The sequence below is a fragment of the Scyliorhinus torazame genome, chromosome 5 (genome assembly GCF_047496885.1).
Source record: "Scyliorhinus torazame isolate Kashiwa2021f chromosome 5, sScyTor2.1, whole genome shotgun sequence".
Taxonomy (NCBI): domain Eukaryota; kingdom Metazoa; phylum Chordata; class Chondrichthyes; order Carcharhiniformes; family Scyliorhinidae; genus Scyliorhinus; species Scyliorhinus torazame.
The window spans coordinates 143761309-143833250 of record NC_092711.1 but is presented as its reverse complement, the minus strand read 5'-3'; the positions used below and the strand labels follow the sequence as shown (position 1 = coordinate 143833250).

Below are 71942 nucleotides of genomic sequence, written 5' to 3'. Positions count from 1 at the left end.
AGCAGCTGAAGATGGTTGGGCCGAGAAAACTGTCCTGAGCAACTCCTGCAGTGAAGTCCTGGAGCTGAGATGATTGACCTCCAATCACCACAACCATCTTCCTTAGTGCCAGGTATGACTCCAACCAGTGGAGAGTTATCCCGATTCCCATTGACTCCAGTTTAGCTAGGGCTCCTTGATGCCATACTCAGTCAAATGCTGCCTTGATGTCAAGGGGAGTCACTCTCGCCTCACTTCTAGCATTCAGCTCTTTCGTCCAAGTTTGAACCAAGGCTGTAATGAGGTCAGGAGCTGAGTGACCCTGGCGGAACCCAAACTGAGCGTCCGGGAGCAGGTTATTGCAGAACAAGTGCCACTTAATAGGGCCTTTGATGACTCCTTCCATCACTTTGCTGATGATAGACAGTAGACCCACAGAGAAGTAATTGGCTGAGTTGGATTTGCCCTGCTTACTGTCCCCTTAAATGTCAGCCATCTCCTGGGGAAATCAGCCCTTTAATTGTGAACATTAGGAAAGAGACCATCCTTTTAGCCAGACAAATAAATGTGTCAAGCTGAGGGAGCAAAGGATGTCAATGTCTTTAAGAGAGAGAGAGAGAGAGAGACCTGGGCCAAGCTTTGCAGAGTCTGCACCCTCCCTGGATTCACTTTTTTTTCTTCAGTTGCTGCAAGTGACCAATTGAAGGTGAGAATGAGAAAAGAAATGGAAAGAGGGAGAAAAGAAAGTGTTTTACTCACAGATGTTGGAGACAGGAGTCTGTGTGCAGCTCAAGCTCATTCAGGGTTAGAGGAACAACAGCTTTCCCCGGCAGAAACCTCCATGTCCAGCTTCCGCATTGAGACAATGGGGGAGCTCTGATTGGCGGAGAAACAGAGTCCTTCCGGTCCTCCTATCTTCCCATTGGGCACAAGTCAGCGGTAAAGTCAGCGGGATTGAGCTCACCCTGCACATGCGCAGATTTCCCTCTCCCCGAGACATGCGCAGTCCTGGGTTGGGGGAGGGGCTTCTCGCTCTGGCCGGAGCTGTCAGCTGGTTGCCTGGAAACCGTCTCGACGATGTGCTGGGGGAAGATGGACCTCCGGGGGGGGGGGGGGGGGGGGGATCGGCACCCTGGGTGGTGGCCGCGCGCCGGGCTTGTGCGCTCAAATGCAGTGACGCCACTGCGGAACGGATTTATTCCTATTGGCTGGTTTAGAGGACGAGCTCCTTTGTGATGTCATAATGTGGAGGTTCGACAATGAGTGTCAGACGAAAACTTCCTCCTCTGGGCAACATCTGGGAGCAAATCAATGTCTCCCCCTTTCATAAGTTATAAGATATAGGAGCAGAATTAGGCCATTTGGCCCAACCAGTTTGCTCTGCCATTCTATCATGGCTGTGCTCATCCTGGCTTTAATTCCACCGTACTGCCAGTTCTCCATTACCCTTCAACCCATTAAAAATCTGTCTTCTCTAAATCTGGATTTAGCCCTTTACATAAATTGTGTGACATTCATGGAAGTTTGCCAACTGGAGCGTTATTCTCAGTTAAATTCAGCCCTCAGCTCCATCGCTGTCTGTCATTGACATGAGCAACAGAGAGACAGAAAGGTGCCCGAGGCTCAAATGGGAAGTCAAACCTTGTGACTCGAAACCAACACCTCAACATTTGTCAGTCAAATCCATGTTATTTATACTGGGGTTTTTATTATTACATTTAGGCACTGGAGGCAAAGGATGGGGGCTTTAAAGGGTAGCTTTAACTTTCTAACTTTGTATTGTCTATAGTATCAGCCGTGGCTAAGTGGGCAGTTTTCTCACCTCTGAGTCAGAAGGCTGTAGATTCAAGTCCCAGTTCAGGGACTGGAGGACAAAAATTACATCCAACATTCCTCCTCGCAGCACTGAGGGAGTGCTGCACTGTCAGAACAGCCTTCTTTCAAATAAGATGTTCAACTGAGGCCCTGTCTATCCCTATCAGATGGATGTTAGAGATCCCACGGCCACTATTTTGAAGAAGAGCAGGGGAGTTACCCCAGTGTCCTGGTCAATATTTATCCCTCAATCAACATCACTAAAAACAGATCACCTGCTCATTATCACATTGCTGTGTGTGGGATCTTGCTGTGTGTAAATTGATTGCCACGATTCCTACATTACAAAAAGTGATGACACTTCAAAGTACTTAATTGGCTGTGAAGCACTTTGGGGCGCCCTATGGTTGTGAAAGGTGCTATAGAAATGCAAGGTTTTTAATTGAAGATACTGATCTTGTTATCGAGAACATAATTAATTTCAGCCACCCCCAACTTACCATTTAATAAATTCACTTTAGTTTGGACAGCATTTAAATCAATTAAGACAAAGGCAGAATTTTCTGGATAGTAAATACAAAAATAAGTTTATGAAAAGAAAAAGGTTTACTGAACTTTAAGGCATTGACTTTTCCAACTTCATGTGGGGGATCAGTCTGTAGAAGCGTAACCCTCTCTGACTCCTTTGACAGTAATTCTTGTGGAATTCAACCTCGGAAGTCTGGCTCCTTCTTTGACAGTAATTTCCTTGGAACTCGGCCTCAGGAGTCTTCAGTACTTGGCCAACAAGGAAGGCGTTCAGAACCTCTACTTTTATCACCAAAGTGACCATTACCTCATAACATGACAATTGGTCAATTTGGTCACTAGATTAATTGAATTGGATCCCCAATTACTGACACCTCCTTCTCTCATTAACTTAGGCAGAAATACAATAGAACTGTTTCATACTGTCCTTTTATCTGCTTCTATAGAATCCCTTATTTTACAATATCATATGATGAGGTTAATCTGACCTTGAAGGTCTCTCTTGCCAGTACTTTTACCTTCATTACACATTCCTTTTTAAAAAATTTATAAATTTAAACGACCCAACTATTTTTCTCCAATTAAGGGCAATTTTGCGTGGCCAATCCACCTATCCTGCACAATCTTTTTGGACTGTGGGGGTGTGACCCACGCAGACGCGGGGAGAATGTGTAAACTCCACATGGACAGTGATCCTGGGCCGGGATCTAACCCGTTCTCGGCACCGTGAGGCAGCAGTGCTAACCACTGCACCACCATGCAGCCCAAAACATTCTTTACATATACAGCAATTAAGCTTTTTAAGAAATTTAGAGTACCCGATTCATTTTTTTCCAACAAAGGGGCAATTTAGCGTGGCCAATCCACCTACCCTGCACATCTTTGAGTTGTGGGGGCGAAACCCATGCGAACACGGGGAGAATGTGCAAACTCCACATGGACAGTGATCCAGAGCTTGGATCGAACCTGGGACCTTGGCATTGTGAGGCAGCAGTGCTAACCGCTGTGCTACTCTGCTGCCCTGCTTTTGCATTTTTACAGCAAATAAAAATCAGTCTTTTACGAGAACTGCTGATTCATTATTGATTCATTCATTGTAACTGAATTAAGGATCAATCATCTGTTACTGATTGGTGGCTAAATAAAACAGTAATCTTTAATTAATATATTTGGTCACTCCAAGGTACACTGATTCAAAAAGACAGTTTGTGAAAGACAATAGCTTTATTTCTTACTCATCTTGATTGGATTCAACAAATAGCCTTGTGGTTGAGCCAGACATTGGCACAATTTAATGTTCTCTTTCTTGTCAAAATTATTGAAGAATTTATTTATTTCAACAATTAATGCTCACTCAGCAGCGTCGAAGCATTCACGTTTATACAGTATTAATTTCTGAAATAAAGATCTCGTCACACGTTAGAGTTTAACATGGCTTCTGTAGAAACCAACTATTTTCTAATACACCTGATAGTTAAAAGATAGCTATTTAACGTTAATATTAAGCCCCAGTTTTAAATACCCATTTTAAATTAAGGATTTCAACACTCATAACCTCAGGTCATCTCAAAACATATAGCTTCAACAGAACAGACACACAAAACAGCACGACACAGCATAATTCCATTATAGATCAAAACAGCACTTTTACTGAGCTCCATTGTTCTAACAAATACATTTGTAAGACAGTGTGACATTAAAACACAAGCCGTACCAGATATCATTCCAAGGACAGGGCAGGCACTAGTGTCCACAATGTGCAAAATAGCGAAGTCAGCAGAAGTCGGACACTAGTGTCCACAATGTGCAAAATAGCAAAGTCAGCAGAAGTCGGACACTAGTGTCCACAATGTGCAAAATAGCAAAGTTAGCAGAAGTCTGACACTAGTGTCCACAATGTGCAAAATAGCGAGGGCAGCACGGTAGCATTGCGAACAGCACAATTGCTTCAGAGCTCCAGAGTCCCAGGTTCGATTCCGGCTTGGGCCACTGTCTGTGCAGAGTCTGCACATCCTCCCCGGTGTGCGTGGGTTTCCTCCGGGTGCTCCGGTTTCCTCCCACAGTCCAAAGATGTGCAGGTTAGGTGGATTGGCCATGATAAAATGCCCTTAGTGTCCAAAATTGCCCTTAGTGTTGGGTGGGGTTTCTGGGTTATGGGGATAGGGTGGAGGTGTTGACCTTGGGTTGGGTGCTCTTTCCAAGAGCCGGTGCAGACTCGATGGGCCGAATGGCCTCCTTCTGCACTGTAAATTCTATTATTCTAAGTCTAGTTTAAACTGGTTGTGATAATCGCACAGAATCGCATTCCATAACATACACAAGTATTCAGATATGAAACATTTAAAGCTAATGTTGCACATTGAAGATTGACAGCTAATCGTCAAATCAAACTCATTTGATTCTAACCTAAACCAATTGGGATTACATAGGGGTGTAGATGGCTAAAGACTGATATGATTTTGTATAACCGTGCGGGTCCGTATGGCCATCTTTATTCATGAATCATCTATACTTTGATCTAAATTATTCGCTGTCTCTATACTTTCACTTTTCCACTCTAGCTGTTGAAGTAAATGCAATCTGATTTGCCATAAGCAAGAAACCATTTCTGTATTATTTCAAAGTTAAATTGTGTACAAGTTGCTTCTTTTTAAGTCCTTTTTGCTAGCCGGACTTATTAGAGAATAAGATTTAAGTGGTTCTCAATTGTAAACAAATAGAGGCAATAAACGATTCTTGTTTGCACCCAATAAATTTTAACTCAAATTTCTACTGAGTTTTAGTGTCGCAAGTGCCACTAAATCCACATGGTAGGTCTCTACAACTGGCGTCGTTTGGCAAAAGGGGAGGAGCCAGCCAGGATGAAATCAGAAGACTGAAGAAAGACCAGAAGGACGGAAGACCCAAATAAAAACGGCTAGACTGTGGTAAGAAATATCTTTTTCACCCATTAAAAGTCTTAAAGCCGCCTCAAGCAGTGCTTCGATCCCTAGAAAGGACCTTTTTATAGACTGTGTTAATTCAATCGGGTGCTGGTCGTTGAAACTAAAATAAAACAGGACTGAAAGAATAGTCGGGCTAGTGGACACAGATACACAAACATAGTTGGCAACCAAAAAGTAAGGCTGAGTTTATGGCAGACATGACTCCTAAAATAGATTCAGGACCTTCAAATGGTAGAGAACAAGTTCCCACAATGTCCAAGGGAGGTCGCGCTGTACCGGATGTCTCTATTGACGATATATTGGGTGATCTTAGATCTTTGATTTGTCGATAATATGGACTGTCTGAAGTTGCAAGAAAGATTGAATCAAAATGTGATATCCCCATCGGACAGTGGTCCCTTGATAATATCAAGAAGGCATGGGGAAAAACCACACGTTTAAATGGAGTAAAACGTATGAAATGGTCTTTTGCAGTAATGGCACAACTCCAAAAACATCAAGAGACAATCGCAAAAGCTAAATTCGATCATGACCTTAAGTTCACTAAAGACCAACTAGCAGCAGTTGTTGAAGAATTACGCGATGCAAAATCTAAACTTGAACAATGTGATCAGATTAAAACATTATTAGAAAATGAAACCTTTAAAGTTCAACAACAATCATTTCAAATTGATGAACTTCAAAAGAAAGATACTGACTCAGAATCCAAACTTCAACAGTTAATATCAGAAAATGATGGTCTTAAAAGTCAAAATTGCCAGTTATTTGAGGAAAAATGTATGTTGGAAAATGACAAGGACACCATGAAATGTCAGAACAAATTACTGACAGACAAATTAACAGCTCAAAAGCCTTCAAATCTGTCTTTAATAAATCAGCTGAACTCTCCAAAGCAAACAGCGACACCAACGGGAAGAGTTGAAATGATTTTAACTAAGGCCCAAGATATACCAGTGATATCTAAACCAAATCCTATATTATTGCAAGCTGCTACTGACATGAAAACAATGAATACACTGATCGAAGTTCCACAGGGGGAGTCTGGCAAAATGAACTATCTGTCAAGGACACTTTTACCACAGAACAAACCTAATTCTTACTCTTGAGACCGACCACAAAATGCTGCTGGCACCAATCCAAAAGCTTCTCATGGCAGCTTTAATAGACTGTGAGATTTTTAAACAAGAAAAGCCTATTCGGTTAAGCAACGAGCCTCATGGCAAACAAAGTGTAATACAACTTAACCCATTAAGCACCAAACAACTTGGAGTTGAAGTGATAAAGACAACAACCTAGGTTGTAAACCATTTAAAAGATCTATCAAAAAACCATTTTGTCACTGGTTTAAAACCAGAACTGTCTGCAGCTTTAAACTTGATCCTACCCAGACCTCAGTCAGAAACCGCCTCTCCTCCTCCGTTACCGACAAATCTGTCCATAAGAGATATGAAATTCCTTTCTCGTGTTGAAGACGGCCATTTTGCGAGTTTCAGATTTCATGATTACAAACTGGTCTCCTATGATGAAGGCCCACCCCCTGGCTACAGGGATACGCCCCAAGTCACGTATCGTAAAAGTTGCCAAGAACTGTTAACTTGAGAAAACTGTCATTATTTTGAATGTTGCTTTGTTAATTTTAGGAAAGTAACAAATCTTGTTAGCAGTACTCCCTTTAACAGAATCGATGAATTGATATACAGAAAACCAAGTTCATTCAGCGCAAGATTGGTTCAGTCATATGTTCAATAAATTGTGTTTGATATTTTAAAATAAATGTTTAAAATTAGCTTGAAAATTAAAACTTCAGACAATGTGTAAGGTGTTTTTAAGGAAAGTAACTCTGATTAAAAACAAATCCATGGAGAGAACACATTGTTCGAAGACACTTGATAAGGGAATTTGGCAGCAATCCAACTTTTACTCCCAGTCCATTTGAGTGACATTTTTAAAAAACGTTGAGATGCAAATGGCATAATTCCAAGGTATCCACCCATTATACGCCCATTTTTGTTTCTGCAGGAAAATTAACCCTTTCAACAAGCTTTTGCGCATAATCCAGAAGATGTCAAAGACTTGACAACTCACATCCAATACAAAGTTTAAAAAAAACTTTTTTTTTTTAACAAACGTTTAATTGAGGTTTTTTTTTTTGCATTTCAACAACAACAAAATCAACAATATACATAACAAGAAAAATATAAACATGGTGCAAATTCCACCTTCCTCTCCCACAGGTCTTGCCATTACTTACCCCCCGAACCTACGCGAACCTAACCCCCTCCCTCCCCCTCCCTCCCCACCCTTTCTGCTGACGATTAGTTCTCTGCGAGGAAGTCGATGAATGGTTGCCACCTCCGGGCGAACCCCAGCAGAGACCCTCTCATGGCGAACTTAATTTTCTCCAGTCAGAGGAAGCCAGCCATGTCCGAAAGCCAGGTCTCCGATTTCGGGGGCTTTGAGTCCCTCCATGCCAACAATATCCGCCTCCGGACTACCAGGGAAGCAAAGGACAGAACATCCGCCTGTCTCTCCCCCTGGATTCCCGGATCCAGCGACACCCCAAAAATCGCCACCTCCGTACTCATTGCCACCCTCGTATTTAATACTGTGGACATGGCATCGGCAAACCCCTGCCAAAATCCCCTCAGTTTTGGACATGCCCAGAACATATGGACATAATTCGCTGCCCCCCCCCCCCCCCCCCCCCCCCACCCCCCACCCCCCGCGCATTTCGCACACCTGTCCTCCAACCCATCCGGGCTGCTGTCATGTGAGCCCGGTGAACAACCTTAAATTGGATAAGGCTGAGCCTGGCACACATTGCGGTAGTATTGACCCTTCCTAACGCGTCCGCCCAGAGGCCCTCCTCTATCTCTCCCCCTAGCTCCTCCTCCCACTTTTGCTTCAGCTCCTCAGTTTGCGTCTCCTCCGAACCCATAAGCTCTCTATATATGTCCGAGACGCTCCCCTCCCCTATCCATCCTCTAGAGACCACCCGATCCTGAATCCCCCTTAGCGGCAGGAGTGGGAAGGTTGGTACCTGCTTCCGCAAAATGTCCCGTATCTGTAAAATCGGAATTCATTCCCCCCAGCCATTGCAAACTTCTCCTCCAGTGCCCTCATACTTGGGAAGCTACCTTCCAAGAACCAGTCACCCATCCTCTCAATCCCTGCTCTCCGCCAAATTCAGAACCCCGCGTCCATCCTCCCTGGGGCAAACCGATGGTTGTTGCAGATTGGGGATCACACCGATGCCCCCTCTGCTCCCACATGTCTCCTCCACTGCCCCCAGACTCTCAGGGCTGCCACCACCGCTGGACTGGTGGAGTACCGCGCCGGCGGGAACGGCAGCGGCGCCATCACCAATGCCCCTAAACTTGTGCCCTTATATGAAGCCGCCTCCATGCGCACCCACGCTGGCTCACCCCCCCCCCCCCCCCCCCACCCCACCTACCACCTCCGAACCATGGCTATGTTAGCCACCCAGTAGTAATTGCTGAAATTCGGCAGCGCCAGCCCACCATCACCCGACTCCGCTCGAGCAGTGCCCTCTTCACCCGCGGCGGCTTGCCACCCCCACACAAAGCCCACCATAAGCATATTGATCCACTTAAAAAAGGACCGCGGGATGAAGATGGGGAGGCACTGGAAAACAAAAAGGAACTTCGGGAGGACCATCATTTTGACCGACCACCAGAGACAACGGGAGTGTGTCCCATCTTCGGAAATCCTCCTTCATCTGGTCCACCCACCGGGCCAGGTTCAATTTATGTAGCTTGTCCCAATCCCTCGCCACCTGAATACCCAAGTACCTAAAACTGTCCCCTACCACTCTCAACGGCAGTTCCCCCAGTCGCCTCTCCTGACCTCTCGCCTGAACCACAAACAACTCGCTCTTTCCCATATTAGCTTGTACCCCGGAAACCGGCCGAATTCCCCTAAGATTCCCATAATTTCCCCCATCCCCTCCATTGGGTCTGAGACATACATCAGTAGGTCATCCGCACACAGCGAGGCTCTGTGCTCCACCCACCCCGGACCAACCCCTTCCAGCCCCTTGAGGCCCTCAGAGCAATTGCCAGCGGCTCTATCGGCAGCGCAAACAGCAGTGGGGAGAGGGGACATCCCGGTCTCTTCCCCCGGTGTAGCCTGAAATATTCTGAAGTCGTCCTGTTTGTCCGTACACGAGCTACCGGAGCCTGGTACAGCAATCTAACCCAGTCAACAAAGCCCCTTCCAAACCCGAACCGCTCCAGCACCTCCCATAAGTAATCCCACTCGACCCGGTCGAAGGCTTTTTCCGCGTCCATCGCAACCACCACTTCAACTTCCCTACCTTCCAGGGGCATCATGATCACGTTTAGCAACCTTCTTACTTTGGCCCCCAGCTGCCTACCCTTAACGATCCCTGTCTGGTCCTCCCCTATAACGTCCGGTACACAGTCCTCAATCCTAGAGGCCAGAAGTTTGGCATCCACGTTCAGCAAGGCTATTGGCCTATACGAATCACACAGCTCCGGTCTTTGTCCCTTTTCAGAATGAGCGAGATCATGGCCTGTGACATCGTCTGGGGTAAAACACGTCTTTCCTTGGCCTTATTAAAGAACTCCAACAGTACAGACCCCAATATTCTGGAGAACTTTTTATAGAACTCGATTGGGTACCCGTCCGGTCCCGGTCCCTTACCCGACTGCATGCCCTTCAAACACTCCACTATCTCCTCCAGCCTGATCGGGGCCCCCAGCCCTTCTACCAGCTCCCCATCCACCTTCGGGGAAGTCAACCCATCCAAAAAGTGCCTCATCCCATCCGGCCCCGCAGGGGGTTCCGACCTATACAACCTGCGAGAAAAGTCCCGAAAGGTCTTGCTCACGCCTGCCGAGTCCCCGGGTTCCCATCCCCATCAACAACTTTCCCTATTTCCCTAGCTGCCTCTCTCTTTCTGAGCTGCTGTGCAAGCATCCTACTGGCCTTCCTATGCTTGTAAATCATCCCCTTCGCCTTTCTGAGCTGCTCCACTGCCCTTCCTGTGGTGAACAAACCAAATTCCGCCTGCAGCCTCCGGCGTTCCCTTAACAGCCCTGCCTCTGGAGCCTCCGCATGCCTCCTATCCACTCGCAGAATCTCTTTTACCAGTCGGTCCATTTCTGCCCTATCCGTCCTGTCCCTGTGAGCCTGGATCGAGATCAGCTCTCCTCTCACCACTGACTTCAGCGCTTCCCAGACCACCGCTGCTGAGACCTCCCCCGTGTCGTTTACCTGCAGGTAGTTCAGCATGCACTTCCTCAACCTCTCGCACACCAACAGCCCCACATCCAAACTCCATTGCGGGTGCTGCTTGCTATCCATAGTGACCTGTCCATCCAGTGCGGAGCATGGTCTGAGATCGTAATCGCCGAATAACCTGTGTCCACCACCCCCGCCATCAGAGCCCTGCCCACAACAAAGAAATCTATTCGGGAGTACACCCCATGTACGTGGGAGAAAGAAGAAAATTCCTTGGCCCTCGGCTGCCTAAATCTCCATGAACCCTTTCAGCTCCTTTGCCATTGCTGGCACCTTGCCCGTTCTCGAGCATGACCGATCCAGGCCTGGATCAATAACCGTGTTGAAATCCCCACCCATAATCAGCCTGTGCGATTCCAGGTCTGGAATCTTCCCCAGCACCCTCTTTATAAAATCCCCATCGTCCCAATGTGGCGCGTATATGTTGACCAGCACTACCTTCATCCCGTGCAGCTTGCCACTAACCATGATATACCGGCCTCCCACATCCGAGACTATCCTCCCCACCTCAAATGCCACCCGCTTGTTAATCAGAATCGCAGCCCCTCTTGTCTTTGAATCCAGCCCCGAGTGGAAAACCTGATAACCCAACCTTTCCTCAACCTGACCTGATCCACTACTTTAAGATGTGTCTCCTGCAGCATCACCACGTCCACCTTCAGTCTCCTCAGGTGCGCAGACACACGTGCCCTCTTTGCCGGCCCATTTAGCCCCCAGACATTCCAGGTGACCAGCCTAGTTGGGGGGCAAAGGGCCCCCCCCCACAAAGGGGCAAAGCCCCCCCCCCCCCCGCCAGTCAGCCATCCCCTTTCTTGGGCCCGCCTCTAGCCCATGCGCCGCACCAGCTACAAGCCTTCTTAACACCTGTTTCAACCTGCCTTGCCACCTTCAGAGAATTATGGACTTGAATGAGCTGGAAGCTCATTCTTCCAGCGGAGCGGGCAGAGAGGGGAGCGATTTTTGGAGGGGAGAGCTGGAAGCTAAGCTGTGTTTTTGATTTTTAACTTACTTTTTCGGAGCAGGAAACCAGAAGTCGGCCGTGGGGAGACCTGGGAAGGTTGTATTACCCAATAAATTTGAAAGGTGAGGAAACCAGAGACATTACATGTGTAGTGTCTCCCACCCTCCCGCCTCCTCTAACCTAAAAAAAAAAGACTCAGTGCTGTGAGCAGGTAAGCTATTTTTTCTTTCATTTTTACTGGGAGACGAAGTAGAGTTGATAGCAGCGAGGGCAGTGGAATGTTCCTCCTGCAGAATGTTCGAGGTAAGGGAGACGACCGCTGTCCTTGCTGACTTCACCTGCGGGAAGTGCAGCCATCTCCAGCTCCTCACAGACCAGTGTTAGGGAACTGGAGCTGGAGCTGGATGAACTGAGGGTCATTCGGGAAGCTGAGGGGATGATAGATAGAAGCAACAGGGACATAGTTACACCTGAGAACAAAGGTAGCTGGGTAACAGTTCGAGGTGGGAAGAGGAGGAAGCAGTCAGTGCAGGGATCCCCTGTGGTCGTTCCTCTCAACAATAAGTATACCGCTTTGGGTACAGTTGGGGGGTATTACCTAGCAGGGGTAGGCTGCAGTGACCGGGTCTCTGGCACGAGGTCCGGTTCTGGGGCTCAGAAGGGAAGGGGAGATATTAGGAGAGCAGTAGTTATAGGGGACTCAATAGTTAGAGGTACAGACAGGTGGTTCTGTGGGCACGGGCGAGACTCTCGGATGGTTTGTTGCCTCCCGGGTGCCAGGGTCCATGACGTCTCGGATCGTGCCTTCAGGATCCTTAAGGGGGAGGGGGAGCAGCCAGAAGTCGTGGTGCACATTGGTACCAACGACGAAGGTAGGAAAAGGGGTGTGGATGCAACAAACGAGTTTAGGGAGTTAGGCTGGAAGTTAAAAGCCAGGACAGACAGAGTTGTCATCTCTGGTTTGTTGCCGGTGCCACGTGATAGCGAGGCTAGGAATAGGGAGAGAGTGCAGTTGAACACGTGGCTGCAGGAATGGTGTAAGAGGGAGGGCTTCAGGTATTTGGATAATTGGAGTACATTCTGGGGAAGGTGGGACCTGTACAAGCAGGACGGGTTGCATCTGAACCAGAGGGGCACCAACATCCTGGGATGGAGGTTTTCTAGTACTCTTCGGGAGGGTTTAAACTAATTTGGCAGGGGAATGGGAACCGGATTTGTAGTCCAGCAACTAAGGTAGCCGATGTTCAGGACGCCAAAGCATGTAGTGAGGCAGTGGGGAAGGTAACACTGACAAAGGAGAGTACTTGCAGGCACGGAGATGGGTTGAAGTGTGTATACTTCAATGCAAGGAGCATCAGGAATAAGGTGGGTGAACTTAAGGCATGGATCGGTACTTGGGACAACGATGTGGTGGCCATCACGGAAACCTGGATAGAAGAGGGGCAGATATGGTTGTTGGAGGTTCCTGGTTATAGATGTTTCAATAAGATTAGGGGGGTGGCATTGTTAATTAGAGATAGTATAACAGCTGCAGAAAGGCAGTTGGAGGAGGATCTGCCTACTGAGGTAGTATGGGTTGAAGTCAGAAATAGGAAAGGAGCAGTCACCTTGTTGGGAGTTTTCTATAGGCCCCCCAATAGCAGCAGAGATGTGGAGGAACAGATTGGGAAACAGATTTTGGAAAGATGCAGAAGTCACAGGGTAGTAGTCATGGGTGACTTCAACTTCCAAAAAATTGAGTGGAAACTCTTTAGATTAAATAGTTTGGATGGGGTGGTGATTATGCAGTGTGTCCAGGAAGCTTTTCTCACACAGTATGTAGACTGTCCGACCAGAGGAGAGACCATATTGGATTTGGTACTTTGTAATGAACCAGGGCAAGTGATAGATTTGTTAGTGGGGGAGCATTTTGGCGATAGTGGCCACAATTCTGTGACTTTCACTTTAATAATGGAGAGGGATAGGTGTGTGCAACAGGGCAAGGTTTACAATTGTGGGAAGGGTAAATACGATGCTGTCAAACAAGAACTGAAGTGCATAAGTTGGGAACATGGGCTGTCAGGGAAGCACACAATTGAAATGTGGAACTTGTTCAAGGAACAGATACTACGTGTCCTTGATATGTATGTCCCTGTCAGGCAGGGAAGAGATGGTCGAGCGAGGGAACCATGGTTGACAAGAGAGGTTGAATGTCTTGTTAAGAGGAAGAAGGATACTTATGTAAGGCTGAGGAAACAAGGTTCATACAGGGCGCTGGAAGAATACAAGATAGCCAGGAGAGAACTGAAGAAAGGGATTTGGGGAGCTAAGAGAGGGCATGAAAAATCTTTGGTGGGTAGGATCAAGGAAAACCCCAAGGCCTTTTACACATATGTGAGAAATATGAGAATGACTAGAGCAAGGGTAGGTCCGATCAAGGACAGTAGCGGGAGATTGTGTATGGAGTCTGAAGAGATAGGAGAGGTCTTGAACGCGTACTTTTCTTCAGTATTTACAAATGAGAGGGGCCATATTGTTGGAGAGGAGATACTTGTTAGGAAGGAAGATGTGTTGGGCATTTTGAAAAACTTGAGGATAGACAAGTCCCCCGGGCCTGACGGGATATATCCAAGGATTCTATGGGAAGCAAGAGATGAAATTGCAGAGCCGTTGGCAATGATCTTTTCGTCCTCACTGTCAACAGGGGCGGTACCAGGGGATTGAAGAGTGGCGAATGTCGTGCCCCTGTTCAAAAAAGGGAATAGGGATAACCCTGGGAATTACAGGCCAGTTAGTCGTACTTCGGCGGTAGGCAAAGTAATGGAAAGGGTACGGAGGGATAGGATTTCTGAGCATCTGGACACTGCTTCATTCGGGATAGTCAGCACAGATTTGTGAGGGGTAGGTCTTGCCTCACAAGTCTTATTGAATTCTTTGAGAAGGTGACCAAGAACGTGGATGAAGATAAAGCAGTGGATGTAGTGTACATGGATTTTATAAGGCATTTGATAAGGTTCCCCATGGGAGGCTTATGCAGAAAGTAAGGAGGCATGGGATAGTGGGAAATTTGGCCAGTTGGATAACAAACTGGTTAACTGATAGAAGTCAGAGAGTGGTGGTGGATGGCAAATATTCAGCCTGGAGCCCAGTTACCAGTGGCGTACCGCAGGGATCAGTTTTGGGTCCTCTGCTGTTTGTGATTTTCATTAATGACTTGGATGAGGGAGTTGAAGGGTGGGTCAGTAAATTTGCAGACGATACGAAGATTGGTGGAGTTGTGGATAGTGAGGAGGGCTGTTGTCGGCTGCAAAGAGACATAGATAAGATGCAGAGCTGGGCTGAGAAGTGGCAGATGGAGTTTAACCCTGAAAAGTGTGAGGTTGTCCATTTTGGAAGGACAAATATGAATGCGGAATACAGGGTTAATGGTAGGGTTCTTGGCAATGTGGAGGAGCAGAGAGATCTTGGGGTCTATGTTCATAGATCTTTGAAAGTTGCCACTCAAGTGGATAGAGCTGTGAAGAAGGCCTATGGTGTGCTAGTGTTCATTAGCAGAGGGATTGAATTCAAAAGCCGTGAGATGATGATGCAGCTGTACAAAACGTTGGTAAGGCCACATTTGGAGTACTGTGTGCAGTTCTGGTCGCCTCATTTTAGGAAGGATGTGGAAGCTTTGGAAAAGGTGCAAAGGAGATTTACCAGGATGTTGCCTGGAATGGAGAGTAGGTGTTATGAGGAAAGGTTGAGGGTGATAGGCCTTTCCGCATTAGAACGGAGAAAGATGAGGGACGACTTGATAGAGGTTTATAAGATGATCAGGGGAATAGACAGAGTCGACAGTCAGAGACTTTTTCCCCAGGTGGAACAAACCATTACAAGGGGACATAAATTTAAGCTGAATGGTGGAAGATATAGGGGGGATGTCAGAGGTAGGTTCTTTACCCAGAGAGTAGTGGGGGCATGGAATGCACTGCCTGTGGAAATAGTTGAGTCGGAAACTTTAGGGACCTTCAAACGGCTACTGGATAGGTACATGGATTACGGTAGAATGAGGGGGTGTAGATTAATTTGTTCTTAATCTAGGACAAAAGTTCGGCACAATATCGTGGGCCGAAGGGCCTGTTCTGTGCTGTATTTTCCTATGTTCTAACCCCAAGGTCCCTCTGCTCCTGCACTCCCCTCAAAGTTGTACCATTGAGCTTATATTGTCTCCCCATGTTTCTTCGACCAAAATGCATTACCTCACATTTTACTGCATTGAAGTTCTACTGCCAGGTGTCTGCCCATTTGGCCAACTTATCAATGTCCCTCTGAAGTCGCTCAGCGTCATCCTCACAATTCACTCTTCTCCTTAGCTTAGTGTGGTAGTATGTATTGGGGGTCATGTGGGACTGGAAGCCCTAATGTCATTGGCTGACAGATCCCGGGTCCTGGTTGGCCGTTGACCTCAAGCTCCGCCCTGAAGGCGGAGTATAAGAAGCCGGTGTCTTCCCCCGCAGGCCAGTTTACTATCGAGCTGCTGGGGAACAGACACGCTTAATAAAGCCTCATCGACTTCACTATATTCGTCTCATGGAGTCTTTGTGCGCTACAATTTATTAAGCGTGTCTGTTCCCCAGCAGCGCGATAGTGAACTGGCCTGCGGGGGAAGACACCGGCTTCTTAGCGGAGCTTGAGGTCAACGGCCAACCAGGACCCGGGATCTGTCAGCCAATGACATTAGGGCTTCCAGTCCCACATGACTTGTGCGCTACACTTAGTATCATCTGCCCAATATAGGCCCAATATACACTCAGACTCGCATCACAAGGACCAATTTACTGACACTTTGCTGGTGAACTAAGTATAATGAGAAAATCCATAAGATTCACACCACCCTCAGTGAATCCAAGTAAAATTCACTTAGACAGCACAGGGTTCACAGTTTTACAAGATCCAAGTATAATGAGAACATCTTTTCCTCCGCAGAGAGTAGGTCTAAAATGCATTGTCTGAGAATGTGGTGATGCAGGTTCAAACGATGCAATCAAAAGGATTGTTATTTGAAAAGCAGCAATTTGCCAAGTTATGGGGAGAAGGCAGGAGAAGGGCATTAATTGAAATGTCCATTCTGAGAGATAGTACTGACATGATGGGTCAAATAGCCGTCTTCTGTGTTGTATCAATGATGTGATTGGATGATTATGGTCTCCAATGCAAATACACACTTTCTTAAATGTGCAATCTAATACTGCACCCAGTACTCCAGATGTGATCTATAAAAGTCCTGCACATCTTTATTCCTTAACTCCAATTCCCTTGCAACAAAGGCCAACATGCCATTTACCTTTCGAATTGTTTGCTGTATTTTCACGCTAACTTTCTGTGTTCCTTGTCCCAGCATTCCCCAGTCCTAATGAACATCAAAACATACAAATTTCTCATCTCTTCACAAATACATTACTGTTCTTTTCTGACAACCAAAATAAATAACTTCACACTTTCCTAAATGATACTCCATCTGCTATCTTGTTGCCCACTCCATTTACCTGTCCATGTCTCTTTGCAGTTTCCATACCCACCCATAGCTTACCTTTCCACTGAGCTTTGTATCATCAGAAAACTTGCTCATTGTAATAATTCCAGGATGAGCGGAGTGAAAGGCCAAACTGGTTTATTTTAAACTGAAAATAAAACCGCTATCGCAGCACAAAACAAACGTCCCAGCCCTGGACTATCGGCAACTGTCGGTCTGGTTCTGGGGGCTACATTTAAAGATCTGAACAAACCCCAGTGGGGCCGCCTCCGCCCACTCACCACGGGAACTTGTATTCTACAAATCCCATGGGGAGATCAATCAGCGATCCCCCGTGGTCCTCGTGAGGTTTATCACACATACGTTACTCTGTCTCTTTTTCTAAGTAATAATATAAATGTAAATAGCTGAGACCTTAGCACTGATTCTTGTGGTACGGAACGTTTACTGTCTGCCAACTTGGAAATGCTCTCCATATGCCCAGTTTCTGATTACTATTCTAACCAATCCTCGAACCATTTTGCCCCCAACTCCGTGAGCCCTTATTTTGCCTTTTTACCATTTCTGTGCCACTTTATCAAATGCAGTTTGGAAATCCAGTAGATTACATCTACTGTTCTTTACCTCACCTGTTATTTACATCCTCTAAAGAACTCGAATAACGTTGACTTACAGGGTTTCCTTTGGTAAAACCGTGTTGACTTGTTTTAATCATACAATACAAATTGCACTGTTAAGACTTCCTTAATAATTGATTCCAGAATTGTAACAACAACTGATGACATTTAGCAAGGACAGGAGGTAGGAAACATTGGCTGGGTGGCTCTGTTAATTAATGGTGGTATTAGCACGGTAGAGAGGGAAGACAACGTACAGGAAAAGGGTTTTGTGTAGCGATCAGAAATGATGAATGCCAGAAGTCATTGTGGGAGTGGTGGCCAGGCCGCCTAACAGGACCCAAACCATACACGGAGTATAAAGGAAGAAATACCGGGAGCTTGACAAGAAGGTTACAGACATTGGCGGTATTAAGAGACCGAAGACAGTTACTGGGATGGAGAGGGGTTTATGGTTATTGGGGATTTCAGACAAAGGGGAGCATTTGAAAGCAATTGAGGAGATACAACAATAGTGAATATTTTTAGAGGCTGGGGAAGATTACAGCACTGTGTGCATTGTGGGGAATTAGAGGATTTTACGGGAGGTAGGGAAGGTTGGAGGCGCTGGAGAAGATTACAGAGGTAGGTAGGGTTGTCGGGACTGTAGGGTTATAGGATCTGAAGGAGATTGCTGAGATAGGATGTGCTATCTCAGAGGAGAGCTACAAGAGAATACACAAAGCAGGCAGGAAGAGCTTAAAACAACTGGGGGTGTTCTTACAGTATTGCAGATGTTGTACCGGTTGTAGGAGGTGCAGAATATTACAAAGATAGAGAGCGTTATAGTCTCTGAATGAGATTACAGAAATAGGGACAGTTATAGGGATTGACGGATTTTACAGAGCTAGGAAGGGTTGTAGGAGTTGGAGGATATAGGTTGTAGCCTCTGAATGACAAATGCAGATCAGAAGGGCCGTAGGTTTGGAGAATCTTAAAGAGAAATGGAGGGATCAAGGGGTGAAAATGTTAATTGATTGGGAGGGTTGTAGTGGTTGGAGTTGGGAACAGAGATCGATGGTCTGGAGGTGGTAATAGAGATAGAGGGCGGAGTTCTCCATTCCTGAGGCTAAGTGCCGGTGCCAACGGAGGATCTGCGGATTTTTGACGATGGGAAAATTGGCACGAACCCCTCAACGATTCCGGTCCCGGGGAGAGGCTAGCACCAGCGTCACGTGGAACACCCATGGATCGTGCAGAAACCGGCCGGAGAATGGCCGGGTCCCGGGCCGCGAATGCGCAGGGCCGACAAGCTGCACCGGGCGTGCTGGAAAACATGCCGCCGGCCGTGCTGGACTGCATACCCACCCACCTCAACCTCACAGCCCACCCCCTGGCCACCCCCCACCACTCCCTCCAGCCCTAGCAGACGCCCCCGGCCAGCGGCACGGATCCTGGGCCAATGTTCGCGGCCGGCACACCAGGTTCGCGACCGCTGGGACCACACGTGGCCCGTGCCGTTTGGAACTGGGCCCATCGGAGACGGATCATCGCGGGTGGGCCAGCTGATAATGTGGCAACGGCCTTGCGACTGTGCGTGCCACGCATCCCAATGATGCCAATTTGGAGGGGGCGGAGCATCGTGAACCAGCGTCAAACCGGCGCCTGCCCCGACTCTGGCGTCGCAAGCCATTCTCCACCCTATAGCGAATCCCAATTTTGGTGTCAGCTATGGAGAATTCCGCCCAGGGAGTGTAATAACGGCTGAAGAAGCTGACGCAGTTGTTGAGGATCGTTGGCTCTGTATCAAGTTACAGTTATGGGGAGGGTTGCAAGAGCTGAGGATAGAATCAGGGGTTGGAGAATGTTAGAGAGACATTAAAAAACATCCACTAAAGAGGCAATTGAGCGCGGCCGATCCACCTGCCCTGCACAGCTTTTAGTTGTGGGGATGAGACCCACACTGACACGGGGAGAATGTGCAAACCCCATACAGGTAGTGACCCGGGGCCGGGATCGAACCCGGGTCCTTGGCTCTGTGAGGCAGCAGCAGTGTGTTAGAGAGACTTGGTCATTAGGACAGGAGGCAGCTTGTCCAGATCTGACAGAGGGAGGGGCACAAGTGTTCAGAAGTGGGAGCCACACTGAGAACAGTCACACTGCCACAGGCCATTACTCCATTTTCATCAGCGGACCAGGTTGCACTTCCTCGCAAGTCAAGACTGGGATGTGATTGGATATATTTCAGTGCGGTGTTGAACCATAAAGGTGAGGCTTTGCTCAATCCACTGCAAAGTGGTAATCGAATTGTGAAGGTCATTGGTCTTGATACACTCGGGGTTGGGGGGTGAGGGGGTACCACCCTGGATGGGCCGGTACCGTCAGATGAGGAGCCTGCAGGAGAATGGACATATGTGGTCAGTGGGAGGGATGGGTCAGGCTGTATGGCATTAACAACTCACGTGTGACAGGTCATCTGGGTGAGGGCTGGTGGAACGGCGACCTCTACGTCGATGACAGATCTGTCCACAGCAGCCCCCGCGACCTCCAGGGCCTGTTCCTCGTAGGAGGTGAGGACTCTGATATCCGGCACCCCACCGCCTGTCTGGGAATTCTCCCATCTGTTGTGGGCCAACTTCTCCTGCCTCATACTGTGGGTGACCACCTCCTTCCCACCTCGGAGAACAGCGTGCCCTACCTCTCCTCCATGGCATCCAGTAAAAGCTCGAGCTCTGTATCCGTGAATCTCGGGGCCTGCTTTGGAATTGCACTAGTGCCACGTGGTGTGAGTGCTGCCACATTAGCATGTCCTCAATGGCTCCGGCAGTCACGCCCCCATCAGGACCGGGGAACACCTCCCATTCAGTCCTGGTGTCTACACTTAGCCTCTCGAACAGAGAATTCTGCCCCTTGTTCTTTGCTTCCTGACTTGATTCTCTAAATTGGGGAATTGTGGTCCCTGTGACATCACACTGTCGGGTATGATGCGATTGTGACAGAGTTCTGTGATGTCACGGTACCCACCATGTTTGTTTACGTCATCCCGCATCACCTGTTTCCATAGTTACCCAGTTTAACTCACTGTTGACAGAATCTTTACCATTGAGCCAACTGCTCATACAGAAAACTATTGCTAAGAGTGAACATTTTATCCAAGCACTCAGAACAATGATCGTGACTACGTGGATTATATATTGTTGGGCAAATGGTAAGATACACGGAGCAGTTTGTTCCGTTTCTATCACAAAGATTGATGAAGTGAATACTGTAGAAATTATCCCCGATGGAGATCAGGCATAACATGTAAACAGTCAAAATACCTCAGCTGCTGTTGTGTCTGGACAGGAGATTGAAGTTGGAACCGAACAGCCAGAAGAGGAGCTGAACCTCCAGGCCCTCGTGTCAGAGATCAAAGGTCAGCTGTTGTGGAGGAGGGTGATCCTGGTACCGAGCGGCCAGAATGACCAGCAGGATCTGGGAGTTTCCCTGGAGATCAGCGAAGGTGTGAGAGACTGTAAAATGATCGAGTGGACAAGCAGCGCACCTGAACCAATGGTTGAATCTCTTACTCCAGCTGTTAATCTTGATGACATTGAATGCCACATTGAACTGCAGGAAAATAGCGTCATTGGTAGTAGTGATGTGGAAGACAGATCTGCCGGTGAGGTCTCCTCTGTTGCCATCGATCATCATCCAGAGGACCAAACCTCACTGCTCAGCAACACTGAGGGAGCCACTGTGGAAAATACCCCATCTTCTTCATAGATGATGAAGAAATGGACAGTATCAATCTAGAATCCGCGTCGGACGCTGGGAGCTTCAGGTCCACCGGATTTTTATTTGTGCAATTCCCGAGCAGCGGTGAGAATGACTCACTGCTGAGCAACATTGAGGGAGCCATAATGGACAATACCACAGCGAGAGGAATGGACGACAACATCGACCTGGAATCGCTGTTGGACTCAGAGACCTACAATTTCACCGGACGTTTATGCTTGCAGTTCCCGAGTGACACTGAGAGTGAGCAGTGTACTCGGAGACCATTACTGACACATTCTGTTGAGAGAATGCAGTCTTGGTTGGCTGACAAATCAGCTCAAGTGAAGAAAGGACTGAAAAAAAGTCAAGTCGCTTCAGACACCAGGAACATCGTTGAACGCTCGGCAGTTTGCGTCAGAAGGTGGAAGGTCGAAGTTGAAGAGAGAATCCGAGGGCGGCTGGGAAGAGGACCGAAGAATTAAACTCATCAGAGGCCCAGACTGGAATGGGGAAATGCCCAACAGGAAAGTGAATTTTAACTTTTAATATTCTTGTTTCAGTGCATTTGTAGAAAAATATTGATCATTGAGAATAGTAATAGGTTGTGTTGTTTTGGCGTTGGCGAGTTTCTCCCCAGTCTTGCCCACATGTCTAATTTGCTGCAGCCGGTGACGATCAGTGCTGGTCCACTCAAATGTGGACCAGGCGGAGTGGCCCCTGAGGGGGGCCACCGGAGAACCCTGGGAGGTCAGGTAAGTACAGATGAATCCCTGGCCCTCCCCTGGAATGTGGGCACATTCGCACTGCCCAGCTGGCACCTTAGCACTGCCACCCTGCAGAAACCGTTCAAGGGTGCCCGAGTGTGAGAGTGGCACTGTCAAGGGTCAGGGGGCGAGGGGCCATGCCCATGAAATGAGGGTGGAGGGCGGGTTGAAGGGTGGAGGCGTGCAGGGCAGGTACATAGGGGCTGATGGGTGGGGGTCACGGAAGGGATGTTGGAAGGGGGCTTGGGGGGACCTGAGCAGGGGAGACCCCCAGCACCCCAGAGTGGGGTGTTTTCACTTGGGGGGGTTTGGGGTACTGTCCATGTGTGTGGGGTTGACATTGCCCATGAGTGGGGGGTGTGAGGAACCCACAGCTCTCTGAGAGATCAGGGCACCCCTTTAAAATGGCAGCCCGATCTCGGAGTTCAGCTCCCCAGTGCTAAAAACATTCTGCACAGGATTCTCCGTTTGCCAGCCAGCCAATGGGGTTTCCCAGTGTGGGCAACCCCACGCCGTCGGGAAATGCCCGGACGCGGGAGCGCTTCCGGCGGAATGGAGAATCCTTGCAACGGAGAATCCCGCCCCCTAAGGGCAGGACTCTCTGGCTATGTCCGGCCAGCGACTGGAGCATCCCGCCTGAGGACAATGGACTTTTCCATTGTACCGGGCCCGCCCGTGGCATTCGTGGCCCTAAGTGTGGGCTAAACCGGTGAGAAACTCCCCGGGGCACGAAAAAGTGGCTAAGTGTCATTGAATAGCAGTGGGGAACTCGCTGGCAGAGCCGGAGGGAAATTCCCTGAAAAAACTGCCACAAATTAATTTAGGGCACGATATTCCGGCCTCGTTATGCTCTCGCTTAAGCGTAACGTGGCCGGTGAATAGCAGGTGAGGCCATAAAGGGGAACCACGCCAGGCACCAAACAGTTTGTGATGCAGGGCCTGCTCCCGTAGGTGGATTTAGAATCTCGCCGGAGTGTGGCAGAAACCAATTATCACCACTTAAGGCCCATTTCCACACAATTAACGAGAGCCACCTGTCATCCAACGGCCTCCTGTCATTCACCGGCAAGTGGTCACGCTGGCGCTGATTGGTACTCCTTTTTAAAAATGGGAGCCCGACGGAGGGTTTTCGTTGGGAGCCGAGGAGGGGAGTAGCAATCTTTGCGCCAAGGCAAAGAGACCGGGGGTGATTGCCTTACCACCCCAGTGCTCGGCGGGGGGTGAAGGACCCTCCGCAGGGGTGGGCCACCATGGGAGGGGGGGGGAGGCACGAGGGGTGCAATCACTCATGGCACCACCATGCCAACCCTTGGATCCCAACCGCATGCCGGGGGCAGCCCCTGTCCCTGTCCGTCTGCCCCACTGATCAGCCATAACCCCCACCGACTGGTGAGGCCTCTGGCTGTGTGGCTGAAGGCTGTCAATAATAGGGAACTGGCAATTGTGGTTAAGTGGGCACTTGACACGTCAAGTGGATTCCCGTGGGTAGGCGGCCATGTAGCATGTGGGAGTCATTGCCCAGAATTCCAATCAAACCTTGATGCCCGGAGACTGTGTGGGGGTCAACACCACACACGCAGCAGCCAACATCCGAACACCCAGGGGCTGGGACACAGCTCCCGGGAGATGATCACGGCCGGAGGGTGGGTTGGTGCCAGGGGGAGGGGGGATTGTCTGGAGAGACAGGCAAAGTGTCCGGGGGTCAGCCCGCATTGCGGAGGAAAGTGACAGAGGCATCAAAATGTTTGTGCAAAGAGTTGTTTAATGTGCTGCACAATATTCCATTTCCGAGAGTGCTTTCCGCCCCGAATGCCGGCTCGCCAGTTGATTCGCCGAGGTAGAGCTCGGAGGGCCAGGCACGTTGAGGATCAGAGGGCACTGGGGTAGGGGGGAGGGGCCAGGTAGAGGGTGATGAGGGAGTGGGGTCGGGAGGGTTGGGGGGGGGGGTGCTCTCTCGGAAATGGGATATTGTGCAGCACATTAAACAACTCTTTGCACAAACATTTTGATGCCTCTGTCACTTTCCTCCGCAATGCGGGCTGACCCCCGGACACTTTGCCTGTCTCTCCAGACAATCCCCCCTCTCCCTGGCACCAACCCACCCTCCGGCCGTGATCATCTCCCGGGAGCTGTGTCCCAGCCCCTGGGTGTTCGGATGTTGGCTGCTGCGTGAGTGGTGTTGACCCCCACACAGTCTCCAGGCATCAAGGTTTGATTGGAATACGAGGCAATGACTCCCACATGCTACATGGCCCCACTTGGCATGACACATGGGATTGGGATTCAAGGGTTGGCATGGGATTGGGATTCAAGGGTTGGCATGGTGGTGCCTCAAGGGATTGTCCCCCCCAGTTTCCCCTCTACCCTCCCATCATGGCCCACCCCTGCGGAGGGTCCCCACACCCCGCCGAGCACTGGGGTGGCAAGACCAGCCCCCCCGGTCTCTTTCCTGTGCACAAAGATTGCTGCTCCCCTTCTCGGCTCCCCACGGAAACCCTTCCGCCAGGTTCACGTTTTGAAAAAGGAGTATCGATGGGCGCCAGCGTGACCACTTGCTGGGGAGGCCGGGAAATGACAGGAGGCCGTTGGATGACAGGTGGCTCTCGTTAATTGTATGGAAATGGGCCTTAAATCGGTGATAGTTGGTTTCTGCCACGCTACAGCGGGATTCCGAATTCACCGACGGGAGCAGGCCGGTTGCATCGCAAACTGTTTGGCACCTGGCGGGGTTACCGTTTTTGGCCTTTCCCGCTATCTCGCGGCCTCGTTACGCTTGAGCACAGGTGTAATGAGGCCGGACGATTAGGCCCAGAATTTCTGTTGGCACTGGGGAGCTGAACTCAGAGATCAGGCCGCCATTTTGAAGAGCATCGTCTCCCTTTCAGGACCCCCACCCATCACCCACTCCCAACTTCCCGTAGGCCCCTACTTACCTGCCCTGTACTCCCCCTCCCTTCAAACCCTCCCTCCGCCCTCATATTATGGGCAAGGCCCCCTTGCCCCCTGGCAGTGCCACCCTGGGGTGGACCAGGCAGAATGGCACCCAGGGGGTCTCGCGGGTCATCAGAGACCCCAGGGTGGTCAGGGTAGCTGCAGGGTCGCTCAGCGAGGAGGATAACGGAGCAGTGAGAGCAGCGATCGCTGGATCAGGGAGGAGGATAACGGAGCGGTGAGAGCAGCGATCGCTAGATCAGTGAGGAGGCTAACGGAGCGGTGAGAGCAGCGATCGCTCGATCAGCGAGGAGGATAACGGAGCAGTGAGACAGCGAGCGGGAGACCAGCAGCGTGGATAAACGCTCCACTGAAACAGATTATTTGCTCAAATTCAACTTGTGTTTAATCCAATTTCTTCATACAAATGTAGTTGTATGTAGACAAACTCAAAATGTTTACTGATATAATTTGCCTTTGTTCATAGATATACAATGTGTAAAATAGAAATTTTAATGTTATGTATTTAATTAAGTTTACTTTTTAATTAGGTTTACATTTTTGTTTTTAATTAATTAATTGATCTAGCTTGCATTAGCGTTGTTTATATTAAATTCAATGTTTACAGATTTAACCCTACAAGCCTCCTTGTGTTGTGATGATCGATGTGAATGTTTCTTCCAGCTCCAATCACACACTCACAGAGAGAAAAATGAGAAAGAGAAGGAGAGAGAGTGAGAGTGTGGGAGAAAGACTCAAGGCCTCGGGCCCTGTTGACAGAACTCTGCTCACAGCCTGCTCAGTGTCTGCTCCCTCATGGCCTCTGTTTCAGTGCCCGCTCTGCTCAAAGTCTCACCCACTGTCACCACACTTTGTCCCAGGGTAGAGGGGTCAATTACTAGGGGGCATAGGTTTAAGTTGCGAGGGGCAAGGTTTAGAGGAGATGTACGAGGCAAGTTTTTTTACACAAAGGGTAGTGGATGCCTGGAACTCGCTACCGGAGGAGGTGGTGGAAGCAGGGACGATAGTGACGTTTAAGGGGCATCTTGACAAATACATGAATAGGATGGGAATAGAGGGCTACGGACCCCGGAAGTGCAGAAGATTTTAGTTTAGACGGGCAGCACGGTCGGCACAGGCTTGGAGGGCCGAAGGGCCTGTTCCTGTGCTGTACTTTTCTTTGTTCTTTGTTCACACCGCTCACAGACTCCGACTTTATGAATGCTCTGCTCATTGCATCAGCCTCCGTCACCACTCGGCTCAGGGCCACGGCCTCTGTGGCTCCACTACTCCCATCCCCCCATCCCACCACTGAGCCGCTCACAGCCTCGGCCTCAGTCACCACTCGGCTCAGGGCCACGGCCTCTGTGACTGCACTGCTCCTATCCCCCCCATCCCATTACTGAGCCACTCACAGCCTTGGTCTCAGTCACTACTGTTTGGGGCCTGAGCCTCTGTGACCGCACCACCCACTGCCTCGGTCTGAGAACATTCTGCTCACAGCACTGCCTTCTCCGAGGCCAAAATACTGTGGGTGGTGACTGCCAGTTAGCATGCAAATCAACACAAAAAACTTCAACTGGCATCTAAAAAGTGACAGGGTGGAAACATAGAAAATAGAAGCAGGAGGAGGCCATTCAGCCCTTCGAGCCTGCTCTACCATTTATTATGATCATGGCTGATCATCAAGTTCAATACTCTGATCCTGCCTTCCCCATATCCCTTTATCCCTTTAGTCCCAAGAGCGATATCTAATTCCTCTCGAAATTACACAACTACCTTTTGGCCTCAACTACTTTTTGTGTTAGCGAATTCCACACATTCCCCACTCTCTGGGTGAAGAAATTTCTCCTCACCTCAGTCCTAAAAGGTTTACCCCTTATCCTCAAACTAGGACCCCTAGTTCTGGACTCGCCCACCATTGAGAACATTCTTTCTGAATCTACCCTGTCTAATCCTGTTAGAATTTTGTAATTTCTATGGAATCCTCTCTCACTCTTTTAAACACCAATGAATTTAATCCTAACTGATTTAGTCTCTCCTCATATGACAGTCCCGCCATCCCTGGAATCGACCTGGTAAATCTTCGCTGCAATCTCTCCACAGCAAGAACATCTTTCCTCAGACCACCATCATACCGGTACCAAAGAAGAACCAGGCAACGTGCCTCAATGACTACCGACCAGTGGCCCTGACTTCAGTCGTAATGAAGTGCTTCCAGAGGTTGATCATGAAGCGCATCACCTCCATACTCCCAGAACGCCTTGATCCACTGCAATCCGCATACCGCTGCAACCGGTCCACATCAGACATCATTTCCCTGGCCCTACACTCATCCCTGGAGCATCTCGAAAACAAGGACTCCTACATTAGACTCCTATTTATTGACTACAGCTCAGCCTTCAACACCATAATCCCAGCCAAGCTCATATCAAAGCTCCAAAACATAGGACTTGGCTCCCCACTCTGCAACTGGATCCTCGATTTTCTGGCCAACAGACCACAATCAGTAAGAATGAACAACAACACCTCCTCCACAATAGTCCTCAACATCGGCACCCCGCAAGGCTGCGTACTTAGCCCCCTACTCTACTCCCTGTACACACACGACTGCGTGGCAAAACTTGGTTCCAACTCCAGCTACAAGTTTGCTGACGATACAACCATAGTGGGCTGGATCTCGAATAACGATGAGTCCGAATACAGGAAGGAGATAGAGAACCTAGTGGAGTGGTGTAGCGACAATAATCTCTCCCTCAATGCCAGCAAAACTAAAGAGCTGGTAATTGACTTCAGGAAGCAAAGTACTGTACACACCCCTGTCAGCATCAACAGGGCCGAGGTGGAGATGGTTAGCAGTTTCAAATTCCTAGGGGTGCACATCTCCAAAAATCTGTCCTGGTCCACCCACGCCGACGCTACCACCAAGAAAGCACAACAGCGCCTATACTTCCTCAGGAAACTAAGGAAATTTGGCATGTCCACATTGACTCTTACCAACTTTTACAGATGCACCATAGAAAGCATCCTTTCAGGCTGCATCACAGCCTGGTATGGCAACTGCTCGGCCCAGGACCGCAAGAATCTTCAGAGAGTCGTGAATACCGCCCAGTCCATCACACAAACCTGCCTCCCATCCATTGACTCAATCTACATATCCCGCTGCCTGGGGAATGCGGGCAGTATAATCAAAGATCCCTCCCACTCGGCTTACTCACTCTTCCAACTTCTTCCATCGGGCAGGAGATACAGAAGTCTGAGAACACGCACGAACAGACTCAAAAACAGCTTCTTCCCCACTGTCACCAGGCTCCTAAATGACCCTCTTATGGACTGATTTCATTAACACTACACCCTGTATGCTTCATCCGATGCCAGTGCTTATGTAGTTACATTATATATGTTGTGTTGCCCTATTATGTATTTTCTTTTATTCCCTTTTCTTCTCATGTACTTAATGATCTGTTGAGCTGCTCGCAGAAAAATACTTTTCACTGTACCTCGGTACACGTGACAATAAACAAATCCAATCCAATAAGGATACCAAAACTGCACACAATATTCCAGGTGTGGCCTCAGCAATGCCCTATACAATTGCAGTAAAACATCTCGATTCCAATAATTAAATCCTCTCGCTATGAAGGCCAACATACTATTTGCCTTCTTTACTGCCTTCTGTACCTGTGCGCTTACTTTCAGCGACTGATGCACGAGGACACCAAGTTCTCGCTGAGTATCCACCTCACACAATTTACACCCATTCAAATAATAATCTGCTTCACTATTTTTGCTCCCAAAGCTGTAAAAGGAGCATGGAGCTGAATATGGAACTGAAAGGGGATTTCGACATGAAGGGAGGGCGACTGGTACCGAATGAGTATCTGCCTTTACCACAGAACTTGGTGTCCAAGGCATTGCTGACTCACGGCACCGAGGACCCTGGTTCGATCCCGGCCCCGGGTCACTGTCCGTGTGGAGTTTGCACATTCTCGCAGTGACTGTGTGGGTCCCACCCCCACAACCCAAAAAAAGATGTGCAGGGTAGTTGGATTGGCCAGGCTAAATTGGCCCTTAATTGTAAAAAATAATTGGCTACTCTAAATTTATTTTAAAAAAGAACTTGGTTTCCAAGCCAGAGTGAAAAAGGAGGCAGTCGAGACACTGATGGGTTAAACGTTGACAGTGAGGTATTTGATAGGCTGAATTTACTGAAAATCGGTAAGTTACCAGAACCGGATGAGACAGATTTAAGGATACGGAGTTTATATTAACTACAAAGGAGAAGAACACAGCAGGAGAACAGCAGAGGTTACAGAGATAGGGAGGGTCACAGGTGCTGAAGGTGGTTGCAGAATTCAGGAGTGTTGTAGGGGTAGACAATGTTACAGCGACAGAGAGGGTCTTCGGGGCTAAAATAATTTTTACACAGAGAGGGAAACTTATATGGACAGAAGGGTGCCGGGGCAGAGGGAGGGCTGTGGGGGATGTAGGGTAATGCATGACGGTTAGGTTAAATCACCACAAGTTAGCTCTCCCCCTCAAAGGGGAAAGCAGCCTATGGTCATCTGCAACTATTGCGACTTACTTTACTGTAGGGGAGGGAACTATTATAGAGATAGGGAAGGTTGGTGGGACTGTATGAAGTATGAAAGTTCAGGTGGGGTGTAAAATCAATAGGAGGTTTCAAAGATAGGAAGCGGTGTAGGGATGGGAGGAAGCTACAGAGATAGAGAGAGTTGTAGGGGCTGGAGGGTGTGACAGAGACAGGGAGAATTGTACAGTTGAGAGAAGGTAACAGGCATGGGGTGGTATTAAGAGTCTCAACACAGTAACTGGGATGGAGAGAGTTTTATGGCTATTGGGATTATCAGACAAGGGAGCAATTGAGGGGATACAGCAATAGTGAGTATTTTTAGAGGCTGGGGAAGATTACAGCACTGTGTGCATTGTGGGGGCATCGAGGATTTAACAGAAAAAAAGAGGTTGGAGGGGGTTAAAGTGGTTTTAGAGATAAGGTAGGGTTGCAGGGGCTTTAGGGTTGCAGCATCTGGAGGAGATTGCTGTAATTTGATGTGCTATCTAAGAGTTGAGCTAACGGGTGTTATGGAGGGTGGAGGGGATGTAGGAACTGAAGAATATTACAACGATAAACAGGGTTATACCTCTTAATGAGGTTGGAGAAATAGGGATAGTTTTGGGATTGGAGGAGGTCACAGAGATAGGAAGGGTTGTAGGAGCTGGAGGATATAGGATGTAGCCTCTGAATGACAAACTCAGATCAGAAGGGGCGAAGGTTTAGTGGATCGTAAAGAGAACTGGAGGGTTCTAGTGGGAGGAAAATGTGAGATTGATGGGGATCGTTGCAGAGATTGGAATTGGTAACAGAGATAGGGCGAGTTAGATGGTCTGGATGTACCGAGAGAGATAGGGCGTGGGGTTCTCGGCGGCGCGCCATTCGCCGGCGGCGGGATTCTTTTTGTTTAAAAATTTTATTGGAGGCATTTTCAAATATATACTTAACAAAGAAGAAAAACACAAAATAACCATGGCAACAGCGAACAGCCACAACATCCTTACACCCCCCCCCCCAGAAATCTCCCCCCCCCACCTCAACTTGGTGCCACCCCGAGGCCTCCCCGCCCCCCCTCACCCCGTTTTTTTAAAATAAACATTTTATTGAGGTATTTCTTTGGCATTGTAACAGCAACAAAATAACAATGTACATAACAAGGAAAATATTAACCTAGTGCAAATACCACCTCCCTCTCCCACAGGTCCTACAATTACTTACCCCCCTAATCTACGCGAGCCTAACCCCCTCCTCCCCCCCCTTCTGCTGATGATTAATTCTCCGCGAAGTCGACGGACGGTTGCCACCTCCGGGTGAACCCTAACAGAGACTCTCATGGCAAACTTAATTTTCTCCAGGCAGAGGAAGCCAGCCATGTCCGAAAGCCAAGTCTCCGATTTCAGGGGCTTTGAGTCCCTCCATGCCAGTAATATCCGCCTCCGGGTTACCAGGGAAGCAAAGGCCAGAACATCTGCCTCTTTCTCCTCCTGGATTCCCGGATCCTGCGACAACCCGAAAATCGCCACCTCTGGACTCATTGCCACCCTCGTATTTAATACCTTGGACATGACGTCGGCAAACCCCTGCCAAAATCCCCTCAGCCTTGGACATGCCCAGAACATGTGGACATGGTTCACTGGCCCCCCCGCGCACTTCGCACACCTGTCCTCCACCACAAAGAATCTGCTCATCCGAGCCACTGTCATGTGGGCCGGTGAACGGCCTTGAATTGGATCCGGCTGAGCCGGGCACATGTTGCGGTCGCGTTGACCCGACTCAGCGTGTCCGCCCAAAGGCCCTCCTCTAACTCTCCCCCCAGCTCCTCCTCCCACTTTTGCTTTGGCTCCTCAGTCTGCGTCTCCTCCAATCCCATAAGCTCTTTATATATGTCCGAGGCGCTTCCCTCTCCTATCCATCCTCTAGAAACCACCCTATCCTGAATCCCCCTTAGCGGCAGGAGTGGGAAGGTTGGTACCTGCTTCTGCAAAAAGTCCCGCACCTGCAGATATCGAAATTCATTTCCCCCCGCCAATGCAAACTTCTCCTCCAGCGCCCTCATACTCGGAAAACTCCCCTCTATAAACATGTCGCCCATCCTCTCGATCCCCGCTCTCCGCCAAATTCGGAACCCCCCCCCGTCCATCCTCCCCAGGGCAAAGCAGTGATTATTGCAGATTGGGGACCACACCGATGCCCCCTCTGCTTCCACATGTCTCCTCCACTCCCCCCAGACTCTCAGGCCGCCACCACCACTCGGACTGGTGGAGTACCGCGCTGGCGAGAATGGTAGAGGCGCTGTTACCAACGCCCCCAGACTTGTGCCCTTCCAAGAAGCCGTCTCCATGCGCACCCACGCCGGCTTCCCCCCCCACCAGTCACCTCCTCACCATGGCTATGTTAGCCGCCCAGTAATAACTGCTGAAATTCGGCAGCGCCAGCTCACGATCCCCCTGACTCCACTCAAGCATTGCCCTCTTCACCCGCGAGGACTTGCCCCCCCCACACACAGCCCACAATAACTTTATTGACCCGCTGAAAAAAGGACTGCGGGATGAAGATGGGAAGACATTGAAAAATGAATAGGAATCTTGGGAGGACCGTCATTTTTACCGTTTAATCTCTGCCCGCCAGAGACAACGGGAGCGCATCCCATTTCCGGATCCCTCCTTCATCTGATCCTCCAGTCGGGCCAAATTCTATTTAGTCGCAAATCCATCGCCACTCGGATACCTAGGTACCTGAAACTGTCCCCTACCACTCTGAATGGCAGATCCCGCAGTCGTCTCTCCTGATCTCTCGCCTGGACCACAAACATCTTGCTCTTCCCCATATTGAGCTTATACCCCGAAACCATCCTGGATGACCTGCATCAACTGCTCCGATGGTCGCAGCGCCACCACCCCAGGCGTCTGGTCCTCGGCCATGCTGTCTCCTGCTGCAGCTTCAACACAGCTCTTGGCTAACTTTTTATTTCTGCCTTTTCGTGCACTTCTGGTTCTTTGCTCCATACACGAATACGTGGAAACAGTGCCCAATTGATTCAGCCTTTGAATTTACCGTTTAAAACCAGAAAAAAGTCCAGGGGAAAGGTCCGAAAGTCCGACCAGAGCGGGAGCCACCAAATGTGCAACTTACTCCTTCACAGCCGCCACCGGAAGTCTCCCTCCATAGCCGCAACCGGAAGTCCAGAGTTGGTGAATTGGCCACTCTACATTGCTCCTTAATTGGAAAGAATGAATTGGGTACTCTAAATTTAAAAAAAAAAACACTCCTGTCTCTGCCTGGAATGGACCCACATTGGTCATTGCTAATCTTTTCCTTTTCACATTCCTATAGGAGCTTTTCCAGTCGTTTTTTATGTTTATCGCTCTCATATTCTATTTTCTCTTGATCAGTTTCTTGATCCTCCTTTGCTGAATTCTCAAACAAGTTCTCAATCCTCAGGCTTACGACTATTTTGGCCACTTTATGAGTCTCCTCCATTGATCTAATGGAATCTTTAACATTTCTTGTTAGCCACGGTTGCATCACTTTTCCTGTTGGATTTTTGCTCCTTAAAGGAATCTATGTTTGTTGTATTTGTGTGAAATAAGAGTCGCCAAAGTCCCAGAGGACCAGAGTCTGCTTTGCCCTCTTGAGAGAGAGAGAGCTGACTGGTGGTGATTGAATCTGACGGTCACCACACCTCAGGCAAGGGGCAATGTTGAAAAGGTGGGGCCTTCATGGATAACCTCAGCCGGTACGGGAGTTGAACCCCCTGATGTTGGAGTCGCTTTGCATCACAAACCAGCCATCCAGCCAACTGAGTTAATTCTCCCTGGTGTGAACTCGTTGGTGTTTCCGCAGGTTGGATAACACGGTGATGGCCTTCTCACACGGAGAGCAGGTGAACGGCCTCTCCCCAGTGTGAACTCGCTGGTGTGTCTGCAGGCTGGATAACTCAGAGAATTTATTTCCACACTGAGAGCAGGTGAACAGCCTCTCCCCAGTGTGAATTCGCTGATGTCTCCACAGGTGAGAGAAACCGTGGATATGCGGGGACTGCAGGTGGGATAACTGAGTGACTCCCTTCCCACACTGAGAGCAGGTGAACGGCCTCTTCCCAGTATGAACTCGCTGGTGTATCTGCAGGTTGGATGAGGAAATGAATCCCTTCCCACACTGAGAGCAGGTGAACGGCCACTTGCCGCTATGAACTCGCTCGTGTATCTGCAGGCTGATCAACTGAATGAATCCCTCCCCACACTGAGAGCAGGTGAATGGTCTCTCTCCAGTGTGAACTCGCTGGTGTGTCCGCAGACTGGATAACTGACTGAATCCTTTCTCACACGGAGAGCAGGTGAACGGCCTCTCCCCGGTGTGAACTCGCTGGTGTGTCTGCAGGTCAGAATACTGAGTGAATCCCTTCTCACACTGAGAGCAGGTGAAGGGCCTCTCCCCAGTGTGACTACGTTGATGAATCTCCAGCGCAGATGGGACTCTGAATCCCTTCCCAGTCCCCACATTTCCATCGTTTCTCCATATTCTGGGTCTATCGTGTCTCTCCAGGGCGGACAATCAGTTGACGCCTTGTTCACACACAGAACACGTGTACGGTCTCTCCCCACTGTGAATGGTGTGATGTTTTTTTCAGGCTGTGTAACTGGTTAAAGCTCTTTCCACAGTCAGTGCTCTGGAACACTCTCAGTCGGGTGTGTGTGGCTTGGTGCTTTTCCAGTCATACTGATGTTCAAAATCTTCTCAAGCTGACAGACGAGGCAAACATTTCTCCTTCTAGATTTAAAGTCCGATGACGTTCAGGCCCTGATGAATCGAGTGACCCAGTCTGATCGAGACGTTTAGTTTGAGATATCTGTCTGTAATTCCTCCTTTTCTAATATCTTGTAAAAACAATTTACAAAAGACATCAGTGTCAGTACAGCAGAAATTAAGAACAGACGGGGACTTCGGTTGCGACATGTCGGGAGCGGCCGCATGTGAGGCAGCTCTCATCCGGGGACTTTGTTTTCCATCTTTCTCAGGCCTCTCCGCAGTGTGAACTCACTGGTGTGTCTGCAGGCTGGATAACTCAGAGAATTTATTTCCACACTGAGAGCTGGTGAACAGCCTCTCCCCAGTGTGAACTTGCTGATGTCTCCGCAGGTGAGATAACTGAGTGAATCACTTCCCACACTGAACAGTTGAATGGCTTATGCCCAGTGTGAACTCGCTGGTGTGTCTGTCGATGGGATAACTGAGTGAATCCCTTCCCACCCTGAGCAGTTGAACGGCCTCTCCCCAGTGTGAACTCGCTGGTGTGTCTGTAGGCGGGATAACACAGTGAATCCCTCCCGACACTGAGCACAGGTGAACGGCCTCTCCCCTGTGTGACTGCGTTGATGAATCTCAAGTTGAGATGGTGCATTGAATCCCTTCCCACAGTCCCCACATATCCACGGTTTCTCCATGTTTTGTGTCTCCTTGTGTCTCTCCAGGTCAGAAAATTAGTTGGAAGTCTCGTTCACACGTGTCACTCCCCGCTGTGAATGGCACAATGTTGATTCATGGGGGGGGGGGGGGGGGGCAGGGGGTCTCAGTGCTTTTCCAGTCACAATGATGTTTAAAATCCTTTAGAGGCTGTCAGATTAGGCAAACAGTTCTTCTTCCCTTGTAGATTCAAAGGCTGATGATAGTCAGATTCCCAAGGAATCTGGTGACTGTCAGATCGAGACGTTACGTTTGAGATTTCTGTCTATAATTCCTCCTCTTCTCATATCCTGTAAAAGGAGTTTACAAAAGACATCACTGTCAGCACAGGATAGAAATTCAGAACAGACAATTCTAGTTTCTGGAGAACATTCTTTCCTCTCTCATTCCCCAATACCGAGTCTCTGACGCCTCTTTCTCCCTGTCTTCAGGGAGCGGACTTGGAGGGGCAGAGTCTCGGAGCAGTCAGTATAAAGACCTTTCCTCGGGGATTCACGGCCTAGTTTCCAGGGAGTGGACTGAGAGGTCCGGATTTTCGGAGCTCAATGAAAAAACCTTTCCTTGGGGATTCACGGCCTACTCGCCAGGGTGTGATTTTGGAGCCGGAATTTGAATATCTTACGTTGGGAATGCGCTGCCCAGTCTCCAGGTAACGGATCGGAGCTGGAGGACTGAGAGCCGACTGGTCCTCCAGCCAATCAGAGTGAATGAGAGGCGGGGCTGGATGACTGAGAGCCGACTGGTCCTCCAGTCAATCAGAGATAATGAGGGGCGGGCCTGGAGGACTGAGACTGCCGCTTGGCCCTCCAGCCAGTCAGAGTTAATGAGGTGCGGCGCTGGAGGACTGAGACAGACGCATGGTCCTCCAGCACGCAGTGAATGAGGGGCGGGTCTGGAGGACTCAGAGAGCCGCTCGGTCCTCCAGTCAATCAGAGAGAATGAGGGGCGGGGCTAGAGGACGGAGACAGCCGCTCGGACCTGCAGCCAGTCAGAGTGAATGAGGGGCGGGGTCTAACCTGATTGTTTTCCCCTCCCCTTCCTCCACTCACTGAACAAATATTTTGGGCATTAACTTGAGCCTGGACCTGGGAAAGAATTTCCCGAACCAGAATCAGGGAGCTGACAACTATTCATCAGGTTTTGCGGCTCCACAGAGTATTTCCAAATCTTTCCACCCACCTCCTTAGTTTTGCTCGGGCTTTCCAAAACGAACAGGCCCATTATTCCGAATGCGCATGCTCCAAACACCGACAATTCCGCTTGCTTCCAAACGTCGACCGGTAATGCGCATGTCCATAACAGAGAGGCAGCTGCGCATGTGCAGAGACCCTCCCCCCGCCCTGACTTCCCGCTGAAATGTTGACGAAAGGAAAGAGTGGGCCACCGGAAGGACTTTTGCCCTCCAGCCAATCAGAGCGCGGGCTTTGTGTGAATGAATATTGAGCTTTACCCAGACTGATACATCCTCTTGTCTCCAACATCTGTGAGTAAAACAGTTTCTTTCCTCCCCCTTTCCATTTATTTTCTCATTCTGATCTTTAATTGGTGACTTGCAGCAACTGAAGGGAAAGGAAGTGAATCCAGGGAGGGTGCAGACTCTGCAAAGCTTGGCCCAGGTCTCTCTCTCTCTCAAAGACATTGACATCCTTTGCTCCCTCAGCTTGACACATTTATTTGTCTGGCTAAAAGGATGGTACCTTTTATGATTCGCCAGACCCGAGAACACCAAGCTCACCTGTCTTCCACCCCCGAGAACAAAACCACACAACCTAGTCAGATGCCCCCTGTCAAGCTCCACTTAACACAGGAGGAGGTTGTGTTGACCCTGTACATTCTCACTCCACACCCCCTCCACAGAAACCAGATCCAATTCACCCTTCCACTTTCTCCTCACCTCATTCAGTGGAGCTTGCTCTGCAGACTGTAGATATCTGAAATCCTACCCTCACCCACGTCAGCAAGAGATAGAATCCAAATCATCAGAGACGGCAGGGGTGCTAAAGGAAACGCCGAGATCTCCTTACGTAGGAAATCATGCATCTAAGAAAATTAGAGCTCGCGAGTTGTAATTTTTCCACCAGTTCATCAAAACCAATAAACCTGCCGTTCACAAACAAGTCACCAAACTTCTCCAGAGCTTCCCTCCTCCAGGACCTAAATCTAAATCCGTAGGCAAAAAGTGGTGAGTCCCATAGAGAGGGGCCAACAACAATATTGAGCTGAGCCAATAGCGTTGCCTGAACTGTCTCCAAACCTTCAGTGTAGCCACCACCACAGGGCTCAAGGTAAATTTCATAGGAGAAAACGGAAGCAATGCATTAACCAAGGCCCGTAAACTGGACCCTGACAAGTGCCTGTCTCCATCTGCCCCCATATAGAATTCAGATCTCTGAATAACCCCAGCACCCTTTCAATATTGGCTGCCCAATAATAGAACAAAGAAAAGTACAGCACAGGAACAGGCCCTTCGGCCCTCCAAGCCTGTGCCGACCATGCTGCCCGACTAAACTACAATCTTCTACACTTCCTGGGTCCGTATCCCTCTATTCCCATCCTATTCATGTATTTGTCAAGATGCCCCTTAAATGTCACTATCGTCCCTGCTTCCACCACCTCCTCCGGTAGTGAGTTCCAGGCACCCACTACCCTCTGTGTAAAAAAACTTGCCTCGTACATCTACTCTAAACCTTGCCCCTCGCACCTTAAACCTATGCCCCCTAGTAATTGACCCCTCTACCCTGGGGAAAAGCCTCTGACTATCCACTCTGTCTATGCCCCTCACAATTTTGTAGATCTCTATCAGATCGCCCTTCAACCTCCGTCGTTCCAGTGAGAACAAACCGAGTTTATTCAACCGCTCCTCATAGCTAATGCCCTCCATACCAGGCAACATTCTGGTACATCTCTCCTGCACCCTCTCTAAAGCCTCCACATCCTTCTGGTAGTGTGGCGATCAGAATTGAACACTATACTCCAAGTGTGGCCTAACTAAAGTTCTATACAGCTGCAACATGACTTGCCAATTCTTATACTCAATGCCCCGGCCAATGAAGGCAAGCATACTGCATGCCTTCTTGACTACCTTCTCCACCTGTGTTGCCCCTTTCAGTGACCTGTGTGTGGACCTGTACACCTAGATCTCTCTGACTTTCAATACTCTTGAGGGGTCTACCATTCACTGTATATTCCCTACCTGCATTAGACCTTCCAAAATGCATTACCTCACATTTGTCCGGATTAAACTCCATCTGCCATCTCTCCGCCCAAGTCTCCAAAACAATCTAAATCCTGCTGTATCCTCTGACAGTCCTCATCGCTATCCGCAATTCCACCAACCTTTGTGTCGTCTGCAAACTTACTAATCAGACTAGTTACATTTTCCTCCAAATCATTTATATATACTACAAACAGCAAAGGTCCCAGCACTGATCCCTGCGGAACACCACTAGTCACAGCCCTCCAATTAGAAAAGCATCCTTCCATTGCTCCTCTCTGCCTTCTATGACCTAGCCAGTTCTGTATCCACCTTGCCAGCTCACTCCTGATCCCGTGTGACTTCACCTTTTGTACTAGTCTACCATGAGGGACCTTGTCAAAGGCCTTACTGAAGTCCATATAGACAACATCCACTGCCCTACCTATATCAATCATCTTTGTGACCTCCTCGAAAAACTCTATAAAGTTAGTGAGACACGACCTCCCCTTCACAAAACCATGCTGCCTCTCACTAATACGTCCATTTGCTTCCAAATGGGAGTAGATCCTGTCTCGAAGAATTCTCTCCAGTAATTTCCCTATCACTGATGTAACGCTCACCGGCCTGTAGTTCCCTGGATTATCCTTGCTACCCTTCTTAAACAGATGAAATATGGCTAAGCCTGTCTCTCTCTCTCTGCAGGAATGTCCTGCAAATCCTCGGGGTCCTTCCCACCCAAATGAAAGAAGTAATCAGCGTATTGATTTTAACATTGGATGATTTGGGAAGAAAGATAAAAGATAGGGAGACATTGGAAAGGAAACAGCAACCTCGGAAGGATGTTCATGTTAACCATCTGAACCCTGTCGGCCAAAGACAGTGGGAGGTTGCCACCTCTGCAAATCTGCCCTGACCTCATTAACCAGCCGAGCAAACTGACATTTCTGAAGAGAGGCCCACTCGTGGGCTACCTGGATTCCCAGATAACCAAGCTGGATCTGGCAAGGTTAAAAGGCAACATCCCCAGGTCAGCCCCCCTCTCTGGGGGATCACCAGATAATATGAGCTCTTGTCCGGATTTACTCTGTACCCAGAAAAGGAGTCAAAACTCCACAGAAGCTTCATTATCTCATCCATCATGGAGACTGGGTCCATGATATAAAGAAGCAGATCATCTGCATACAGGGACACCCTGTGCTCTCTCCCTCGCGCTCTAACCCTGTCCATCACCCGGAAAACCTCAACATAGTAGCCAATGGCTTTATTCACAGTATTATCGAATTCCTACAGTACAGAAGGAGGCAATTCGGCCCATCAAGTCTGCACCGCCCCTCTGAAAGAGCATCCTACCTAGGCCCACACCTCTACCCTATTCCTGTAACCCAACCACCCCCTTTTGGACACTAGGGGGATGTTTATCACGACCGGTCCACCTCACCTGAACATCTTTGGACTGTGGGAGGAAACCGGAGCTCCAGGAGGAACCCCACTCAGATACGAGGAGAAAGTGCAAACTCCACACAGACAGTCACCCAAGGCTGGAATTGAACCCGGGTCCATGGTGCTGTGAGGCAGCAGTGCTAACCACTGTGCCACCATGCCACCCCAAGGCAAGCAGAAGCAGAGACAGTGGGCAACACTGCCTTGTGCCCCTATCCAACTGAAAATAACCTGAGCTCAGCATATTTGTATAAACACTAGTGGTGGAGGCCTTTTAACAAACGGATCCAAGGTATGAATTTCTGCCCCCCAATCTGCTCCATTAAGTTAGATGGGTTCTTGATTAATAAGGGGATCAGGGGTTATGGGAAGAACGCAGGAGAATGGGGATGAGAAAATATCAGCCATGATTGAATGGTGGAGCAGACTCGATGGGCCGAGTGGCCTAATTCTGCTCCTATGTCATATGGTCTTATGAAAGTCACCACCACTTTGGCCACCCCGAAGGAATCACAGACCTGGGCATAGATCGGTCAGACTAGGATCCAAAACACAATTAAAGTCTCCCCCCAAGATTAGCTGATGTGTGTCCAAGTCAGGAATAGAGGTCAGTAATTTATTAATATAAACTGTGATCGTCCCAATTCGGAGTGGACACATGTACTGGGACTATCAAGGTGCCCACCAAAGACCCACTGACAATCACGTGTCTCCCATTCGGATCTGTCAGAATTCGAAAAGCTGAAAAAGAAACGCTTTTACTTATCAACACTGCGGTCCCCTGGGACCTACATCTGTCCCACCCAAGCCTTCCGTAACCGTGTCGGATCCTGACCCGCAAATGGCTCTCCAGCAAAAACACCACATCCGCATTCAAACTCCTCACATAAGCGAATATCCCTGATCTCTTCACTAGACCGTTCAACCCCCTCACATCCTCACATTCCAAATGGCCAGTCGGATTGAGGGTTTACCCCCACCCACCCCATACCCCAGTCAGCCATATCCACCAAAAGAGATCATTCTAAAATGACTGAAAAAGTATCGGCATCGAGCCCACCTGAGTCGGCCACCAGGCCCCCAACAAAACAGAGCAAAGAGCAAGCTGTAGTCGCTGTCGATAAACCGTCCCCAGCTCCCCATCCCCCAGCTCCCCATCCCCCAGCTCCCCATCCCCCAGCTCCCCATCCCCCAGCTCCCCATCCCCCAGCTCCCCATCCCCCAGCTCCCCATCCCCCAGCTCCCCATCCCCCAGCTCTCCATCCCCCAGCTCCCCATCCCCCAGCTCCCCATCCCCCAGCTCCCCATCTCCCAGCTCCCCATCCCCCAGCTCCCTGCCTCTCATTAAAACCACAACCAAAAGCCCGAAGAACCCCCCCAGACCCTTAGCTCAACAATCCTTAACCCCAAACAGAACCAGCGCACTCAGCCCATTATCTAAAACCTATACTATGTTAATGAGCTGCAGTTACCCCCACCACTTCGTTCCCATTAACTACCTTCTTCAGCTCGCAGGGCAGCTCCCCCCCGGGGCATATAAAACTGAATAACCATAACAACCCCCCCCCCTCCCACCTGCACCCAACTTTAAATAAAGGAAACCCCCACCCCCACAAAAAAAACAGTCAAATACAAACTGGTACAAGAAACCCCAACAAGACCCCAAAACCACAATCCCTCTCCAAAAACAACAAGACCCCATATATAATACAAACTATACCGAGCCTGAGCTTCCTCACAAAAGCATCGGCATCATCCAGCGCCTCAAAAGTAGTGGTCTTTTGAATTACAACTCACTGGGAGGTGTGCGGGGTAAACCACCCCAAACCGAACACCACGTATGAAAAGTGCAGCCTTGGCCTTGATAAATGCCGCCCTCTTTTTTGGCAGCTCCGCCCCCACATCCTGATGGGGCCTGATGGCATGGCTATCCCATTTGTAGTTACGGTGATCATTCGCCCACCTCAGGACTTGTTCCTTATCCCGGTAACTGTGGAACCTGACGGTAATTGCCCGAGGTGGCTCTCCTGGGCAAGGCGTCTGACAGAGCGAGTGATGGGCCCCAACCAGCTCAGGAAGGAACAACTGTTCACCCTCCCCACCATCTTCCCAAACATCCTGGACGTGTATTCAGTCGGGTGCGGGCCCTCCAATCCCTCCAGCAGCCCCATAACGCAAAGAGTTTGTCTCCTGAAGCGATTCTCTAAGTTGTCTACTTTGGCACATAGAGATTTGTTATTATCAGCCAAAAGACCATTTTAGCCTCTAAAGAGACAATCCGCTTGCTCTTCATCGAAAGAGCCACCCCCATGCCCTGCACCCTTTACCGTTTATCAATTGAATAGGAGCTGGGGGCTCCTCGGTTGATATAGGGAAATCCTCGGAGATAGTCGGCTGTTGCTAAGATGCCCATGAGCATCTCAACTGACAACACTATAACTTTCGCTTCGGCAGCAGCCGCCGCCATTTTGTTTTCAATGAGCCTGGAAAAGAATCTGAATCGGATGACAATTCTTTGCCCGCTGGCTTCTTCAAACTTGGTTTCTTGGACATTTCCACAGTAATTGAGCTTTATCCCATTGACAAATTTGAAATATCCCCAAACCCCCTCAAAGACCGGGTGAAAATGATGGAAAACAAAGTCCCCGGATGAGAGCTGCCTCATATGCGGCCGCTCCCGACATGTCGCAACCGGAAGTCCACGTGTGTTCTGAGTTTCTGTCCTGTACTGACACTGATATGTTTTGTAAATTGTTTTTACAGGATATTAGAAAAGGAGGAATTACAGACAGATATCTCAAACTAAACGTCTCGATCAGATTGAGTCACTCGATTCATTAGGGCATGAACATCATCGGACTTTGAATCGAGAAGGAGAAATGTTTGCCTCGTCTGTTGGCTTGAGAAGATTTTAAAACATCAGTGTGACTGGAAAAGCACCGAGACACACACACCCGAGTGAGAGTGTTCCAGAGCACTGACTGTGGAAAGAGATTTAACCAGTTACACAGCCTGAAAAAACAGCAGGAAGAGACCGTACACGTGTTCTGTGTGTGAACAAGGCGTCAACTGATTGTCCGCCCTGGAGAGACACAAATAGACCCAAAATATGGAGAAACGATGGAAATGTGGGGACTGTGGGAAGGGATTCAGAGTCCCATCTGCGCTGGAGATTCATCGATGCATTCACACTGGGGAGAGGCCATTCACCTGCTCTCAGTGTGGGAAGAGATTCACTCAGTTGATCAGCCTGCAGATACACCAGCGAACTCACACTGGGGAGAGGTTGTTCACCTGCTCCCAGTGTGGGAAAGGATTCACTCGGTTCGATAACTTGCAGTCACATCAGCGAGTTCACACTGGGGAGAGGCCGTTCACCTGCTCCCAGTGTGGGAAGGGATTCACTCGCTTATCCCACCTGCAGACACACCCGCAAGTTCACACTGGGGAGAAGCCATTCACCTGCTCCCAGTGTGGGAAGGCATTCACTCGGTTATCCCACCTGCAGACACACCAGCGAGTTCACACTGGGGAGAGGCCATTCACCTGTTCTCAGTGTGGGAAGACATTCACTTTGTTATCCAACCTGCGGGCACACCGTCGCGTTCACACTGGGGAGAAGCCATTCGCCTGCTCTCATTGTAGGAAGGGATTCACTCGGTTATCCAACCTACAGAGACACCAGCGAGTTCACATTGGGGAGAAGCCATTCACCTGCTCTCCGTGTGGGAAGGGATTCACTCAGTTATCCCATCTGCAGGCACATCAGCGAGTTCACACTGGGGAGAGTTTGTTCACCTGCTCTGAATGTGGGAAGGGATTCCGTGATTCATCGCAGCTGCTGAGACACAAACAAGTTCACAAGTGATTACAGGGGTTGGATTCTACCGCCCCCTCAACATTGTCCCTCGTCTGAGGTGTGGTGACCCTCAGATTAAATCGCCACCAGTCAGCTCACTCTCTCCCTCACAAAGGGGGATGCTCTTATGGAATTCTGACAATGGTACCAGCCAGTAACAAGGTTAAGATAAGTGAGTTATGTATACACGAGACCCAAGGATGGTCGATGAGGGGGTCTGGAAGGCATCATGAGTTCATGAGTAACCCCCTAGCTGTCCATGAGCTGATCACGCAATTCCCTGCTGCCCAGTAACCACTTTCATTGGATCTACCAGTCAATGTGTGTAATCTACAATCATTGTGATTGGATCGTGTCCGGCTGAGTTGGGCTGACTAACTATTTGAATTTGTATAAATGATGATGATTCCCTTTGTTCAGTGGAGAGGTATCTGCCTTTGCCCAGAGGCTTACTCCCCGCCGGCGTTACAACAATAAACTGTTTGATGTTTGAAGCAGACCTGAATGTCGAGGGATTCTTTTGGATTCATTCCCGCTCACAGGAGCATAACCTACTTTTGTATTCAATTCCCCCACAATAAACAATAACATTCTATTAGCTTTCCTAATTACTTGCTGTACCTGTATACTCGCCTTTTGTGATTCATGCTCTTGGACACCCAGATCCCTCTGAATCTCAGAGCTCTGCAATCTCTCACCGTTTAGATAAGAAGCTTTTTTATTCTTCCTGCCAAATGGACAATTTCACATTTTCCCACATTATTCTCCATTTTGCATATTTTTTCCACTCACTTAACCTATCTATATCACCTTGTAACCTCCTTATGTCCTCTTCACAATTCACTTTCCTACCTTTCTTTGTATCATTGGAACATAGGAGCAGGACTTGGCCATTCAGTCCATCGAGCCTGCGCCAACATTCAATACGATCATGGCTGATCATCCACTTGAGTGAGTCTGTGTGAGTGAGTATGTGGGGGTGAGTGAGTATGTGGGGGTGAGTGAGTTTGGGTGAGTGAGTGAGTCTGTGTGAGTGAGTGAGTCTGTGTGAGTGAGTGAGTCCGTGTGAGTGAGTGAGTGAGTCTGGGTCCCCCACACTATCCCCATATCCCTTTGTGTTATTGGTATTTAGAAATCTGTCAGTCTCTGCTTTAAACACACTCAATGACTGAGCTTCCACAGCCCTCTGGGGTAGAGAATTCCAAAGATTCACAACACTCTGAGTAAAAAAATATCTCCTCCAAGACCGGTCCTAAGTGGCTTCCCCGTTATTTTGAAATTGTGTCCACTGGTTCCAGACTCCCCAACCAGGGGAAACATCTCACCTGCACCTCCCCTGTCTATTCCTTTCAGTATTTTGTAGGTTTCATTGTGATCACTTCTCATTATTTGACACTAGAGGATACAGGCCAGGTTTCTCCAATCTCTCTAAGGGCAGTCCTGCCATCCCCGGAACAAGTCTGGTGAACCTTTGTTGCCCTTTCCCTCTGGCGACAAGGGCAGTAAAACTGCACACAGTCCTCCAGCTGCGGTCTGACCAAGGTTCTACACAACAGGTACATTCTGGACAGTCTCACGACTTTGCATTTATTTTATCCTGGATAGTATGGGGGAGGCGGTGGCCTAGTGGTATTGCCACTGGACGAGTAATCCAGAGACCCAGGTATTATTCTGGGGTTCGAATCCCACCAGGACAGATGGTAAAATTTGAATTCAATAAAAATTTGGAATTAAAAGTCTAATGATGACCATGAAACTGCCCTTTGAGGAGAGATTGTTGTAAAAACCCATCTGTTTACTAATGTCCTTTAGTGAAGGAAATCTGCCATCCTTACCCAGTCTGGCCCACATGTGACTCCAGAGCCACACAGATGTGGTTGACTCTTATCTGTCCCCCACTGTAATGACCTAGCAAGCCACTCAGTTCAAGGGTAATTATGAATGGGTAACAAATGCTGACCCAGCCAGTGATGCCTACATTCCAAGAAAAAAGTTTTATCATACTACTACAGGTGGATCTAAAATAAATACATTTGTCTCTGTTCCATTGAGTCTACAGCACAGGGCCAGGCCAGTCGGCTCAATTGGTCTCTGTCAGTATTTATGTTCCGCATGAGCCTCCACCCAGCCCTCTTCATCTCCCCCCATCAGCATCTCCTTCTATTCCTTTCTCCCTTGTCAAGATACAGCTGTTCATGCAGCATTCATGCTGTTCACCTCAACCACTCACTGTGGTAGTGAGTTCCACATTCTCACAACTCGCTGGGTAAAGAGGTTTCACTTGAAATCCCTATTGGATTATTGAACCCCTGAAAATGGATTGAAAATGCACGCAGTATTTGACAGAGATTGGATGAATTGTCAGCGCAGATGGGGCAGCACGGTGGTGCAGTGGTTAGCAGTGCTGCCTCACGGCGCCGAGGTCCCAGGTTCGATCCTGGCTCTGGGTCACTGACATGTGGAGTTTGCACATTCTCCCCGTGTTTGCGTGGGTTTCACCCCCACAATTGAAAGATGTGCAGGCTAGGTGGATTGGCCATGCTAAATTGCCCCTTAATTGGAAAAATGAATTGGGTACTCTAAATTTAAAAAAAAGAATTGTCAGCACGGATAGAGATAAATGTGTGTCCTGATAGACATTACAGAGACTTGTTTGAAAGGTGACCAAGGCTGGAATCTAAATGTTGAAGGGTATTTGACATATTGGAATGCATGAAGCTCGGAAAAGATGATGGGATTGCTCCTGTTCATTAAGGATTACATTAGTTCAGTACAGAGAGATCAACTTAGCCTGAACGTTAAGGGTGTGGAATCAGCTTTGCTCGAGATAAGAAATAATAAGTTACAAGGTCTCTTGTGTGAGTAGTTAATGGGCCTCCTAACAGTAGTTACATTGTAGGTAGAGTGTACAGGAAGTATTAAATAAGGCTTGTAATTAATGTACCACAATAATCATGGGTGACTTTAGGCATCAGTTAGGACGATGAGCCTGACGAATATTAATCATGAGGAAGTGACACCACAATGAGAAACTGACATCACACATCAGCAAGGTGACCGATATCCTTCAGAGAGCAATCAGACATTGATCGTGCCCCATTTAACCAATCAGGGACTGATCATGGGCTGCTTGGGCCAATCAGAACCACAGGAAACTACCAGCCATGCGTAGAGGTAGGTACTAGAAAGGGTTAATGAGCTACAATTCTCGAGCTCGGTGCACAACTCAACATGAAGTAAGAGGATAGACTTCAGTCAACAGAACAAGAGACAGCTCCACAGTCACCTGGAAGCTGAGAGCTGGTGATCCAGAGTGAACGGACTGATCCACTGCCTTTGTTAATTATTGTGATTTTGTACTTATTACAATTAACTTAATAAATTCTGTGACAATATTCTTGTACCTGGAATGGTCTGTAACTAGTCAGGAGCTGCAGGTAACTTTCACAACACAGTCTGACATGTAATTGATTTGAGTGTTACAATTGAGATTGGAGCCAAACCCGGATCTTACAATAGGATCGAATTTCACATTTCATTTGGGTATCCTGCACTAACAGTGATGGCTTTTGTAAACTCCTTTTACAGGATATTAGAAGGGGAGGAGTTACAGACAGAAATTTCACACCAAACATCATATCAAAATGTGACAGAGTCACTCGATCCATGGGAGCTGAATATCATCGACCTTTGAATTTAGAATGAGAAACGTTTGTCTATTCTTCTGCTGAAAGAGATTCTTATACATCACTCAGTGTACAGGCACTGAGCCAGGCTCATCCGAGTGAGGCATCACTAAAAAAATCCATTTTATATTTTGCAGCTCACTCAAAGATGGAAATTTCAGCACACGTTTCTCCATCTTGTATTTTTTAATGTTTTGTTTGCCCGTTAAATATCCTTGCCCTCTGGATGTTTCATTACAGAACTCAGCTCGAAGACATCAAAACTTGTATCCAGCCTTGCCTGTGGGCCCCATTCATCAATTCAACTTTGCAGCAGCTCAGTCCCAGCTTTGGAAACATCTTCATCTTTCTGTGAGGCCCCGGCCCCATTGACTGTGACAGGGTTCATACTGTCTCCCTGAGATTGTTGATGTAAAGTCACATCAGACCCACACTGCCCGATTTCCAATCCAATTTATTTAAAGGTCCCAGAAGCCTGGCTCCAACCTTAAATGTTGTTCTGATCCTGTCAGTAACATTATTTTGGAACTCACTAGTACCACCACATAGGCAGCCATCAACATGCATCATAAAGATGCCCGAGAGTTTCCTGCCTTCGTACCAATAAAGCACGGCAGCTTCTGCCTTCAGGTAGGGACAACCTGACTTGGACAAAACTGATCTAACTGAGAAGTGCCATACACTTGAAACATTGTTCAAAACATAGACAAACTTATTGAACTTCCAAAGTCTTCGATCTCCATCTGGCACCGTAGGTGGTTGCAGAAACACTGCCCTCTGGAGGAGATCCCCCAGCGCAAATGCAGCTTTTATGTTTCTTGACTGAAGGTTCCGAGAAAATGTCACGAAAAGGGCCAAAGAAATTTCAAATTTACCTTTCCCGCTGTGGTCCACTCTGACCTCTTTCTCTCCAAAGACTTCTTCAAATTCCCGCGTCACTGACCTCACCTTGGGCCTTATAAGTTCCATCTGGTTGGACCTTTTCTGTGCAGATCCATCGATGTGATGATGCTGGCTGACCCCTATCTGGGACCTCTGAACACACGCCAAACTCTGTCCAACTGCCTAACTCTTTCTGTTTCACCTCCCGTACGGCTTTATCCCCTCATATTTTGGCAGCTACAAAACCCTCTCGGTCACGGGGACTTCAGTATCGCCCCCAAACATATCCTTGGTGTAAAACCGACAATTCCCTGCCTGAAATGTTCCAGTTATTGAAATTGCATTGAATGGATGTCAAAGAAACAGACCAGAAGCAGCTCCCTGAGGTTCTGAGGAGTCCCCAGTGGTCAGTCAAACTGAACTAAACACGGGTGGTATAAAACAAACAATACTCACCCCGGTATCTGCTGTCCACGGGGACTTTCCTTTAATCAGAGCCGTCAGTGGATCCTGTTCCTGACACCAGGTTGTTTTGGGACAAATGTCACTCGGAGTCTAGAGTTGGGTAAAGTTTGGGAATCTTTATTACAAACATGTAGGGAATGCTTCAGCGAACCGAAGCATCTCAAGGAGTAGTTACAATAACACACGTTTATACACAGTACAGTTGCAGCTGTTTTGTCTGCAGGTTAGTGGGAAAGTACAGGATGTACTTTAGCACCTTGATACTGCCGATACTTCCAGTCAAGGATGTTGGGGTCCCTGTCGGGACAGGAGATGTGTTGGTGAAATTTTGGCAGTACACTCGAGGTTGGCCTGGTTGAAGTCCCCGGCCACGATGAACAAGGCCTCCGGGTATTCTGCTTCATTGTTATTTATAGCAGTGCGGTGTACAATTCATCAAACGCCTTCTTCACTTCCGCCTGAGGTGGGATGTAGACCGCCGTGATGATGGCAGAAGAGAATTCCCATGGAAGGTAGTTTGGACGGCACTTCACAGTCGGGTATTCCAGATCCGGGGAGCAGTAGTTCGCCAGGGTCACCACGTCCGAGCACCAGGAGTTGGCGAGGAGACAAACACTTTCACCCACTCCAGGTTCAGTCCTGGATGTGATTAACAGCAGAATCTAACCCAACATCACCTGTGAACCCTTTGGTGTTTCAGCATGTTGGACGACTGAGTGAATCCCTCCCCACAGTGAGAGCAGGTGAATGGCTTCTTTCCGGTGTGAACTCGCTGGTGTCTCCGCAATCTGGATGATGTTTGAAACCTCTTTGTGCAGTGAGAGCAGCTGAACGGTCTCTCCTCAGTGTGAATGCGCTGGTGGGACATCAGTAGCTGAGCGCTTTTGAAACCCTTCCTGCAGTCAAAGCATTTAAAGGGCCTGCTCTTGGTGTGAGTGACATTGTGGCTACGCAGGTTGGATAATTGAGTGAATCCCATATCACACACAGAGCAGATGTACGGCTTCTCCCCGGTGTGAACTCGCTGGTGTCTCTGCAGGTGGGATAACTGAGTGAATCCCTTATCACACACAGTGCAGATGAACGGCTTCTCCCCGGTGTGAACTCTCTGGTGTCTCTGCAGGTGGGGTAACCGAGTAAATCCCTTATCACACACAGTGCAGATGAATGGTCTCTCCCCGGTGTGAACTCGCTGGTGGGTCTGCAGGTTGTGTAAATGAGTGAATCCCTTATCACACACAGTGCAGATGAATGGCCTCTCTCCGGTGTGAACTCGTTCGTGTCTCCGCAGGCTGCCAATGTCAGTGAATCCCTTATCACACTGAGAGCAGGTGAAAGGCCTCTCTCCAGTGTGGACTCTTTCGTGTCTCCGCAGGCTGCTAATGTCAGTGAATCCCTTATCACACACAGTGCAGATGAATGGCCTCTCCCCGGTGTGAACTCGTTCGTGTCTCCGCAGGCTGCCAATGTCAGTGAACCCCTTTTCACACACAGTGCAGATGAATGGCCTCTCCCCAGTGTGAACTCGTTCGTGTCTCCGCAGGCTGCCAATGGCAGTGAATCCCTTTAAACACTGAGAGGTGAAAGGTCTCTCTTCAGTGTGACTGTGTTGATGCCTTTCCAGCTCGTGTGGGGCTGTGAATCCCTTCCCACAATCCTCACATTTCCATGGTTTCTCCATGGTCCAGGTGATCTTGCATCTCACCGCGTTGGCCAATCAGTGAAGCCTCGTCCACACACAGAACACCTATACAGTCTCTCCCTGCTGTGAATGGTGTAGTACTTTTTCAGATTGTGTCACTGGTTAATGCTCTTTCCACAGTCAGTGCTCTGTAACAGTCTCACACGGGGTGTGTTTGTGTCTCAGTGCTTTTCCAGACACACTAATGTTTAAAATCTCGTGAAGCAGACAGAATAGACAAACATTTCTCCTTCTAGATTCAAAGGCCGATGATCCCAAGAATTGAGTTACTCAGTCAGTTCTTGATGTGATATTTAGTTTGAGATATCGGCCTCAAACTCCTCTTGTTCGAACTTCCTGCAAACAGATTTTACAATAGTAATCATTGTTAGTACAGGATAGAAACTCAGAACAGACAATTCTAGTTTATATCGAACATTCTTTCCTCTCTCTTCCCCTGAAATGCTGTAAATCTCAATCCCACACACTCCAAGGCAGGCCAGCAGCACGGTTCAATTCCCGTAACAGCCTCCCCGAACAGGCGCCGGAATGTGACGACTAGGGGCTTTTCACAGTACCTTCATTTGAAGCCTACTTGTGACAATAAGCGATTTTCATTTCATTTTCATTGTATCTAATATTCACCCTCCCAATTCTCCTGAAGGTGCTGATTCAGGCTCATTGACAGATCCAAGCTCACTGCTTCCTGTCCTGGACACAGAGACCTGAAAATCTTCATGCAGGCTGCCAGACAGATATATGTCGATATTACTGGATGAAAAATGTGTGTAATATACAGATTGTATTCACTTATTTTCCCTCCCAGTTTTCGTGAAGGCGCTGATCAACAAATCTAAACTCACTAAAACCTGTACAAGAGTAGAGAATCTCCATATAAGTATATTTACTGATTAGAGGTAGGGAAATTCTGAGGAAGAATTTTATTTAGTCATGACAGGGAACTCACTGCCCACAAGGGTTGTGGAAGTCGAGATGATCAATAATTTAAAGTAAAATAGGATGGTTACTTGAAGAAAATAAACTTGCAGGTGAACAGGGATATCGAGGGGGAATGGGACTGACTGGATTGCTGTACAGAGAGTCAGCATTGACTTGAGTTCCCAAATGGATTCTGTCAGTGCTGCAATGACTATAACTGGAAATATATAATGTAGGTACAGTACTACGTTACAAAAGTAGAAATAATAATCCATGTATTTTATTACAGAACCATCAATAATATCTACAATACATACCATATAACAACACTAGACATATCTCTGTCCAATATTAAATTTTTAAAAATTAATTTACGGGATGTGGACAATGCTGGTTAGGCCGGCATTTATTGCCCTTCCCCAGTTGCCCTTCCGAAGTAGTGGTGAGCTGCCTTCTTGAACTGCTGCAGTCCTGGAGGTGTAGGTACATCCCCTGTGCTGTTAGGGAGGGAATTCCAGGATGTTGCCTCAGGGACAGTGAAGGAATGGCAATATATTTCCAAGTCACGGTGGTGAGTAACTTGGAGGAGAACTTCCAGGTGGTGGGCTTCCCAGGTTTCTGCTGCTCGTCCTTCTAGATGGTAGTGGTTGTGGGTTTGGAAGTTGCTGTCTGAGGAACCTTTCGGAGTTACTGCAGTGTATCTTGTAGGTGGTATACACGGCTGCTACTGTTTGTCGGTGGTGGAAGATTTGAATGTTTATGGAAGGGGGTACAATCAATTAGGCTGCTTTGTCCTGGATAGAGCTTCTTTGTTGTTGGAGCTGCACTCATCCAGCAAAGTGGAGCGCATTCGATTACACTCCTGACTTGTGCTTGTAGATGTCTGGTGGACAGGCTTTGGGGTATCAGGAAGCGTGTTACTCGTCGTAGGATTCCCAACCCTTGATCTGCCCTGGTAGCTACAGTATTAATATGGCTAGTCCAGTTCAGTTTTTGATCAATGGTAACCCCCAGGATGTTGGTTGTGTGGGTGTCAGCGATGGGAATGCCACTGAATGTCAAGGGGTGGTAGTTAGATCCTCTCTTTTCGAAGATGGTCATTGCCTGACACTTGTGTAGCGCGAATGTAACTTGCCACTTATCAGCCCAAGTCTGGATATTGTCCAGGTCTTACTGAATTTGGACATGGACTGCTTCATTATCTGAGGAGTTGAGAATGGTGCTGAACATTGTGCAGTCATCCACAAACATCACCACTTCTCACCTTATGATGGGAGATCATTGATGAAACAGCTGAAGATGGTTGGGCCTAGGATACTGCCCTGAGGAACTCCTGCAGTGATGTCATGGAGCTGAGATGATTGACCTCCAATCACCACAACCATCTTCCTTTGTGCCAGGTATGACTCCAACCAGTGGAAAGTTATCCCCCGATTCCCATTGACTCCAGTTTAGCTGGGGCTCCTTGATGCCATACTAGGTCAAATGCTGCCTTGATGTCAAGGGGAGTCACTCTCACCTCACTTTTGGCAGTCAGCTCTTTCGTCCAAGTTTGAACCAAGGATGTAATGAGGTCAGGAGCTGAGTGACCCTGGCGGAACCCAAACTGAGCGTCCAGGAGCAGGTTATTGCAGAATAAGTGCCACTTAATAGGACCTTTGATGACTCCTTCCATCACTTTGCTGATGATGGAGAGTATTCCGACAGGGAAGTAATTGGCTGGGTTGGATTTGGCCTGTTTACTGACCCCATCAATGCCAGCCATCTCCTGGAGAAACCAGCCCTTTAATTGTGAACATCCTTTTAGCCAGACAAATAAATGTGTCAAGCTGAGGGAGCAAAGGATGTCAATGTCTTTAAGAGAGAGAGAGAGACCTGGGCCAAGCTTTGCAGAGTCCGCACCCTCACTTCCTTTCCCTTCAGTTGCTGCAAGTGACCAATTAAAAGTGAGAATGAGAAAAGGGGGAGAAAAGAAAGTGTTTTACTCACAGATGTTGCAGACAGGAGTCTGTGTGAAGCTCAAGCTCATTCAGGGTTCAAGGAACAACAGCTTTGCTCCGCAGAAACCTCCTTTTCCAACTTCCGCATCTGATTGGCGGAGGGGCAGATTATTTCCGGTCCTCCCAGTCTTTCCATTGGTCAACATCTGAGCGGAAAGGTCAGCGGAAGTGAGCTCTCCTGCGCATGCGGAGCTTCCCCTCTCCCTAAGACTTGCGCAGTCCCGGTTCAGGGGAGGGGGACATCACCGACGGCCGGAACTGTCAGCCGGTTGCCTGGACACCGTTTCGAGGATGTGTTGGGGAAGAGAGAACAAAGGGTGGGGACGGGGCTCGCGCGTCCGCGCGCCTGCGTGTGCGCACTAATGCATTGACGTCGCCGCGGAGCGGATCGATTCCTATTGGCTGATTTAGAGGATGAGCTCCTTTGTGATGTCACAATGTGGAGATTGGACAATGAGTTTCAGACTAAAACTTCCTCCTCTGGGCAACATCTGGGAATCAAATCAATGTCTCCCCCTTTCAGAAGTTCATAATGTGGAGATGCCGGCGTTGGACTGGGGTGAGCACAGTAAGAAGTCTTACAACACCAGGTTAAAGTCCAACAGGTTTGTTTCGATGTCACTGGCTTTGGAGCGCTGCTCCTTCACCTGAGGAAGGAGCAGAGCTCCGAAAGCTAGTGACATCGAAATAAACCTGTTGGACTTTAACCAGAAGTTCATAAGATATAGGAGCAGAATTAGGCCATTTGGCCCATCGAGTCTGCTCTGCCATTCGGTCATGGCTGATCTCATCCTGGCCTTATCTCCACTGTCCTGAGAGTTCTTCAGAACCATTGAACCCGATTAAAAATCTGTCCAACTCTAAATTTACTCACTGTCCCAGCTCCACCGCACTCTGGGGTAGTGAATTCCACATATTCACAGCCCTTGGGAGAAACAGTTTTTCCTCAACTCTGTTTTGAATAGGGCAGCACTGTGGACCAGTGGTTAGCACTGCTGTCTACGGTGCTGAGGACCTGGGTTCGATCCCGGCCCCGGGTCACTGTCTGTGTGGAATTTGCACTTTCTCCCCGTGTCTGCGTAGGTTTCACCCCCACAACCCAAAGATGTGCAGAGTTGGTGAATTGGCCACACTAAATTGCCCCTTAATTGGAAAAAAAAATAATTGGTTACTCTAAAAAAAAATTTTTTTTAATTAAAACTGTTTTGAATTTGCTACCGCTTACCGTGAGACTATTACCTCTTGTTCTGGAATGCCCCACAAGAGGCAGCAGCCGCTCCAAGTCTACTTCATCTTTCCATTTCTTTTCTCATCCTGAGGGGTCATTGGTAACTTGCAGCAACTGTAGAGAAAGGAAGTGAATCTAGTCTATATGTTCCACACATTTTGAGTTCAGTAATATAGACATATTTATGTCTGGCAGTCTGCATGGAGCTTTTCAGGCCTCTCCAAGATGGGAAGCAGTGAGCAGGGATCTGTCAGTCAGCCTGAATCAGCACCTTTAGAGAATTAGGAGGATGAACATTACAGAGTGAGAATGGAGGGAGAGTGTGTTGGATGGAAACTAGAATTGCCTGTTCTCAATTTCCATTTATAAATTCCTTTTACAGGATATTAGATGAAGATTTGCAGAAAAAAAACGAACGTCACGTCAGGATTTGGAAGAGTCACTTGGTTTATCAGGACCTGAATATCATCAGGAAAACTATCACTGCAAAAGACACTTCTGGGGTGAAGGATTGCCAGTCAGGCAAAGGAACAGAATGGAAGTAAACACAGGAATGAAGAATCACATTGGGCTGGTTCCAGGAGAATTGAGTGACAACTTCAGCGACAAAACCATGGAGTGTGATTTTTGATTGTCTTAAAAGTAAAAGGGCTACATTCTATTTGTAGTTTAAGGGATACGTTCCCTATAAAAATAGTGTTTAGGCATTGTTGCTTCTAGTTTGTTGCAGTAAAAATCATAAAACATGATGTTTTTGTCTTATGTCTCATTAATTTGTTCACTGGGTATAGAATTTATCTTTTAAAATTCCTGATCTTTTCAGAGATCTTACACAGTTGGTTTTGAGTCACAAGTTTCAACTTCCCATTCAGCCTCAGGCAACTTGCTGTCTCTTTGTTGCTCATGTCAATGACAGCCCAGTAACAGAGCTGAGGGCTGGAGATGCTGTGACCCATTTTAGGAGCTGGGATGAGTAGAAAGAAGAACCGTTGTTTCTGGTTGAGCTTTGTGTGAGGTGTCTGACCATGATGATATATGCAATAGCTAACCAGGTAATATGTTGTGATGAGGGTTTAGAAACAGACCCTGGGTAGACGAGTTCAGTGAAGCTGTGGGCTCGTCAGCTGTCCAGTGAAACCAGGCATCCAACAGCCACATAGACCTCGAATATTGGACACTGGGTTTAATCCTGTTCTGTATTAAACAGAAGACCTAGTTGATACTGGGTGATTGTGATATAGTTAATCTTAGCCTTTATTCAAAATTGAATAACATTGATTCAAGTAAAGTAACTACCATGTCAATCTGTCAGTAAAGTGGTGTCAGTTCATGCAGATCCATGTCTGAACTCAATTCCATCACTTATTTTTGTTACTGACTAGACTGTCTCTCTCTTCTCTCCTCTCTCCCTCCTGCCTCTCTCAGTCTCTGGTGCTCCTTTCTCTCTGGTGCCTCTCACTCCCTCTGCTTCCTCTCTCTCCCTCTGTCTCTCTCAGCTGCCAATCACTCTCTCTCTTCAGTGCTTAGGAAGGCAGGTGGGATAGTTTCCTTTGGTAGCCGAGGGCTGAGATTATGAGAACAGGGAGATTGTGCTGGAACTGCATCAAACACCAGTTAGACCACAGCCATATTACATGAAGGATGTGATCACACGAGAGAGACTGCAGAGGAGATTTATTTATTTATTTATTTAAATTTAGAGTTCCCAATTAATTTTTCCAATTAAGGGGCAATTTATTTTGGCCAATCGACCTACCCTGCACAAGTTTGTGTTGTGGGGGCGAAACCCACGCAAACGGGGGGAGAATGTGCAAACTCCGCACGGACAGTGACCCAGAGTCGGGATCGAACCTGGGACCTCATGCTGCCTGCTGCAGAGGAGATTTATGATGATGTTACCAGGGATGGAGAATTTTAACTATGAGGAAATATTGGATCTCCCCAGTGTGAATTCGCCGGTGTACAGTGAGTTGCTCCGATCGCATGAATCTCGTCCCACAGTGAGAGCACCTGAACGGTCTCTCATCAGTGAACAAGCTGATGGGGCATCAGCTCCCCGGATGTTTTATAGAATTTCCCACAGTTTAGACATTTGAAAGGTCTGTCTTTAATAATAATCTCTTGTCACAAGTAAGCTCACATTAACATTGCAATGAAGTGAAAAGCCCCGAGTCGCCACATTCTGCCGTCTGTTCGGGTACACGGAGGGAGAATTCAGAATGTCCAAATTACCCAACAGCACGTTAGATAAACTCGGTCAGTTCTCACTGGAACGACGGAGGTTGAGAGGCGAGCTGATAGAGGTTTACAAGATTATGAGTGGTATGGACAGAGTGGATAGTCAGGTGCTCTTTCCTAGGGTAGGAGAGCCAAGTACTCGGGGACATAGGTTTAAAGTGCACGGGGAAATGTTCAGAACAGATGTGCGGAGCAGGTTTTTTACACAGGGTGGGAAATATATGGAACGTGCTGCCTGGGGAGGTGGTGGGAGCCGGTACCGTCGCGGCATTTAAGGGACAACTAGATAAATATATGAATAGGGTGGGAATGGAAGGATATGGACTCCATAGGTGCAGACAGTTTTAGTTTAGGCAGGTACCAGGGTCGGCGCAGGCTTGGAGGGCCGAAGGGCCTGTTCCTGTGCTGTATTGTTCTGTTTTTTTTTAAATTTAGAGTACCCAATTCACCTTTTCCAATTAAGGGGCAATTTAGCATGTTCAATCCACCTACCATGCACATCTTTTGGGTTGTGGGGGTGACACCCACGCAAACACGGGAAGAATGTGGAAACTCCACACGGACAGTGACCCAGAGCTGGGATTGAACCTGGGACCTCGGTGCCGTGAGACTGCAATGCTACCACTGCGCCATCGTGCTGCTCTTGTATTATTCTATGTTCATCTCTTTCGGGACTCATGGGAGGAAACCGGAGCACCCGGAGGAAACCCACGCAGACACGGGGAGAACGTGCAGACTCCACATAGACAGTGACCCAAGCCGGGAATCGAACCTGAGACCCTGGCACTATGAAGCAACAGTGCTACCCACTGTGCTACTGTACCACCCCAATATGATCCCACTAGTATTTCAGCAAGGCGGATGACTGCATGAATCCCTTCCCACAATCAGATGAATGGCCTCTCCCCAGTGTGAATTCGCTGGTGGACAGTGAGTTGAGATGATCGCCTGAACCCAGTCACACAGCGAGAGCACCTGAACGGTCTCTCATCAGTGTGAATATGTTGATGGGCCATCAGCTCCCAGGAGACTTTATAACATTTCACATAGTCTGGGCATTTAAAATGTCTCTCATCAGTGTGAACATGTTGATGGTACATCCGTTTTCCAGAGCTTTTAAAGAACTTCCCACAGTGCAGACATTTAAAAGGTATTTTGTCAGTGTGAACTCGCTGGTGTCTCAGTAGGGTGGATATATGAGTGAATCCCTTCCCACACTCAGTTCAGGCAAATGGTCTCTCCCCGGTGTGAACTCGCTGCTGTTTCAGTCGCTTGGATGAATCAGTGAATCCTTTTCCACACACACAGCAGGTGAACAGCTTCTCTCCAGTGTGAACCCGCTGTTGTGTCAGCAAGTTTGATGACCAAGTAGATCTCTTCCCACTCACGGAGCAGATGAATGGTCTCTCCCCAGTGTGAATGCGTCGATGAGTTTCCAGCTCAGACGGGAAACCAAATGCTGCCTTACAATCCCCACATTTCCACGGTTTCGCGCCAGTGTGAATGCGCTTGTGTCTTGACAGGCCAGAAGATTGGCTGAAACCTCGTCCACACACACAACACATGTATGGTTTCTCTCCACTGTGAACGGTGTTTTTTCCTTCCATGTGAATTGATGGAATTCCCTGCCCAGTGAAGCAGTTGAGGCTCCTTCATTCAATGTTTTCAAGATAAAGATAGATAGTTTTTTGAAGAATAAAGGAATAAAGGGTTATGGTGTTCTGGCGGGAAAGTGGAGCTGAGTCGACAATAGATCAGCCATGATCTCATTGAATGGCGGAGCAGGCTCGAAGGTCCAGGTGGCATACTCCTGCTTCCAGTTCTTATGTTCTTATGTTATGTTCAAAACCTGTGAGGCCGGCACTCGGAAAAGGTGACCTTGAAAACTGCCAGATTTTCACAAAAGAACAACTGATTCACTGATATCGTTCAGGGAAGGGAACCTTCCGCAGGTCTGGGCCAGAAACGTTTCGGGCCTCTGTGGTGGGGGGAGAGTGAGAAACGATTGAGAGCAGAGGCGGAGAAGGAGAGGGAATTTATATTTCCAAAATTCAACCAGAACATTGACAGAATCTCCCAAACCCTCAACCTCTGCCTCCTTGAAGGACCAAGATATCGGGTCTGTGAACACCATCACATCCAGGTTTCCCTCCAAGGCACACACAGTTCTGACAGTAAGTAATGGGTGAGCAGAAACTTTCTCCACTTCAGTATTGGGAAGACATTGCGTTCAGCCCCTGTAACAAACTCCTTTATTAGCCACTGACTCCATCCCTCACCCTGGTCATTGTTTTGAGATTGAGGTTGAAAGAGATTGTCCAAATGGTTGGTGTGATATTTGACCTCGTGACTTGCTCCCAACCACATATTTACATCATCTTGAAGACTGGATTCCACCTCAGTAACATCGCCTGACTCCACCCAAGGCTCAGAGCATCTGTTGCTAAAACTCTGATCTATTCCTTTGTTATCTCTGGGACATCTATGATCCTCAAATTGATACTTCCTGAGTATTCCTGATTTTATTTACTCTGTCTTAGGTGGCATCACCTGAAGGTGTCAAGACCTCAAGACTTTGTAAGGTGCACCTTGTACACCACCTTCAGCGGTATCAGCGTCACACACAAAATCGAGGCGTTTTGCCTACGCAGCACACACCCCTCCTCCAGCGCCACAGCCAGCTTTTCCTCCCACTTCGCATTAACCCCTCCATGGACACCCCATCCTCCTCCAAAACCCTCCTGTAAATCACCGAGACGATTCCCTGTCGCCACCCCCCCCACCCCCTCACCTTGTCCGCTGACAACACCACCTCCAACAGAGAGGAGACAGGCACTATTGGGAAGATCGGGAAGACCTTCCTTGCAAAGTCCAGCACCTGCATGTACCTAAAACATTCTCCCCACGCCAACCCAAACAGCTCAGTCAGCCCGTCAAAGCTCATAAACGGCCCTTCCAGAAACAGGGATTCTATAATTCTAACTTTTAAAAAATATTTTAGAGAAGCCAATTATATTTCTTTTCCAATTAAGGGGCAATTTAGCGTGGCCAATCCACCCAACCAGCACATCTTTGGGTGTGAATATAATTCTAACTTAGGATGACCACTCGTGTGCCCTACTGAACTTAACTTTACCCCTTGTCATTGTCAGCAGTCCCTTCTTGGTGCAATATGTAGATAGTCCAACGAGGGGAGGGGCAGTACTGGATCTGGTATTGGGGAATGAGCCTGGACAGGTGGTTGAGGTTCCAGTAGGGGAACATTTTGGGAGTAGTGAGCATAATTCCATATGTTTTAGGGTACGTTTGCCACAGATTTCTGGGCACTTAAGGCAGGACGTCCCTTGAGGTAGTAGGATCCAGAGAGCAGGAGTTACATCCTTTTCTTTCCTTCCCTGCTTCCACCCTGCCTCCTCATTAAGACACTGGGACACAAAGGGTGACCCAGTTTGATGGACAGTTTGTCTCTATTCGAAACAATGGGGGACAAGCTCCACCCAGCTATGAAAATATTGCCCCCAACGTGATGGCGGCCGCACATGCTCAGTGCTGCACATTGCCCCCAATAAAGATGGTGATCATTAACCGGGACGACTTTAGGGATCTTTGGCCCCGCTCAGTACAAATGGGATTGCTAAGTTTTTGAGGGAGTTTGTAGATGACAGAACCTTTATAGAAATCGTCCCGTCCACAAGCCGGTTCCATCATACGCTCCGATCTGCAATTTGCCGCTTACAAATTACAGATCCAAGAAAAAAAGCATCCACCCCTCACCATTTCCCGCATTGTGCATGCTTCATTCACTGCCCCTCATTCGCTCCGATTGGTTGGAGGACCAGCTGCTTCCATTCAGTCCTCCAGTCCCGCCCCCTATTACTAGTGGTCCGGAGCCGCCATCAATCATTCCCCTGGGCATTGTGATCTGGAGCATGCGCAGTGCGGTTGATGAGGTGAGACAGTAGCGCGCAGGCGCAATGCTGTTGTTCGTCTGGAGGAGAGTCCTTTGTCCCGCGGAAGCAAAGTTAGCATCAGGCGGTGGGAGGGAGGATCCGCAAACCCTTCACAATCATTGTCAGCTCCCTGATTTGCAGCTGCGGGGCTTCTCCCTCCTAGGAACAGGCCCAGGTTAAAGGTCACCATCCTGCTTCAGCGACTGGAGGATGGTTCACATCAGAGGATGGGGGAGGGGAACAATAAATAAGAGCTGACACTTTGCACTCAAATCAATGAGGACTCTGATCTCTGGAACGGAAGGAAGCCCTGGGAGGTGGACGGGGAGGATTCACAAACACCCGCTGGAGGCCCCAAACTGCCAAGAAGAACCCACAGATCCTGATTTTGAGCTCCCGGGGCTTGTTTGCTTCAGCTGTGGCCGTCTTGGTGAAACAACAGAGTGGGCGGGGCATCAGGATTCCAGTGACCAGGAGAGAAAATTAGCGATTTATTCTCACTCTACACAGAGGGACTTGAGAACTGAACCCAGCCAGAGTGGAGGGAGCGGGTAAACTGTAAGGAAAGGAATTTTGAAGGTGGTTTGAAAGGTTTGGCAGACTGACAAACTCTCATGGTGGAAATTAAAGGTAAGCCTGCATGGGTCTGTGTGAAGAGGTGGGCGGTGTTGGGTGGGCTGCTGACAGAAATGTGAGGCCAGGGAGGGGGTGGTTGGCTGCCAGAACGGTTGGAACAGAGTTCTACATAGGTCCAGTTGACGAGTCAGACACCCAAGCAGCAAATCTCAGTGGATTCAAATATGGCCCATAAAATGTGGGCTGGTTTGTCACCCTGGGGTTTGGATTCCAGCATAGGAAAGAGGAACAACGTATGTGATGAGGATTTACTGTTTCGCAGAAAGAAGTGCAGAAAACTTGTTCCATACAAACGAGAATTGTCTGTCCTTTATTTTTATTCGGTGTTGACAATGATGATGTTTATAAACTCTTTTTATGGGAAATTTGAAATCTACAGGTGTGAAATCGTCCAACCTGGAGAGACACAAGGACATCCACACCATAGACAAACCTTGGAAATGCGGGGCCTGTGGGAAGGCCTTCATATCTCCATCCCAACTGGAAACTCATCTGCGTAGTCACTCAGGGGAGAGACCTTTCACCTGCTCCATGTGTGGGAAACAATTTAATCGATTGTTCAACCTTCGCACACACCAGCGAATTCACACTGGAGAGCGGCCATTCATCTGCTCTGTGTGCATGAAGGGATTCAGCAGTTCATCACACCTGCTGAAACACAAGCGTGGTCACACTGGGGAAAGACCGTTCATCTGCTTCAAGTGTGGGAAGAGATTCACGCAGTCACAAAACCTAATGAGACACAGGCGAGTTCACAAATAACTTTTGGAAGTAGATTCAGCTGAACGGGTGATCTCAGTGTCAGTGACAAAGAAATCAATGAGCTCCTTGCACTTGTTCGAAGTCAGGAGAGAGATTTAAGAAGATGATCATGAAGAACAGAATCTGGGTTGTCCTTGCTTCCAGGAACAATCCAGAAATAGTGACCAGTTTAGGCAGAGGAGAGCAGGGCCAGGTAGAGCTGGATGTGTTGCTGCTGCCTCTGGTAATCAACAGTTCAACCAGTTGATAAGACTGCGCCAAGTGAAAAGGGAATTGGTAAGAGTGAGAAAATGGGCAGCAAATGATCTCAAGTTTACAGATGATAAAAGTTGGGATGCTGGTCAGGAGTGTGTTGGAATCATCAAGTTTAAAGATAACAGTTGCATAGATGTTGGTTTCAGAGCAAACACACTGAGGTGAGGGCTAGGTCAGGTAATATTATTGAGCTAGATATAAACAGTCTTAGTGATGGTGCAAATATGTAGTCAAAAGCTCATCTGGTCAAATATGACATTGAAATCTGCATTAGTCGCACACAGTGCGTGTATCACCTACAAGATGCACTGCAGCAACTCATCAGGCTCTTTAGACAGTACTTTTCAACCCTTGACCACCTCATACGACAAGAACAGTAGACACATGAGAACATCATCACCTGCAGGTTCCCCTCCAAGCCACACAACATCCTGACTTGGAACTATGTCACTGTTCCTTCACTGTTGTTGGGTGAAAATCCTGGAACTCCCACCCTGGCTATGCTGTGACTCAACCTACACATCATGTATTACAGCGGTTTGAGAAGACAACTCACTACCATCTTCTCGAGGGCAATTTGGAGTGGGCAATGATTTCTCCCAGCAATATCCACTCCCTGTGAAAGGATAAAATAAACACAGTTTCCAGCGAGGTGGATGGTGGCTAGAGAATGGAGTTTGTAGCAGGGCCATAAGACAATGGCTTCACTATTTATTTTTTAAAATAAATTTCGAGTTCCCAATTATTATTTTCCAATTTAGCGTGGCCAATCCACCCACGCTGCACATCTTTGGGTTGTGGGGACGACACCCACGCAGACACTGGGAGAATGTGCAAACTCAATGACTTCGCTATTTCCAATGTTTAATTGGAGGAAATGTCTGCTCACCCAATTCTGGATGTCAGACAAGTCAGGACGATGTGTGAATTGGAGGTGGTGGTTTTCATATACACCTCTTACTTTGCGGAAGTTGGGGGTTTGAGATTCTGTCAAAGTTATTGTTCAAGTTAGACCATAAGACATAGGAGCGGAAGTAAGGCCATTCAGCCCATCGAGTCCACTCCACCATTCAATCATGGATGAAGTTGTAGTTGTATAAAATCTGTCTCTTTCACTTCTTGTCTCTCCACTTCTATTTGTCCCCTTCTGCTCCCAAAGTGTCCAGAGTCTAGTGTCGGCCCTCTGACCCAGGTGACCGGCCGCCATCTTGGTAGAAACAAAGTAGAAACTTGGTAGAAGCGGCGCATGTGCGGCCATTTTGGTGAAGGAACCGGAAGTGGAGGCTTCAGGGTCCCAGTGACCAGGAGAAAAATCATTCTGAACCCTGGACCAGCTCTACCCTCCCATCCAATAATTTTAATATTCAAACATATTTTTCAGTTGACATTTTTGAAATACTCTCGTACTGCCCACTGCAAAACCTTCATTGAACTACCTGTATCACAATGGCAGTTGAGCAAAACTCAGTGAGTTCCAGGATCTGCCTGAAAATGCAGCGGTATGATTCACTAATTAATTTTAAAAGAGAGGTGGATAGTTACCTGAGTATGAGAAGGTGCATGGCGAGGGACATGAAATGGGAATGACGGACTGAACAAGTCCGTTCTTTCTAAAATTCAGCACAGGAAAGATGGGCTGAACAACCCCCATCGCCCCCTCTTGTGCAATGCACCTCTACGATTCTCGGAACCTGAATGGAACCAAAATAAAATTTGAAATCGTTATTGGTCATTTTACTAAATGTAAAGAGTACACTGTCCATCAAGAGCCACTTAAGAGCAGAATAAACAGGAGCAGTTGGAGGACATAGAGCCTGCTCCACTTTTTCTCCATGTCGCCATTTTCCTTCTTTCCCTCTGTATCCAATAATCTCTTGAATTCAGTCTTGAATATACTCAGCGACTGAGCATCCACAGCCTTCAAGGATGTCGAATTCCAATTGACAAACTTGAATGAAGAAACACCTCATCTTATTCACATATCGCCACTAACATCTCAAGATGTTTTACCGGAGGATAGGCAGGCAGGGATTCCTACAAATAGTTGTTTGCGGTTCATTGCAGTTCCTTGACAAGGTATCGGCTTTATTCTGACTGTTGTGAAGACTGAGCTACCTTTGCTGGTACGCCTGCTTTCCAGAGATGATCAGACAAGAGTAATGCTGCTGGGCTCAACGCTTTTTCATCAACAATGATTCGGCCTCTGCAGGAAATTGAGAGAAGAGGCAGCATCGCTCTTCGGCCACACAGGATAGTACTGGTTAGATTCAATGTCTTTATCCAGAGGGTGTGGAACTTGCTGTCACAGGGACTGGTTGAGGAAAACAGCATGAATGCACTTAGCAAGTTGCAGACACAAGAGAGAAAGGAATAGAAATACCTGCTGACAGAGAGAAGTGATAGGCTCATGGGGAATATATACACTGACACTGGATACAATGACCTGTTTTTGTACTGTCTATTGAGTTTCATTCTACTTTGATTCTTTTTACAGGGTATGGAATGGAAAAACTTACAGGCAGCAAACTCAAGATTTGAGAGCCTTTTGATTTGTCAGGATATGAATATCATCGGCCCCTGAATGTGGAAGGAGAAATGTTTGTCTTCTATCTGTGGGAAGGTCAGTGTGACTGGAAAAAGCACCGAGACACATACATATGCAAGTGAATGTGTTCCAGTGAGCTGACTGTGAAACGAGCCTCAACCAGTTACACAGCCTGAAAAAACATCCCATCATTCACAGCAGAGAGAAACTGTACACGATGTTCTGTGTGTGAATGAGGCTCCAATCTGGACAGACACAAGGTCATCGGCACCATGGAGAAACGGTGGAAATGTGGAGGTTGTGGAAAGGGGTTCAAATCTCCATCCCTGCCGGAAGCTCATCAACGCAGTCACACTGGTGAGGGACCATTCACCTGCTCCCTGTGTGGAAAGGGATTTACTCAGTCAGCACACCTTATGAAACATCAACTTGTGCACAGTAATAAGAGATCTTTTAAATGTTCTGACTGTGAGAAGAGCTTCAAAAGTGAAATGGATTAGCTGAGACACCAGCGAGTTCACACCGGAAAGAGGCCATTCACCTGCTCCGAGTGTGGGAAGGGATTCACTCAGTCAGCCAAGCTGCTCACACACCAGCAAGTTCACCCTTGGGAGAGGCTGTTCCCTTGCTCTGTGTGTGGCGAAAGATTTAATCATTTATCTAACCTGCAGAGACACCAGAGAGTTCACACTGGAGAGAGGTCGTTCACCTGCTCTGAGTGTGGGAAGAGATTCCTTCACTTCTGGAACCTTGCTACACATCAACTTGTTCACAGTGATCAGAAACCTTTTAAATGTTCTGACTGTGAAAAGAGCTATAAAACTACATCTGATCTGCTGAAACACCAACGCACTCACACTGGGGAGAGGCCGTTCATCTGCTCTGTGCGTGGGAAGAGATTCACTTGGTCATCCCACATGCTGAGACACCAGAGACTTCACGAGTGACTGCAGGGGTTGGATTCTGCTGTTATTGCTGCTGTTAATCACATCCAGGACTGAACCATGTTCATTCTGACAGCTGGAGTTTGTTTCTGTTGATAATAATCCCTGATACCAGTTGGAGTTTAATATTTTGATATTTGTCAAATAAATTAATGTTTCAGACACACACTTTGTTGGGTCCTTAATTTCTCCAGGATAAGAGGCAACTAATTTGTGTCCTGTCGCAGACTGCTCCATTTTTTGGACTTTTCTCCTTTCTAACTCTATATTATTTCAATTCTCATACCTTATTACTTCCTTGGGTTTGAGGGTGAGACCCACACAGACACAAAATACTGTGTTTTCTGTATTGGACAATTACATTAAAATCTGGAACACGTGTAGATATGGATTGGTGTCTCCATATCATGCGTATAAAGTATTGATGTTCTCTAGTTATGCTCTTCCCCACATTCTCTCCATATCCTCTCTCACAAAACCTTCCATTATTTTAAACATTTCTATTAGGTTATCCCCTCCGCCTTCATTTCTAAGGACAGAGGAGACCCAGCCTGTCAATCCTTTCCTGATATTTTATATGTACCTACACATTTCTGGTTTCACAATTATAAATCTTCTTTGCACCCTCTTCAGTGCCTTGGTATCATTTTATAATATCGTGACCAGAACAGCATGCAGTGATCGGTGAGATACTTGATCCAAGAGTCACAGATAACCCCAAAAATGGGACCAAGCTAATGTGCGATTTTACGCTGGTTTATTAAGAAACAACAGTTTAAAAATGATGCATAATGGACACACAAAACATCATACAGCCTGAGAATGATTTCCCAGTCCCAGAGGACAGACGGATGATGCAGAATGAGTACTGGTCTCCATTACTAGTGGCTGCAGTCTCCTCTGGATGGTTCACTGCTGTGAGCCAGTGTGGGTGTTGGGTGAAGCCAGTATGGATCTTTTTATAAATCTCTTCCTGTTTTAACCTTTACACAGACAAATGGTTTGCGGATGGATCCTGAGATCCAATCATATCAGGGTTAGAAATGTCAATTTAAGAGCCTGTGTTAGAGACCAGTCCTGGGCAGAAAGAACAGGCCTGTCCCGTGTTTGTCACCCAGCAAACTGCTGTGGAAGATTTCGTTTCGTTGAAAGGAAGTGAGCCATTCCTATAATATTCAATAAATGCTTCATATTTTATCATTTATTTCTTAACAAATCTTCCTGTCTTTGTATATCAGAGACACAAGTATTTGAAATCAGTTAGGAGGTGACTCCCATATCTCCCGTTCTCAAACACCCTGTTTTGAAAGATAAGAAATGGGATAAAGCCAAAAGGCAAATTGTCACCATGCTGTCAGTGGAAAGGGTTAACTTCTCTGTTTGTTTGCAAAGGGATTGGAGCAAACATTTCTAACTGTGCCCAATTGTGCTGACTTTAGGTGACTTTTCTTTTCAGATCAAAGATGAACCAAACACCATTTTAAACTTTGTTTTCCAATTCTTTTGGGAAGGGGGTTTCAGCTTTGCCCAATTGTGACTGTTTCCCCCATTCTCCTTGAGGCACCTTTCCAAATCACAGGAATAAACCTGAAGAAAAATAAAGCAAGAACATTAGCTTTCACAGGTAAGCTTCAACCTTCTTAAAGAGGGCGGAGCTTCCCACAGTTTGTGAGTTCTGAAATATTACTTCAAGATCCAAGGAATAAGCCCACAAATTGGCCAGGAGAAATAACAAACCTGAGGATTGGGAGCAGGTTAGAATTCAGCAAAGGAGGACCAAGAGATTGATTAGGAAGGGGAAAATAGCGTACGAGAGTAAGCTGGCGTGGAAGATAAAAAACTGACTGCAAAAGTTTCTATAGATCCGTGATGAGAAAGAGATTGGTGAAGACAAATGGCTGAGCAACTCAATACATACTTTGCTTCTGTCTTCTCAAAGAACGACATAAATAACATACCAGAAATGTTGGGGAATGTAGGGTTCAGAGAGGTGAGGAACTTAAGGAAATCAGAGTAGAGAAATGGTGTTGGGGAAATTGATGAGATTGAAGGTCGATAAATCTCTGGGGCCTGATAATCTACATACCAGACTACTCAAGAAATAGTGGATGCATTGGTGGTCATCTTCCAAGATTGTACAGATTCTGGAACAGTTCCTACAGATTAGAGGGTGGCTAATGTAACCCCACTCTTTAAAAAGGGAGGTAGAAAGTAAACGGAATTATAGACCAATCAACGTGATGACGGCAGTGGGGAAAATTCTAAAGTCCATGATCAAAGGTTTTAAAGCGAAGTACTTAGGAAACAGTGACAGAATTGGACAGAATCAACATGGATTTATGAAAGGGAAATCATGCTTGACAAATCTATTGGAATTCTTCAAGGATGTAACTAGTAGTCGATGAGGGGAAGCCAGTGGATGTGGTTTATTTGGACTTTCAGAAGGCTTTCAACAAAGTTCCACATCAGAGATTAGCATGTGAAGTTGAAACGCATGGGTTTGGGGATAGTGTATTGAGATGGATAGAAAATTGGTTGGCAGGCAGGAAATAAAGAGTAGGAATAAACGAGTAGGAATAAACAAGTATTTTTCCGAATGGATCGGTACTAGGACCTCAGCTATTCACAATATATATTCATGATTTAGATGAGGGATGTCTTGTTGCAATTTTACAGGGCCTTGGTGAGGCCACACCTGGGGTATTGTCTGCAGCTTTGGTCTCCTTATCTGAGGAAGGATATTCTTGCTATAGAGGGAGTGCAGTGAAGGTTTACCAGACTGATTCCTGGGATGGTGGGACTGACGTATGAGGAGAGATTCAGCCAGTTAGGATTATGTTCGCTGGAGTTCAGAAGAATGAGAGGGATCTTATGGAAACCTATAAACTTGACAGGACTAGACTGGGTAAATGTGGGAAGGATATTCCCGATGGTGGGGGAGTCCAGCACCATGTGTGATAGTCGAAGGATATGGGTAGACCACTTAGGACAGAGACGAGGAGAAATTTCTTCACCCAGAGGGTGGTCAGCCTGGGGAATTCACTACCACAGAAAGAGTTGAGGACAAAACATTGTCTGCTTTCAAGAAGCAGTTAGGTACAGCTCTTCGGGCAAAAGGGATCAAAGGATGTGGAGGGAAAGTGGGGAACAGGTTACTGAGTTGGATGATCAGCCATGATCATAATGAATGATGGAGCAAGCTCGAAGGGCCGAATGGCCTCCTCCTGCTTCTATTTTATATGTTTCTATGTAAGGCTGAAGTTTGTCTTGAGGGAATCAAACATTTTGGTGCCTTTTCCAATTGTACAATTAAATTGTGATTCACATTGAAAGGTTCACTTTCACTCAGTAATGATAATGTTTCACTTTTCTCAGCATAGACATTTTAGATTAAATACCAATTGTTCACTTCTCTTGTAGCTGGTATGTGGAGAAGATCATGTTCACTGCAGACCTGTCAGCAGAGAAAGCGCACTGTGCTTTGATGCACGAGGGATGTCTGGAGACCCTGTGGGGGACAAGATGGCGGCGCCCCTGGTGCGCACATTGCGGGGTCGGGACAAGATGGCGGCGCCCATGGTGCGCACATCGCGGGATCGGGACAAGATGGCGGCACCCACAGGGCGCACATGGACGAAGGGGGACAAGATGGCGGCGCCCATTGGTCGCACATGGACCCGGGAGGAGAAGATTGTGGCTCCCATTGTGCGTCTGGCGTGGGGTAGGGAGCAATAGCGGGCGCGATCGCAACGACTGTGCTGGCCTGGCTCCCAGCCGCTAAGTGGCCCTTTTTACTGCAGGCTTTACAAACTGCAGTGCGGGCCGGGCAGTGTTGGTGGGGGTGCTTCTGCTGACCGCAGAAGTAGCAGCGGGGACCCCCGGGGTGCGCGGATCGGCGTGCGGCGTATTGGGAAGGCAGGGCCCCAGCTGAGGAGGTCATCAGCGGGGTCCAGGAGGGGTAGGAAAGAGTAGAAGGGTAGGCAGCGCGGCGGGAGGGGTACAATTATACGTTACGGGATGCGACCGTCATGGAGAGCGCCAAAGTTTTTGTCTCCGCCAGTTCGAGCGTGGCCCCTTCCAGTAATTGTTCTCGGATGCGGTCCGCGCAATCCCCGTCACGAAGGCATCATGCATGAGGAGATTTGCGTGTTCGGCGGTCGTAACGGCCTGACAGTCACAGTCCCGGACGAGTGGATTTAGGGCCCGCCAGAAGTCTTTGATGGACTCACCATGTAGTTGCGAGCGGGTGGCGAGTACATGCCTGGCGAAGAGCGTGTTCGCCTTCTGCGCGTAGTGTTCCTTAAGGAGTTCCATTGCTTTTGTGTAATTCGTGGCGTCTTGGATCAACGGGAACACGCTGGAGCTCAGTCTGGAGTACAGGACGTTTATCTTCTGAGCCTCCGTTGGCTCGGGGTCCGCAGCCTTGATGTAGGCCTCAAAACATGCTAGCCAGTGAGTAAAGTCTCTTCTGGCGTCGGGCGAGTGCGGATCTAGCTGCAGGCGATCGGGCTTAATTCTGATATCCATTCTGTGGAAAATCTGACCGTAATAAATTGATGCATGATCAATTGCACAAAGACTAAAGTTGGGTAGAACTGTGGCTTTATTACAGTCCGATGCATGGCCTCCTGCTGCAGCTGGCGAAATGGCAGGGCACTGGAGGTCATGCATATTTATACAGTTCTCCGTGGGCGGAGCCAGCCGGCAGGAGCTACCGGCGAACCTGTAGTGCAGGTCCTACCTTACATCTCCTATTACAGTGGTTCACCACATACTTCTGGATATATCAGTCTGCAAGTAGATGGATCTTTTAGACATGACCCTAGTGAAGGACCTCCCAGTGATGCTAAGGAGTGAGATGTCCCTGTAGTTGTTGGAATCTCCTCTGTCACTGCTGATTTTATATGTTGTGATGATTTTGCATCACACGTATGGAATGGTTCCTGTCACCCATCAGAGACGTCGGAGGTCATGAAGGTGCGACAGTCGAAGGGACTTTCCGTGTGTAAGCAGATCAGCTGGAATCCCATCCTTGCCGGGTGCCTTTCTGCTTGCTCAGCAATCAATGGCCTCTTCCAGCTCAAGTGGTGAGGGTTCCTTCTCCAACTCAACATGGAAGCTGCAATAGAGGCAATCAGAGTCTGGGAGATGTCCAGCTCACAGTCGTGATCAACCCAGCAGGACATCTGTTTACTTCTGTTGGTAAGAACTTCACCAGCTGCCAATTTCAGTCGCACAACTTTAGTGATGGTCGGACAAAGATCCCTCTTGACCCCATCAGTCGTAGATTTCCATTGTCACAGGCAGCTTGGAATTATTGACAGAGGCTGGTCCAATGTTTATTTGCACAGGATCTCCCTGATATTTACACAACTGTCTTGGCTACGTTCAAGTAATGCAGTGTTCTAGCTGTTGGGTTTATGCTGCACATCAGGTCGACTTTGCTTTTTGCTTCAATGACAGATGTCATCTCGGCTGAGTGAGTCTGAACCAGTCTTTGTTGTGGGTTCCACCTTTACCAAATGTTGCTGCTGCTGTGTCAGAAATGATTCAACTCAGCGACTTCCAAACTTCATCAGTATACATGTTGATGTTAAGATTTCTATGTACGTTTTTACAGTACCTGTATAATATTTCACTGTTTGTTTCGCTTCCTTCACAATTTAATATCATAATGGACAGAACACTGAAGAAGTCAGTAAGAATTGTCAGCAAGGATTAATCTGCAGTTTGTAATTGGAGATGTTAATCAGTGGAACCTTTTAGACACTGATTAGGGACATTGCAGCCCCAAAAATCAGTGACATTTTCAGAATATTAAACTGCAGCCAGTTATAGAGATTGTTAACATCAGCAGAATCAAACCAGATATTGTCAGACTATCAATCCTGGATGCGATTAGCAGCAGCAAAACAGCAGATTCCAATCCCTGCAGTCATTTGTGAACTCGCTGGTGTCTCAGCAGGTGTTGTGACTGAGTGAATCCCGCTCCACACAAGGAGCAAGAGAACCGTCTCCCCCCGGTGTGATCCCACTGATGTGTCAGCAATTGGGATGCCCAAGGAAATCCCATCCCACACACGGAGCAGGTGAACGGCTTCTCCCCAGTGTGAGTGTGTTGGTGCTCACTGAGGTCAGTTGA

The 71942-nt window shown here is 47.9% G+C and overlaps 2 protein-coding genes and 3 long non-coding RNA genes across 5 annotated transcripts in view; 2 read left to right on the top strand and 3 right to left on the bottom strand.

Moving 5' to 3' along the window:
* The window catches only part of LOC140422707 (uncharacterized), an 11139-nt gene extending 10311 nt beyond the window's left edge, over positions 1-828 (bottom strand). The window contains exon 1 of the mRNA XM_072507667.1: positions 739-828. The gene's annotated coding sequence lies outside the window, so the exon portion shown is untranslated. The remainder of the gene's footprint in view (positions 1-738) is intronic.
* Positions 829-32228: 31400 nt separating this feature from the next.
* Positions 32229-36372, bottom strand: LOC140419967 (uncharacterized). Its single transcript, XR_011946116.1, has 2 exons — positions 36274-36372; positions 32229-35384 (listed from the first exon to the last, which is right to left on the bottom strand). It is a non-coding gene; the product is annotated as an uncharacterized lncRNA (long non-coding RNA).
* LOC140419966 (uncharacterized) lies at positions 36361-44088 on the top strand. Its single transcript, XR_011946115.1, has 3 exons — positions 36361-36577; positions 38993-40022; positions 42494-44088. It is a non-coding gene; the product is annotated as an uncharacterized lncRNA (long non-coding RNA).
* Positions 44089-48718: 4630 nt separating this feature from the next.
* LOC140419964 (uncharacterized) lies at positions 48719-53522 on the bottom strand. Its single transcript, XM_072504005.1, has 2 exons — positions 53232-53522; positions 48719-50660 (listed from the first exon to the last, which is right to left on the bottom strand). Exon 2 carries the CDS (start codon positions 50301-50303, stop codon positions 49296-49298), a length of 1008 nt encoding a protein of 335 aa, XP_072360106.1. The 5' UTR covers positions 50304-50660; positions 53232-53522; the 3' UTR covers positions 48719-49295.
* A 43-nt stretch (positions 53523-53565) lies between these two features.
* Positions 53566-55219, top strand: LOC140419965 (uncharacterized). The gene is made up of 2 exons (XR_011946114.1): positions 53566-53801; positions 54853-55219. It is a non-coding gene; the product is annotated as an uncharacterized lncRNA (long non-coding RNA).
* Positions 55220-71942: the final 16723 nt, after the last annotated feature.

What these genes read in the sequence shown, in the direction of transcription:
- LOC140419964 (XM_072504005.1), bottom strand. Translation starts at nt 50,303, where the DNA reads ATGGAGAAACCATGGAAATGTGAGGATTGTGGGAAGGGATTCACAGCC.